Raw genomic sequence first — 72,089 nt, 5'->3', positions numbered from 1 at the left:
TTTGTGAAGTACACAGAAAAACTTCACTGCCTCTTCATCGCATATAAGCGAAGCCCAAGGCAAATAAATACCTTAAGCTCATGGTAAAGAAATCAACGAACAAGCCAACCTTAGGTGAAGGAGATTTATTTGGCATGAGAATTGAGGCCGAGAGGCATTAGGAAGCCAAACTAAAGTGAAATGAACAGAGCCGAGGTGGGAACTGAACAATCAACTGATGAAGCTTGACGCAATCATAGAGGCTGGTGGGAAGGGGATCAACCATAGGGAGCGCAACAGGTTGTTCCATGAGAAAGTGCTAAGGAGACATAGAGTTCATCAGAAGATCCGAGGATCCCTTTGACACCACCGTGGTAGATGAGAAGGCCTGCCCATCACCACCCGGACCCGAATGTCTAGCATTTTTCTGCCTCTCCCGGCCGACACGACACTGCTCATGTATACATTTTCTCGTACCGCCAGGATCCGGAATGCCTTTTTTTCTAATTCAAGTAAATTGGGAAATGCTAAACCTTGTATTAAGAATTGGAAGTGAATAAATCGATATCAAGAAAAGGATCGTGCCAGCAAAGAAAAATAATAATCACAAGCTCGTGCAAGTTTCCGTTAATGCTTCCTGTTCTTGACTGATGCAGACAAGCAATACCTCCAATTTTTTTGCTGAACCATCCCGATGATGCTCTTCTCATTGGACATTAAAACATTGCAGTGAACACCCAACTGGAGCCTAGTCAGCAAATCATTATTCATGGCAGCGATAAGTGAGTCATCACTACTACACTTGTCATAGTTGTTGTAGATAAATAGTGAGCTATATAAGGACGGCTCAATGTTGTCATTGACGTACAGAATGACTCACTACTGGAGAAAGCCACATTGGTACCAGCACGTTAGTGCCGGTCAACAAGGAGCCGGCACTAACGTGCCTGAACAGGACCCGGCGGGCACGTTAGTGCCGGCTAGACATCCCAGCCGGCACTAACGTGCCATCGCCAAACGGTCAACACAGCAGCCACAACATTCAGAAGCCAGGTTAGTGCCGGCCGGGAATTCTAGCCGGCACTAACTTGGCTCGGGGCAACTTAGTGCCAGCCAATGGGTCTAGCCGGCACTAAACGGCGCCACTTTGTGCCGGCTAGAACCATTAGCCGGCACTAAGTTGCCCTGTATATATCTGCGCGTCTTTTTCCCCCAGCCCGACCAAACCATTTTGGCCAACCTCCTCCTCTCTCCCATGGCATTTTAGAGGGGAGTTGGTGCCCATTTTCCCTAAGATTTGTGTGGATTTCACCCATCCAAGTGCACCAAAGGTTAGTAGCTTCTTCCACTTTTTTTCACGGTGTTTATTTTTTCGTTTCATACATTCTAGATAAAGAAAATAGTGATTTTAAGGTTGAGGAAAAATGAGCATAATTTTTTGATTTGTTCATTAATTTGAGCAAAGTAGAATTGATTTGTTCCTTTTTAGATAAGGTTTACTAGATAGTTTGACTATAACACATTTAGATTAATTTTTTTGAATTATTTCACAGGGACACATTTATAATAGAATTGTCTCTCAATTATAATTAGGTATTAATTACTAGATTACCCTTACTGACAAAGGGTTAGATCTTCTCTATACAATATACGACTAAATGGTGGTATTGTACACCGTAAAAAACCTCAATTATAAAAGTGAATCAACAAAATATAGTTGTTTCTAAAAATAAAGGTCCAAACACTCCAAGACGTCAAATTATAACAAAATATATTGGTTAAGGCTGTTGTTTAAATTCTTAATTGGGATTGTTTCTGAAACGACGAATGACAATTGGTTCTCATCTGCTTGTCTGACAAAAAACTTATACGAACTATTTCTGTTGAACAGTAGAAGGCATTTCTTTGTCAACTTGACTCTCCTAATTTCCTTACAAACTTCTGCTACAGTGTATACTGACGGCACCTAAGATATTGAAATACAGTGTTTAGAGCTATATGAATAAGTCTAGGTTAAGTATATCCATGACATTGAGATCATGAGTTTAACTTCGCCTGTGCCTTATGAAAATAAGGAAGACTAGGAATTTTCTAGTATTAGAAAGCAAGTCAGTGAAAATTACAATTTCACTCTGTTGCAATAAGCTGAATTAAAATGAAATAGACTATACATGTCAATCACATCTCTGCTCCTGCAGCAGTTAACTTCCTAGGGGTGGACTTCTAATTTATTTTTTCATCTACATTTGATTGTGGTGATAATGTTGACTAGAGTTAGGTTTGACTGCCCTTAAGGGTCTCAATGCCCTATTATTAGTGTGTAGATATAATTAACAATATGCTAATTTTTTTTTGTTATATTATTGTAATTATTAAGCCTACTATGAATAAATTTTTGTTATATTATTGTAAATATTAAACTTATTATGAATAAATTTTTGTTATATTATTGTAAATATTAAAAATTTAGGGTACAAAAAATTGGCGTGGCCAATTTTGGCTTCCCGCCAGATGGGACATGTTAGTGCCGGCTGGTAAACCTAGCCGGCACTAACTGGAGAAAGTTAGTGCCGGCTAGAATTATCAGCCGGCACTAACCTGCACCACCTGACGTCACGAGGGCAGGTTAGCCGGCACTAATGTGCTGCTCTGCACCCAAAACAGAGATCGGCGCCCACACTTGTTCATTCTTCAGATCGACGTGCCTCGAGCGCCGCCGCCGCCCTCGGCTCGTCCTCGCCGCCGCCGCCGGTCGTCCCCCTCGTCCTCGTCCTCATGCGCCGGCGCCGCCCGGGTCATCCCCCGCCGTCCCGACCGTCGCCCGCCGTCCCGGCCGGCCTGACATCGCGCGCTGTCGTCTCCTCGTCCTCGCGAGCCCGCGCCGCCCCGGTCATCCGCCGTCCCGGCCGCCGTCCCGACCTCGCGTGCCCTCGTCCTCGTCCTCGCGCGCCCGCGCCGCCCCAATCGTCCCCGGCCGGCCAGCTGCCCCGCGCCGCCTCGACCTCGCCATCCTTGGGCCCCCGCCGCCGCGGCTCAATGAGAACGACGCCATCATGCCGCTCCGCTCTGGCGTCACTGCGCACCACTGTGGCGTCCCCGACGTGCCTCCTCGCCGAGTAGGTGAGTTCCTGATGCAGTTCGTGCACAAAATTCATCAGCTCGGCTCCTCCCGAGTGCAATTAGTTGGTTCATTAGGAGAAAATTGGAACGAGGCGGAGCGGTTGCCTGCTTAAGCTCTGCAAGCAATTGCTATGTACTGATTGCACTCCTTGCTAGGTTTTGATTTGCGTCTCCGGATCCCCTGCGACTCGCCCCCATCTCTTCTGGCATGTCTCATGCCCTTCCCCTTCTCCTCATCTTCTTTTTCCTTCTTGCTAGATTTTGATTTGGGTAAAATCAGTTGTATGCTGCCTAAGTTAGCCTGACTGATGTACGAATCAGTGTCATATTTGACACTACAAGTTTCAGCTTATGTACATGGGCATGGCTTGGGTCACATGTGAAATCTGGCTTCATAGGGTGTGCCACTACTTATAATCCGTTTTATCAGCATACCTGGTACATGATCATTACCCTGTTAATTGGAATTATGACTTTAGAATAGCTGTTCCGGGAGACTAGGAGGTAGGCTGTCCTTGAGTACCCTATTCTTGGTATTCTGTGATTCTTTTTTTTTTCAGTTTCTTTCGCTGCATCTGCTGAATTCCATATGTGTACTCCACTCCAATGAGACAAGCTAAGCTTTCTCTTGGTGAGCCCTGAACAAAAAGTAAGAACTTACCTACACACTGGGCATGGGAGGAACCAGGAGTGTGTGCCAAGCTTCACTGCCAAATCAGACCTGGCTAGCAATCTTTGGTCTGAAGGATATCATGCTTTTTCGTGGGCCTTATTTGCTGAGCATGCACTTGGGTAGTTGGGTTCAAACAACCTGCTGAGCTAATTTATGCCAAGGAGCTTCCAGTCGCTCTGCCTGTCATCCAAGTAGAGCTTAGGCTTATTACCAGCCTTCCAGCCATCACTGCAAAGGAGATTTGTATCTCTGCGTTCCGCTTAGATGCTTGCATGGAGTGAGTTGTGTGGTGCATGACACGAATGATTGGCTATTTTTGGGCTTCTTGTGCATTTGAGCCATTGTGACATAGATTGAATGAAGCAGACAACAGTGGCTACTTTAGTGTGCTTTTACATTTATGCCCCGTTTAGTTCCAAAAATCAAAATTCTAAAAAAAATTTCCGGCACCTGCATGGAGACTTAAATCTAGACGAAATAAAAAAACGCATTGCGACTGCTGCCTGTAAATCGCGAGACGAATCTAATGAACCTAATTAGGCCGCAATCAGACGCTAAATTGCTACAGTAATGCTACAGTAACAACCTCTACTGACGGATCGATTAGGCTCGTTACATTCGTCTCGCGATTTACAGATGAGTTCTGTAATTTATTTTGTGATTAATCTATGTTTAGTACTTCAAACATAGAAAGATGTCTTTTCAAAAACTTTACGGAGCGCAACTAAACACGGCCTTAGTACAACTGAGGTCTGTGGTCAATTGTGTCAAGACGTACACCGTACCTACTACTACAGAAAATGTTTCTAGGGATGGTTGATAAGTCATTTAATCCGCAGGTCGTCCCCTATTTTTTGCAGCTTAAAATCCATGTGCAGGTACACCAGTAACTGCCCTGCAAATCCATTTACAGGAGCTGCTCATGCTTTTTGATTATCCCTGAAAATGCATTTTGTAGAAGATTCGTACGTGAATATCAGCTCTTCTGCTTAACATGATGTTCCTGTGGTCAGTGCAGTTGTGTTTCCTTGTCCCTTTATTAGTACTTAAGGAAACCGGGAACATGATGGACCTTTTGTGTTTGTTTGTCATTAATAGTACTTAAGAAAACATGACTGCTCAAATAACTGCACATATCTGAAATTGAGCCATACATGAATAATTTGGGTCCAGTCATGTGCCACAGTGCACCATAAAGTTTTGGCACTGGCATGGCCCTTCTGAAAATTAAACATTTCTTTATACATCTCCTAGTACTAGTATATCAAATTGATACAATCGCTGCTGGTTAAGTGCATCTAGTAGCTGTTTCCGTCTGTAATTTATATGTTGTAATTGATTCTCACTACCGGATGCCTCTCATTTGCCGTGTGCCAAAGGCACACGGCAAAAGCCGTTAAACACACGGCATACAACAGCCGGCAAAGAGACTAATTGCCGTGGATCGCTTCAGGGGGCACACGGCAAAAAATTTTCCAAAAAAATAAAAAAAACGGCAGCCGCTGCCGCCACCACGCCGGCCGCCACCACCACGCCGTCGGCCGCCACCACCAGCACCACGCCGGCCACCACCGCCATGCTAGCCGCCACCAGGAGAGGAGAGGGGGCGGCGCCAGGAGAGGGAGGAGAGGGGGCGGTGCCCGCAGGTGGCCCCGCCGGCCACCACCGCCGCTGCTGCCCCAGGCCACGCCGCCGCCGCTGCTCGAGGCCGCCGGCCTTCACCGCCCGAGGCCCGAGGCCGCCGCCGCCGCCGCCCATGGCCGCCGCGCCCGAGCCCGAGGACTCTGCCCACCGACGGAGAGAGAGAGCGAGAGAGAGAGAGAGAGAGAGAGAGAGAGAGAGAGAGAGAGCCAGTGAAGGAGAAAGAGAGGGGGTGGGGTTGGCTTATCTATCCATGCGATGGGGAGGGAGAGGGGAGGGATCTAGCTAGGGCCACCTCAGCCAATCAAAAGCCAGCATTGTAGACACATGGATTGCTGATGTGGCTATTATGTTTTTTCTACGCGCTTGTAACGAAATTTTGGATGGCTAAATGAACTCAAATCTAAAAGTTGTAAACTATAAGATTTTAGATCTCAATGAGCTCTACAATTTCGATATATAAATTATTTACATCCGAGGTCATTTAAAACCGGCATTCTTGGAATTTCCGGTAGTGCGTGTTTAATGAAATATGATTGAACGAACTTTAAATACTTTTGCCAAAGTGAATAAACATTTGATGTTTGATGATTCTTTGGAAAAAACCATTATTTCATGTAGTTAAAGTACAATTTAAATGTAAATCACATGATACGGGTTAACTTCCAAAAAAATTTAAAATTAAGAAACAGATTCGAAAAATTACTAAAATTTGGCATTAAGGGATCTAAGTTGGGTATTGGATATACAAAAAGTTGTGAACTGAAAACCCAATTTGACCGTCACTTTGACTCGAAATCTGAACGATTCCTTCTCGACTCTATGGATCTTCTTCGGATATGTTTCCATCTGTAAGGAGCATAGGTCAAACTTGTTTGAAACCTTCTCAATTTTTCACCATATACTCAGCACATGAAATTATGATATCACAATAAATTTTAGGATTTTTATACTTCATATGTTATTTATAGAATTTTAGAATGATTCGGCCTCATGTACCCGGTCATGGCTCGCGAAAAAGATGTTCGCTATTGCCTCCCATTTCATGGATACGGCCTCAGATTGGACTCAATAATATGAATATGATTTTTCGATGAATTTTACTCCGTTATTCAAATCATTTGCAATTCAAATTGGACTTAATTCCAACAAATGTGTTTAATGAAATTAAATGACTAAATATAGAAAATAGACTAAAAAAATACCAGGTGTTAATATAAAGTACCATATGCAATACTTGTATACCAGAAAAAGTTGGAAGTGTGGAATCAATTTTTTTTGAACAACTTTGTCGTGTGCTTGAGCTTCTGCACACGGCAAATTTTTGAATTTGCCGAGTGCCTGCTATGGCGCACGGCAAAGAGAACGGACATCCACAATGGCATCAGCTGCGTCAAGTTTGCCGTGTGCCTTAATGCAGGTACACAGCAAACATCTCTTGTTGCCGTGTGCAACAGTTTTCGCCGTGTGTCGTGCTGTTGGGCGCACGGCAAAGTTCACATTTGCCGTGTTCTTGTACTTTGCTGTGTGCCTCCCTTGCAGCACACGGCAAAGAGGGCCTTTGCCGTGTGCCCGATTTTGAGCACACGGCAAAGTGGCTGCACATGGCAGCTATGCCGTTTCCGGTAGTGTCTGCAGCTACTACCACAAATGTTGATCAGTACTATCTCCTTGTTATATGTCTAGGCTCTGGACAGTGTCTATATATAAAACGACATCTTGGCAGAGCATGTAACTGAACAGCACCCCTCGCTGATAAACTGTTTGCCTATGTTACAATGCCAAGAGTGGGAGTAGAAGACGGCATGAGTTGTGTCTCTCAGGGGCAAGTGAGATGTGTACTCGGGGTAGGAGGCACCAGGAATCTAGAGCTCTCACCTCAACAGAGCCATGCTTTCTAAGCCAAAACAAGGTCATGGTCTTATTACTCTAGTGGAAGTTACTATTGGCATGCATGCTTGAGCCACCAGATTTAGGGTCGACCCCACGTTCCTCGATCCAATTCCAGCAGCTTCACGTCCTGATTCACCCTCCGAGCGTGCACGGCCGGCCTCCCGGTAGAGCGCAAAAATGATGGACCACGCCGCCAAGTCTCATTGGTGGAGTGCTGACGACTGCGGGGGATGAGTGAGCCACGGGCTACCAATTTTATTCTTGAATGGTGACAGGTGCTGCAGGCAGCTACCATATTGGTGCCGGCGGTGAGAGAACAGGGAGAAAAGAGATGATGGCGATGGCTGCAGCATGTGACGTGTAGCGGCCAGCGACTCGAGGATAGGGTTATCTTAGATGAGTGATGGGCCGTTTGGGCCAACGTGGTCATATAATCTAGAGCAATTTACTTTTATAATCTTCCAAACATGCTTTTGGTATGATGATGTAATAATTGACAATGGTAGTATGCATTGGATAATGAAAAGGTCAGATTTTTATCCACTTTCTGACAAAAAAGTGTTATGTTCTCTCTTTTTTGCTTTCTAATGCTTGCCAGCCAAGTTGATATTTTCTTTCTTTCTTTCTTTCTTTCTTTCTTTTTGAATCTTGCTTTAATTACTTTTGTATTGTATATGCATGTTACCTCGCATCTCTAATTGTATGACATATGAGAGCTATGTGATTTGTATCATCAACCTGGAGGGTCGATCCGGATTAATCGGGGTCATTCGACCCGCATTTTTATACACCATCGACCCCTGACCCCCGACCCCGACCGACGACCGGCTGGTCGACCCGGGAACTATGAGACTATGTGCTTGATTGCTGCCAGCTCATCAGGGATGTACGTTGAAGGAGTTTTAAGGAAAATGGACTCATTAGGCTATTAATTATAATTTTATTAGTGATTGAGTGACAACTTATTAGTCATTAGAACTACTATGTTTTGAAGAGCGTATTTTTAGGATGTTTAGGATTTAGGTTCCATGGATGGAGTTCAAATCATAGCAAGATTGTCCAAAACAGGTGATCCAAATCATAGCAAGTGCAAGTCATAACAAAAATTCAGAGATGGAATAATTTAGAGCATTAAAATGACAACTGATCATGTGCTAAGTACTCGATGGTTCGACGGCCTCATATTCACAAGCAATGGATCAATCCTAAGAAGGAGAAGAAGAAGCTCAGTATAGTACCAGATGCACCGACAAAATACGAGGACTAAGCACCAGATGATCCGATGATATTGTAGCTAGGAGCAGTGGAGCAAGCACCAAACAAATATGTAGAGACGATGTCAAGCAACATAAGGTTTTGGACGACATTATTTCAACGCCAGATGGACCGATGCACCGTCAGATCAAGCGTCGGACTCGAATGTGGGGCTTCGAAAATATACCTTATGAAACATTGATAAAATTACCTGTTAACTAGATATACCTTTCTTTTTCATATGAATAGGCTAATCATTGGAAGGAAATGCATATCTAACCAATAAGGTAAAGCCTTATATATAGAGAGTATTTCTCAAGTAAATGCAGTTGGAACTTTGAGGCTAATTTGATCCGATAAAATAGGATTTTTTTTATGGGCGATAAAATAGGATTACCACACGAGCAAAACCACATCCATGTTCCTGTCTAATATACCAACCCAGCGCAAGAGGCTGTAGTTACTTGTACGTCAGCCCTTCTCACAACTAACCTTGCTTAATAAGGCATTAGCCCTTCACATGCATGCATTCATAAATCCCAAGGATCTTCTGACAATTTTGAGTCAAGTCCAGCAGACCAGTGAAAGGATCGTGGCCCAAGAAGGGGGGTTGAATTGTGACTTTTTCAAATTTCTACCTAGTTCTTAACCTAGACTAGTATTGCTCAATCTACAAATTTGAAATCTAGTCACTAGAGCATGCTAGCAAAAGATCCTTAGGTAGGTAAACACACTATCATGATCATTTTGTCTAGATGGTTGCACACTAGCAAGATCAAAACCTAAGCAAGAGATCACACAACCATGCAAGTTGTCCTAGTCAATCTACAAACAATCAAAAGCAAGAATAACAACAAATGGATTTAATTGCTTGAAATAAAAGTAAGGGACACGAGACAACCGGTTTTTTTTCGTGGTATCGAGGAGTTGACGCTCCCCCCTAATCCACGTTGGAGCACCCACATAAGGGTATAGCTCCCTTGCTTCACCAAGGAGCAAGTGATCACTAAGAATGCTCCTTCTCCATCTCCGGAACGGCGAGCTTCACACCGTGTACAATCTTCTTGTCTTGGGGCTCCCACAAACTCCAAGAGCTCACCAAGAACCCCCCCGATCACCAAGACCGGCTAGGTGCCGTCAGACACCAAGAGTAACAAGCTCCTAAGCCTTCACTTGACCTACACTCAGTTGGCCCTAGCTCAAGCACACTTGCTACACTTGCAAAGGTTGAATTCTTCAAGGTTGAAGCACAATCAATGTACTAGATCTTCACTCTTTTGCTCAAAGCACTTTCTCTTCTTCTCAAGGGTGGCCTCAGGTATTCAAGGTGTCAAAGGCACTTCAAATGAGCCAGGGGGTGTCCTTATATAGAGTGGAGAGGGTCACATAGCCGTTGGAAGTTCACTGCAGAAAAATCGTGACCACCGGAAGAACCGACGGGTGACAAATTTGAGGCTTCGGTTCAACTGGTCTCTCTGTGTCCAATTAGTAGCCGTTGGGGTTTTTGACACAGTGTCTAGGCTTGCGTCATTGCACCGGTGTATGCTCCGTAGAGGCATCGTTTCAACCGGTGCTGAAGAGGTTCATTGATCAACTCAAACAAGCTCTCTGGAACATAGTACATCCAATGCACCGGTGGTTGATTCTGAAGCGTCGGTTCAACCGGTGCTGAAGACGAGTTGAGGTCCACCAAAACATGCTCTCTAGAACATAGTACATCTAATGCACCGGTGCTTTGCTTGGGACCATCGGTTCAACCGGTGCTATAGAGATTGTTGATTTGATTTCTGCTTGCATCCAGAGAGATAGACCGGCAGGGCCGTCGGAACTTCCGCCAAACATCAGATGCACCGATGCTAAGGCATCGGTTAAACCGGTGCTGCTATTTTTCTTCGTTTTCAACTGAATCGACTTAGATTTGAATGTAACTTCGATTGTTTCTTCTTCTGTTGTGTTAACTTCTATTGACCATCTTGGGTTGTTTTTGAGCGAGTGTGCAAGATTTCTAAGACCAACTCAATTTCGGTCAAGCTACTAACTCATGAACCCCTCTTAATAGTACGGTCAAGAACTAAAAACTATAAACTCTAGCTAAATCAAATGTCCTTCATCTCCTTGTGACACTTGAGACTAGAAAGGTCCTTAATCTTTAAAATTGAGTCCTTGGCACGCATGGTTGTTCCGAATTGAGGGGTCTCCTTTCACATTTGATATGAGACTAGATTAATCACTAATTTTTCCTTCAAAACACACGTTAGTCGCATACGGTTGTCATTAATCACCGAAACTTACCATTAGCATCTATCGACCTAGATGCGCTTCAATCTCCCCCTTTTTGGTGATTGATGACAACACAAAGTAGAGATACACAAGATATGAAATTGAAAGCGATAAATAGGCATGCATTACTAGAAATAAAGCACATGTAGGGACATGTTAACACAGAGCATACACAATATTCAAATAACATGTCCATACACAAAATCCATGAAGATCCAAACACGCCATAAACCACCAAGCTCCCCCTATCTCTACTCCCCCTAACTATCTCCCCCTTTGGCAATAAAGCACCAAAAAGGAAGGCGATCTAGTCCTGAGCTGGAGAAGGCGGGGTCTTCAGGCTCGGTCCGGTGGAGAACTGAGCGGTGGAGTCGTCGGTGTCGTCGTCCGTCCAGTCTTCGTCGACCGAAGAGGACTTCTGCTCTACCGGAGTCGTCGGAGCAGCAGAAGTAGCTGGAGTAGTGGTAGCAACTGGCTCGGTGACGACCGTGGAGTCCGTCGGAGGAGCAGACGTGACGGTAGTCAGGTCTGGCTGAGTTGGGCGCACAACAGACGGACGGAGCACCTCAGGCTGGGAGGGTGACTCGAACGTGAGGGACTGAGCTGAGGGGTGCTGTAGCTGATGCAGAACCTGCTGCTGCCTGAGGAACTCTGCACGCTGCTCGGCAATCCAGACACTAGGCTGTGGAACAAGAGCCGGAGCAGTAGTGGAAGTAGGAGCTGGGCTGGCAAACAACTCGGTCTGAAGAAGGGGTGACATCGGGAAGAATGCCAAGGGTGTCTGCACAAAACCGCCAACAGGTGGAGCAGGAGTAGTGGGGTCGAACTGGAGCTGCTAGGGTGTAGGGAGTTGAGGCTCAGGCAGTCCAGTGTGACGGTACAGCTGATCGAAGCATCCCGAGAAGAAAGTGAACATCTGCTGCTGAATTTGGGACTGCTGCCAAAGCTGTAACCTCATGGCCTCCTGTTGCTGCCAGATCCCCTCAAGTACTAGTGTCTGGGTCTCCTGCTGGCGAGCCTGCTCGGCTTGCATGCTTAGCTGAGCTGTAGCAAATCTGTCCTGCTGGTCAGAGAGCCTCTGAAGAATAGCAGCGAGTGAATCAGGCTGAGTGACCTGAGTAGTGGTAACTGGAGGAGCAGGGGTGCGGGCTGCACCAGAGGATCCTGCCTCATCATCATGAGCACCTCGAGGGACGGTAACAGTGGGTATGAAGTCCTCGTCATCCTCCGAGTCCTCTGAGTCTGTGACCAGGTAGTGTGGGAGCTGGGCCTCTGCCGCTGCGAGTGAAGCGTCCTCAGCTGCAGTGGGATCATCCACAACTCTACCCTCAGCTAAAACACGCTCATCCAGAATCCGCTGTGCCCTGCGCTGGCCTCTCGGGCCTCGACGATCATCTCGAGGAGTAGTAGGTGAGTAAAAACTGAAGTGAGTCCTCGATTGCTCCAGCTCATCCATATGAGCATTCTGACTGAGCTGAGCGAGTATCCAGCAGATCCAATGAGCAAAAGGATGGCGACGGTGAACTGTCATCCCATCCAGGATCACGTCCTCTAGCTCGCAGATGAAGAAGTCGACAAGGTCAAAGTCTCGTCCTGTCAAAATATACAGTAGTAGCCACTGCTGCAGAGCTGTGATCCCCTCATTGTATCCTATCCAGAACAACAGACTCTTCCTCAAAGTTAGGTGTACGGTGTGAGCGTACGGGCGAAGAGCAGCAGCGGCGTAGCGGCATCAGGTGCGGGGGCGTCAGTTCGCGAGGTAGAAGAAAGGACGTGAGACTGACACACGGGGCCCACGGAGGAGTTAAGTGAAACGGGGCGAGCGGGCCCGCAAACCCTAGATCACCGGAAGAACCGATGCTGCAGTCGGAGTAAATTTGACTAGATTTGAACGATTTTGAAACTGGTCAACAGAGAGGCACCGGAAGAACCGCTACTGAAGCATCGGAGCATCCGAAGGGCGTCGGTGCAACTGCAGGAGGAAGGTCCAGAGACGCTGCAATGGCCAAAACTCCACGCAGTAGCACTAATTGAACCGATGCAATGGTGTCGGATCATCCGCTAACCATCGGATGCACCGGTGGCCGTCGGTGTAACGGTCAGAGGTTGTTCCAGAGATGATGCAGAAACAGAGCCACGAAGACTTAAGCACCGGTTGAATCGATGCATGGTAAACCAGGACATCGATTTAACCGGTAGTTAAGAGAATTTTCTGCTGAACTACAAACTCTACTTCTGATCCAAATTTTCAAAACCAAAGCCATAAAAGCTCAATTTGGACCATTTTCGAGAGACAACCTCACCACTCAACCACTCATACTTAGTGCTCGCAAGCTTTTACATAAACATAGGCAAATTAAGATCCAAGCGAGGTTTAAACACAAAAAAAACAAATGTATGAGCCACTTTGCCTATGAACTTAGAGATTGAAATTTTAAGTTCGATAGGACGTGACTCAATAGGCATGAAAGCGCAACATTGATCTTATCACTCTTGTAGAGATGATATATCATATTTAGCATGAATATCTTTCTCGAAGTGTGATTTGCTCCCTTGTGATGCTACTAACGTGATGCAATGCCAATGCAAAGCTAGAAATTAAACATGGATGCATTCTATATGACAAGCACATGCATTGCAAAAATTTAAATCTATCTTGTCAAGTTTAAACCCTTGGCAAGCTTCTTCATGATGAACCATTCTTCATGCCATGAGCGAAACCAAGACCACCGGCTCATGCAAGACCTATGTTCATCACTATCTTGACAAGGTTAGACAAGCCCCTAGCAATTGTACATATGAAATGCATCTATATGACAAGGCAATTACATGACATTAGAAGCATCTAGAATGTTAAGCTCACTTCACAACCTACAAAAGGTGCTCTCATCTAGAGGTTTGGTGAAGATATCCGCCAATTGATCTTCGGAACGAACACCACAAAGTAGTATATCATTCCTTGCCACATGATCTCTTAGAAAGTGATGGCGAATATCTATGTGCTTGGTGCGAGAGTGTTGAACCGGGTTATTTGCAATTTTAACAGCACTCTCGTTATCACAAAGGAGCGGGATCCTATCTAATACTACACCATAGTCCAAAAGGCTTTGCTTCATGTAGAGGATTTGAGCACAACAAGCCCCGGCGGCAATATATTCCGCCTCCGCGGTTGACAAGGCCACGGAATTTTGTTTCTTTGACGACCAAGAGACCAAGGAACGCCCTAGCAAGTTGCACCCACCCGATGTACTCTTGCGATCCCCACGACATCCGGCAAAGTCCGAATCCGAGTATCCCAAGAGGGTAAAACTAGCGCATTTGGGGTACCACAAGCCTATGCTAGGCGTATGCTTGAGATATCTAAGGATCCTCTTAACGGCACTATTGTGTGATTCCTTAGGATTAGCTTGAAACCGGGCACACATGCATACGCTAAACATGATATCGGGCCTAGATGCGGTTAGGTAAAGAAGCGACCCAATCATGGAACGATAGAGAGTTTGGTCAACCGATTTACCTCTCTCATCCAAGTCAAGATGTCCATTTGTTGGCTTTGGAGTCTTGATCGGCTTGCAATCATCCATCTTGAATTTCTTGAGAATATCCTTTGTATACTTTTCTTGATGGATGAAAGTCCCTTCCTTCAATAGCTTGATTTGAAACCCAAGGAAGAAATTGAGCTCACCGATCATGGACATCTCGAATTCCCTAGCCATCATTTCTCCAAATTCTTTGCAAAGAGTGGGGTTAGTTGAACCAAAAATGATATCATCAACATAAATTTGACATACGAATAGCTCTTCATTGATGATTCTTGTGAATAGAGTTGTATCCACCCTCCCGATTTTGAAGCCCTTGTTGAGAAGGAAGCCACGAAGGCGTTCATACCAAGCACTTGGCGCTTGCTTGAGCCCGTAGAGCGCCTTGTGCAACCTATAAACATGATTAGGATATCTAGGGTCCTCAAACCCGGGAGGTTGTTCAACAAACACCAACTCATTAATAAAGCCATTTAAGAAAGCACTCTTCACATCCATTTGAAAGAGTTTCATGTTGTGATGTGAAGCGTACGCTAAAAGGATACGGATGGCTTCAAGTCTTGCAACGGGGGCAAATGTTTCACCAAAATCCAACCCTTCAACTTGTACAAAGCCCTTTGCCACAAGTCTTGCCTTGTTGCGAACCACTACACCATGCTCATCTTGTTTGTTGCGGAAGACCCACTTAGTACCAATGATATTCTTGTCTTGAGGACATTCTTCAAGAACCCAAACTTCATTGTGGGTGAAGTTGTTGAGCTCTTCTTGCATGGCCATCACCCAATCCGGGTCCTCAAGAGCTTCATCTATATTTGTGGGTTCCAAGCAAGAAACAAACGAGTAATGTTCACAAAAGGAGGCATATTGACATCTATGAGTTTTTACTCCACCGGAGGGGTCACCCATGACCAAGTCAATGGGATTATTTCTTGAAGTTCTTATAAGCCTCTCTTGTGCTTGAGACGTTGATTCTTCTAGTGGTTCGCCATCTTGATCTTGAGATTGAGCTTGTTCTCTTGTGATGTGCGTGTCATCAAATGGAAGTTGTTCTTCAACCACTTGTTCCTCTTGGGCATCATGGAGAGGAGATGAGGCATCATCTTCTTCATCGGATGACTCATCATGGTGATGTGGTGGTGTAGACTTATCTTCATCCTTTGAGTCATCCTTGGAAGTGACTTCAACTTGAGTGGATGAGACTTGTAGCTCTTCTACCTCCTCCTTTGGCTTGACTTGCCTAATAGTAATGTTCTTCATGACTTCTCGAAGTGGTTCATCACCTACATCATCACAAGAGAAAACTTCCCCTTGGGAGCCATTAGTCTCATCAAACTCTACATCATAAGTTTCTTCAATCTTACTAGTAGCACTATTGAATACTCGATATGCTTTGGTGTTTGATGAATAACTAACAAGAAAACCAACATCCCATCTACTTTCAAGCTTGCCTAGGTGCTTCCTTTTCTTGAATATGTAGCATTTGCAACCAAACACCCGAAAGTAGGAGATGTTGGGCTTCCTCCCAATGAGAAGCTTATAGGGTGTCTTTCCCAAGAAGCGGTGGAGATAAACTCGGTTGGATGCATGGCATGCGGTGTTGATGGCTTCCGCCCAAAATCTTTGCGAGATGCCATAGTCATCCAACATTGCTCTTGCAAGAGTGATTAATGTCTTGTTCTTCCTCTCCACCACTCCATTTTGTTGGGGTGTGTATGTTGATGAAAACTCATGCTTGATCCCCATGTCGTTGCAAAGTTCTTCTACTTGAGTGTTCATAAACTCCGTGCCATTGTCACTCCGGACCTTCATAACACTTGACTCAAATTCATTTTGAGCTTGCTTGACAAAAATCTTGAAGATCCCCATAGTCTTGCTCTTGTCCTCTAAAAAGAAAGTCCAAGTATATCTAGAGTAATCATCAATAATTACAAGACAATAGAGATTACCGCCAAGACTTTTGTAGGTGGTTGGCCCAAAGAGATCCATGTGTAGTAGCTCCAAGCTTCTTGATGTTGACAAATAAGCCTTCATGGGATGTGATGATGCAAATTGCTTCCCGGCTTGACAAGCACTACACAATTTGTTTTTGTCAAAAGTAACATCTTTGACACCAACCACCATACCTCGTTTGAAGGCCTTCTTGAGTTGGCTCATGCCAATATGAGCAATGCGGCGATGCCAAAGCCAACCCATGGAGTTCTTGGAGAAGAGACATGTCGCTAAGCTTGCATCATTAGATGAGAAATCAACAAGGTAAATGTTACCATGTCGAAATCCTTTGAATATTAAGTTCTTGTCCTCCTTGCTTGTCACTACAACCTCACTATCACTAAAGGTGCATATTAGTCCTAAATCACAAAGTTGAGCAATAGATAACAAATTGAAACTAACTGACTCAACAAGCAACACATTAGAGATAGAAAGATCCTTGGTAATGGCTACCTTACCCAAACCTATCACTTTTCCTTTTGAGTTATCACCAATGGTGACATGTTCATAATCGCCCACATCTTCATCTAGTGAGGTGAACATCTTTACATAGCCAGTCATGTGTTGTGTACATCCGCTATCAAGCACCCAATGCTTGCCACCGGCTTTGTAGTTCACCTTGGAGTTACCTCTTGCCATGAAGCACATGGGTGGTGGAGGTAGAGGTGCCTCATCACCATCATCTTCATCATCATGCATGGCAATCCCCACAATCTTTTTCTTGGATTCTTCATCACTTGAGTCATCACTTGAGGATTCACCATCCGTGATCCATTCACCAAGGAAAGCCTTGACCTTCTCTTTTCTTGTGAAAGACCCTTTCTTCTTGTGGTCCTTCTTCTCATGACTTTTCTTTGATGTCTTGTATTGATTGTCATCATCTTCTTGTTTCTTGTTGAGCTTTGAAGGCTCCGGACAATCATATGAGAGGTGGCCATATTTGCCACAATTGTAACAAATTTTCTTGACATTGTCCTTGCTTTTCCGGGTACGAAACTTGTTTTTCTTGGTGTCATAGTTGTACCCTCTCTTGTTCAACCTTGACATCATCTTGGAGGTCTTCCTCATGAGAAGTGCTAGCTTAACATCACCATCTTCATCACTTGAATCTTCGTTAGCTTCATCCTCACTTGAGCTTGGTGATGGAACTTTGCACTTGTTCTTTTTCTTGGACTTATGATCACTCTTAGCTTTGAGTGCAAGATCTCTTTTGTCTTGCGGTGGATCGACTTCTCCCAAGAGGAACATCTCATGAGACCGAATCTTCCCAACAACATCACTCACTTCAAGTGTTTCAAGATTCTTCTCATAGAGCAATGAGGTGACGATGTTGTACTTGGGCTTGTGTAGACAATGAATAGGCCAATCATTGTAAGGAAATGCATATCTAACCAATAAGGTAAAGCCTTATATATAGAGAGTATTTCTCAAGTAAATGCAGTTGGAACTTTGTGGCTAATTTGATCCGATAAAATAGGATTTTTTTTTTGATGGGCGATAAAATAGGATTACCACACAAGAGCAAAACCACATCCATGTTCCTGTCTAATATACCAACCCAGCGCAAGAGGCTGTAGTTACTTGTACGTCAGCCCTTCTCACAGCTAACCTTGCTTAATAAGGCATTAGCCCTTCACATGCATGCATTCATAAATCACAAGGATCTTCTGACAATTTTGAGTCAAGTCCAGCAGACCAGTGAAAGGATCGTGGCCCAAGAAGGGACGGTTGAATTGGGACTTTTTCAAATTTCTACCTAATCCTTAACCTAGACTAGTATTGCCCAATCTACAAATTTGAAATCTAGTCACTAGAGCATGCTAGCAAAAGATCCTTAGGTAGGTAAACACACTATCATGATCATTTTGTCTAGATGGTTGCACACTAGAAAAATCAAAACCTAAGCAAGAGATCACACAACCATGCAAGTTATCCTAGTCAATCTACAAGCAATCAAAAGCAAGAATAACAATAAATGGATTTAATTGCTTGAAATAAAAGTAAGGGACACGAGACAACTGGTTTTTTTCCGTGGTATCGAGGAGTTGACGATCCCCCCTAATCCACGTTGGAGCACCCACACAAGGGTATAGCTCCCTTGCTTCACCAAGGAGCAAGTGATCACTAAGAATGCTCCTTCTCCATCTCCGGAACGGCGAGCTTCACACCGTGTACAATCTTCTTGTCTTGGGGCTCCCACAAACTCCAAGAGCTCACCAATAACCCCCCAATCACCAAGACCGGCTAGGTGCTATCAAACACCAAGAGTAACAAGCTCCTAAGCCTTCACTTGACCTACACTCAGTTGGCCCTAGCTCAAGCACACTTGCTACACTTGCAAAGGTTGAATTCTTCAATGTTGAAGCACAATCAATGTACTAGATCTTCACTCTTTTGCTCAAACCACTTTCTCTTCTTCTCAAGGGTGGCCTCAGGTATTCAAGGTGTCAAAGGCACTTCAAATGAGCTAGGGGGTGTCCTTATATAGAGTGTGGAGGGTCACATAGCCGTTGGAAGTTCACTGCAGAAAAATCGTGACCACCGGAAGAACCGACGGGTGACAAATTTGAGGCTTCGGTTCAACCGGTCTCTCTGTGTCCAATTAGTAGCCGTTGGGGTTTCTGACACTGTATCCAGGCTTGCGTCATTACACCGGTGCATGCTCCGTAGAGGCATCGGTTCAACCGGTGCTGAAGAGGTTCATTGATCAACTCAAACAAGCTCTCTGGAACATAGTACATCCAATTCACCGGTGGTTGATTCTGAAGCGTCGGTTCAACCGGTGGTGAAGATGAGTTGAGGTCCACCAAAACATGCTCTCTAGAACATAGTATATCTAATGCACCGGTGCTTTGCATGGGACCATCGGTTCAACCGGTGATATAGAGATTGTTGATTTGATTTCTGCTTGCATCCAGAGAGATAGACCGACAGGGCTGTCAGAACTTCCACCAAGCGTCGGATGCACCGATGCTAAGGCATCGGTTAAACCGGTGCTGCTGTTTTTCTTCGTTTTCAACTGAATCGACTTGGATTTGAATGTAATTTCGATTGTTTCTTCTTCCAAGCGTTGTGTTAACTTCTATTGACCATCTTGGGCTGTTTTTGAGCGAGTGTGCAAGATTTCTAAGGCCAACTCAATTTCGGTCAAGCTACTAACTCATGAACCCCTCTTAATAGTCCGGTCAAGAACTAAAAACTATAAACCCTACCTAAATCAAGTGTCCTTCATCTCCTTGTGACACTTGAGACTAGAAAGATCCTTAATCTTTAAAAGTGAGTCCTTGGCACGCATGGTTGTTCCGAATTGAGGGGTCTCCTTTCACATTTGATATGAGACTAGACTAATCACTAATTTTTCCTTCAAAACACACGTTAGTCGCATACGGTTGTTATTAATCACCGAAACTTACCATTAGCATCTATTGGCCTAGATGCGCTTCAACCAGCAGTAAATAAATAGCTTGCGCGACTGTAGTAGCACTTTACCTAATTAGCCTGTAAGGCACATTAAAGGAGAGAGAGAGGGTGCCTTTCATATATATTACAAGATGGTAGAATATAATCAGTTGAGGAGCACAGGAGAAGAAAAAGGCATGGTCTGTTGTATGGCCCAGCCACAGTATAAATGCGTTCACATGCATATACAGAATGAACCAACGCATGACTTAGCTAGGCGCCCAAAGCTGGAGCTGCAGGATGAACCAACAACCCTTTTGCCGTGGCCACTAGAGCAGCGAGGGGGGAGCCACTCTCCGGAACGACGCCTACGTTGCCGTAGAAGACCCTGTACTTCTCCACTTTGGATGGGGTCCTTTCTACCTTGCTCAGTGCCTCCATCATTCCCTTGTCTCTGAATATAGTGGCGTAGCGAGGACAAGATTTCACAATCGATATCACCATCTCAACTATAACCCTTCTCATCCTTGGGTATTCAGGATTTGGCTTCCTGTTGGAGTTGAGTGTACCCACCAGCTTCTGAACAAGACCTGATGATCCGTTGGTTTGTAGCTGACGCTGCACCTCACGGGCAAATGGTTCCGGGATCACATCACAAATTTGTGACACGAGGCCGATCAGGGGCTCCAGTTGTTTGCCCCCCGCGGATGACATTATATTCTCCATCAGCTGCATGCATGCACGGTGTGGTGAACAATGTCAGGCAACTCACCTATATTCCAAGATTAATTCAATGGCAAGGAAAAAAATTCTACGATTGCTAATAATCACTCAACCCCACTGATAAAAAGCTCTACCAGTACGGCTTATATTTCAAAATTTAAGCCAATAACTTTTATGATAACAATACCGAACATGTCAAACAGTCAATAGACTACTAGTATCTTAGTTGCAGAAGACACTCACCATTGGTAAGGAAGACGACAGGTGGTCACCTGCACCTTGATAGTGGCCAAGTTTATCTCTGGAATGCGCACAAACATTCTGCAGTAGGCTTGCAGCTACATATCTATACTCATCTTTACAGAGCATGTCCTTGAGATCCTTGATAAGTTCGTATCCTGGTTCCTCCAAGATGGCCAGGCAATTTGCAGGGTTCTCTATTGTAAGGTTTGCCAGTGCTTCCCCTGCGGGCATTCGCAGGGACTGATCATAGTACGCGTCGGTTGGTCCATCTTTCCCGATAAAAGCATGCATGAGTTTGGAAATAGTCACCTTGGAGCTCCCAATCTCTTCCCTTGCGTCCTTGTCGAAGGCCAGCTTGGTTAGGATCTCAATCACCAGTTTCATTAGTTCAGTGCTCATGCGCCCGTCCTCCAACTCCAAGACGCATTCGAGGTTGTTAAGCAAGAAGGAGTTCCTGCACAGCTCTTGCCGGATTGCTTCCCCAGTGGTCTCCCCGGTGATTGCAAGCCGCCTCACAAAATTCAGAGATGAAAATATCACCGCATGCTGCTGCACGTGGTCGTTGCTGCTTTCTCTGTCGACGGTGGGGTAGCTTATGAGCCTTATAATCTTGGAAATGAGGTACGTGGCTTTGGCAATTTCTGCACAGTTGTCAGGGTCATGAGCAAGCCTCTCGAGGATTACCATGCCCAGGATGTTGAGTGAATCCTGATGGGTCAAGGGCTGCTCCTCCAGAACAACTGACCACTTCTCTTTCGTCCGCCGCCAACACCGCCGTAACCAATGGCACCCTCCATTATTTCCAGGGACTGTCTGCACTGAACTTGCTTGATCCCTCTGCCCATTGACGACGCTTGTGGCGGACTCGAGCAAGGAATCTTGTCTTTCTTCTGGTTCATTCTTTGCTGGTTGATAATCGGCATCAAGGAGCGAGGACACCAACTTCAGCATGCCCGGGACCTCAGAAATTGTGAGACTGTCAGCCAGATTGGTGATGATCCTAGTGGCGAGCAGCCTGATATCTCTGTTTCGTCCATCTGCCCATCCGAGCATGCCAACCAACATGGACACGGTTTTGTTGGAGCTGATGATTCTTGACCTCAGCTCTTGGCTGGAATAATCTGTTTCCCTTTCATGCAGGAGGTTGCTAAGGACAAGAGCACCAGCTAGCCTCACCTCACTGGAACCGGAGCTAAGGGACTCCGTGGCGAAGCCGGCGAGGCTCAGCGTCTTCTTTGCGGCAAACAGGCCGGTGTCCATGCATGTTGAGTAGGCACACTCGTAGTACAGATCGATGGCTTTTGCTCCTTGTTGACCGCTGAGTTTTAAGTGACGGACAAGCGATCTGCGTGGGAAGAAGGAGAAGAGCCCGAGAATGCTTGCGGTGATGTAGAGTGACCCTTCGCACAGCGCCAGCACGTAGAAGACTCTGATTGCCGGCACCAGGTTTGGGCTAGTAGAACTGTCCTGCGGCGGCTGGCCGTAGTCAGTCTGCAGGCCATGGAACCTTGAAGATGAGAGCAAGACCTGAAGGGCGGCCGCCGGGATCTGCAAGTTCTCCATCAGCAGCACTGCTACCCAGAGAACGAATAATGATAGGCCGGCGGCGATAATTGTGATTCGGCGGGACCCCCCATAAAAATCATGGAAAATCCAGATCGGGTTAGGTAGCAGCAAATACCAAAGGAACAATATGTTCATCATGACATCGATCCAGCGGGCACCAAGCAGAGTGTTGTTCGCTGCCGGAGTCTGCAGGCTGCCTAGCGACAGAACCGCTACTGTGAATGCTGTGATTATGCTGCTGAGGAAGTTAGTGGGAAGTTCAGGTTGCCTCACGAACAAGGCCACCACAAAGCCAAAACCCAGGCTTACGACTGAGATCACTTTGGCCAGAGACAATAGGCGGCGGCCGTAAGTAGTATTTGTTAAGTTGGCAACTACTGGGGGTCTGAAAATGAGCAGCAACGCTGCCACCACCTGTGTCAGTATCTCTGTTGACGAGGAGGAAAACTTTGCTGGCATGCTATAGAAGTGATGATCATCATCATCATCTTCTGACGGGGATTTGAGATCTTCTGACGGGGATTTGAGATCTTCTGACGGGGATTCGAGATATCCCCGATATTTGCTTGAGTCAAGACCATAAATGATTAGGAAGGCGACCAGGACAGCCCCCAGCAACAATCGTCTGCGCCGCCGGGACCGATTCGTCAGCTGAGGATAACCATGTATCTGCATCTTGCTCATAACAATCATTAACGCTTCCTGGAGAATGACCAGGAAAATCAATCCATCCACCGGCAACCAGTTAATGAGGTCTATCCACAAACCCATGGTCAGCACCACTTCATTCCCTTCCTGCGGCCGCCCCAACATGTGAGCGAAGGACACATTAATCCACCTGAGTGCCCTCGTGGTCCCGAACAAGGACTGGTTGTCCAATTTGTAGTTGCGGCTAAAAATCCTGTCGTGTGCAGACCAAAGATTCAGAAATAGTTATTATAAATATTACTCCCTCCATTTCAAAATGTAGATCGTTTTAGTTTTTTTTAAATTCATAGTATTTGCTATACATCTAGATATAACATATGTCTAGATACATCCTCCCAGGCTAGGCGTGGCGGCACGCTCTCACTAGACCAGGAGGTCAATCTATCATGTGACCTCTATGTAATCCTCATGGAACACACACAAGACAACGAAACAAATCTTACAAAGGAAGAAAACATCTAACCATCAATTTAAAGACTCAACTTAATCATTGTTGGTAACAACAGCCATTGTATCAAACTACCAGCCTACGCAATTACAAAAATATAATTAAATTTAAGCCCTAGGTTTGTTCTAACATCACCCTAAAAAAAAGTAAATTCAAACTATACATACACGATGGGTGTCACCGACTCACCGTTTTTCTTTTTGATTTTTTTTAGATTTGTCACCTACTCACCGTTCATTCCACGCATATATACAAGTAACTGGGGTATGATATCAAGCATATAGACTTCAATGGCTCATATATATATATATATATATATATATATATATATATATATATATATATATATATATATATATATATATATATATATATGTGTGTGTGTGTGTGTGTACATATATATGTATATGTGTACATATATATGTATATGTGTACATATATATATATGCATATATATGTACATATATATATGTACATATATATGCATATATATATATATATGTATATATATATATGTATATATATATGTATGGTTTTAACTAAGCATAAGTCGAACACACATGGTCATACTTATTATGCAAAAGAGGAAAAACTTTGAATGAGGATACAACTGCATATAGAGTATTCGAGAATGGGAGTCTACCATTACTAGATAAAGGCTACAAAGTATATATATGAATAAATGATACTCCCTCCATCCCAAATTACAATTTGTTTTACCTTTTTTAGATACATAACTTTTGCTATGTATCTGCGAACACAAGGTTGATATGTGCCCTTGTGGTTCGAGCCTGATAATGAGTGATTGTCAAAGGACTGGCGTTTTGGGTTGAGTTTGAGGATAACCATGGCATGAGTCATGTCGTGCAATGTGTTTCTTGGCTTGTGGTGTGCAGGCGTGGAAGTCGGAGGCGGCGATCAGAGGCGAAGGTGAAGGTCATGCGGGTTCATGCCGATGGACCGGGAGCGCTGAAGGACGGATGCTGGGCTTGGACTGAGGGACCAGGAGGCCGTGCGACTAGCTACGGTGACTGACGTCTGGGGACATGGACAAGCGCAAGAGTACACGGGGTGACCGTGTTGACCAAGTCAAGATGGAGATCGTGCAAGTCGAGCGGAGGCTCGGGAAGACTTAGCGCCCGGGCGGTCGAGGATGTTGGTGACACGCGGAGGCTCGGGAAGACTTAGCGCCCGGGCGGTGGAGGATGCTGGTGACACGCGTCGAGGATCGGAAGATCGATGGACGGTTTCCGAGTTTGGGCATCAAAATCCGGGGAAGGATTCTGGTGGGATTGGGGTGGAGAGCCCAAGGAGGTCGGAGGATAGGTGGTGGGATCACGAAGCTTGTGTCGAGGCGAAGCAAAGTCGTAAAGTCGTCAGGTCTGACCGATGCTTCGAGAAAAAGTTGGACGAAATTGCCCATGTGTGGGTGTGTACCTTAATTATAATTGTAGGGGTATTTTAGTCATTGAGTTAGAGATATGGTGTGAAAGAAGAAAAAAATGGGGCGGGGGGCAGCCTATCTATCGTGCAAGTCTAGCGGAGGCTCCTTTGTGTGCATTGTGCAGGGAGATTGATTGAGTGCGTGTGTGGGAAATCCCGGCTCTGATTGGGCTTGTTCTTCATCAGCAAAACTCCGCCCGGAAGGTGTTCAATGGATCATTGCATCACTAAAGTTTCCCTTTTCCAAAAAAAAAATTATGTTCTAGGGCTAGTTCTAACTCTTGATTTATTTTCTTGCTCTAGGTTTAATTAATTTCCTGCTAATTAAAACCTGAAAAAGCAAAACATAATTTAGTTAAGTTGTGCATGTGTTAGCTAGATTTACTTCCAGTTCTTCTAGTTATTATTTTTTACCTGTGCACTAACCCTTTGCCTCGAGTTTCTGAAGTGTTTTCTCTCCGGCAGTTTTTCACTCCCAGTTTTGCTTGTGTTTATGTGCCAGTGAGTTTATTGCTGTGTTTTTCTTTGACAAGCTTCTGTGTGTGTTCTGTGTGTGTGATATCGTGTCAGGTGCTTTAGGGACTTTTTCTCTCTGGTTTTTTGAAATCGGATCTGAGGTTCCCATTCACGCCCTCTGGTCGCCTGTTCGGTTCTTCAGTATCTAAACATAGTATATATCTAAGTGCATATCAAAAGTTATGTACACCTATAAAAGCCAAAAATAAATAGTAATTTGTGATGGAGGGGGACTCGGCAGAAAAGAAAAAAACCAAATGGGATAGAATTAGTATAAGCAATTCTGATTAACTATGGATTATCCTACAGACTAAAGTTATTCAAAAGTTTCTAATACTTATGTATGTAAAATAGATAACAAGTGGGAAGCAAAATGTTTTTCTAATTGCAGGGGCCTATCAGACTCATCTAATTCTATAAAGGCTGCCAATGGTTGCCACACTTTCTTATAAAACTATTTTCACACTGTAAAGGTGACCTGACATGCGGGGCTAGTGTGGCAAGGAAAAATATTTTCATACCAAACAAGAAGCATATATGATATATAACTAGTACTATAGTGCGACAACATGCGACCACGAAAGTGAGAAACAGATGAATCTTGAAACAGCATCAACGCCTACCTGAAGGCTTCTATGAAGATAATCACGGTGGCAAACCGGAAATCCTGTGGCTTGAGATTAGAGCAGAAGCCGCCGAGCAAGACCGCGGTCGCCCATACGAAAGCCAGCGCGCCGAAAGCGTTCCCCGCCCACTCGCCGAGGGCAACCACCCACACGAAGCAGTTCAGCCTCCGCTCCCTCCGCTGCGACTCGCTGCCGCCACCTGCTGCGGCGTCCGCAGCAGCCGCCTCAGCACAAATCTGGACAGCAACCTCTCCACCGGTGGCGCCAGCTGGTGTCGCTCTCGCCATTGTTCGTTTCCCCCAGAGGAAATGGGTGCCCAAAAGCTCTAATACGTATAAATGCAATGCAAAGCAACCTCCTCCCCACTGGCTCGTAGCTGGAGTGAGCGTGCCCTTCACAGAAGGGAGCATTGAGCCCTGGACTAGCGTGCTACCGTTGCTTCTTCAGATGGACACGCATCAGTCTTTACGCGGGCCGAAAGATTGGTATCTTTGGCACCAAGCGGCTGTTTAGATTCAAGATTTAAACTTTAGTCCCTGTCACATCAAAGAAAATTTTAATATTTAAAAAATAAAATCTAATTACAAAACTATTTGCAGAATTCCGAGACTAAACTGCGAGAAGAATATAATGTACTAATCTGTAATTAGAGGATGGTTACTATAGCATCACTGTAGCAGATCATGGATTAATTAGTCTCATTAGATTCTTCTCGCGAATTAGCACTCATCTGTAAAAAAAATTATAAACATAGTTTATTTAATAATTTTAAATAGCAAGATTCTCTTTGATGTGATAGGGCTAAACTTTAGCCTCTGAAAACAAACAGCGTCTAACTCGACACAATCCGGTGAGCTCCATCATCGTACCAGGTGATTGATTTGTTTAAGTGTTCAGCAATCTTCCTTTCTCGAACTTCACATTTTAAACAAAAGCTCAGACCGAGGCCTGGCTTGATTTTTTAAGCAGCTATCACATCAAATGTTCGGATGCCAATTTAATATACAGCTAATTTCATAAGTTACAATTAGAGTTCTAGATGAATCTATTAAGTATAATTAATACACTATTAGCGGATGATTACTATAACAATTAGTGGTCAAATTATGAATTAATTAGGCTTAATAGATTCATCTTGTGATTAAATCATGACTTATGAAATTAATTTTATAATAAGTCTATGTTTAATGCTTCTAATTGATATTTAAACATACGATGTGACGGAAGTTATGACTTAAACTTAAAAAAGCAAACGAGGCCTGAGTTGAGAAAGGATATCCAGGATCTTTTTACAATCACTGTAATAGAGCTCAATTAATTTATACCTTTCAGGTAAAATACTACCTTGTAAATAACTTTCTAGAAACCTTGTAAATAACTTTCTAGAAGTGGCTAAATCCTGATGAAAGCAAAGAAACTTTCCAGCCAAACAAAAACTAGCATGTTTTATTTCTTTCCTTTTTCTTGTGAAACGCCGTGTTTCTTATTATTGTTGATCGACAGAGATAGTATATTATACATGTTTTTCTCTTTTATAGTGACAATGCAGACAGTACAGTATACATGTTTTTCTCTTTAATAGTGACAATGCTGCGAGCTCAGCATGCCAAAACGCAGGTAGCTAACCAGATTATTACTATTCATTTGATGCAAAGCACTGCCGTGATCATTCAACTGGAGCACGGTGGGTAAAAATCATATTCACAGTTAACTACTTATAAGATATGATTGCACTCATCATAGTTATTGTTGTCCCATAAATATGAGCCATATGGATATGGAAACCCTATCGTCTGTTACTGATTTACAGCCTGCCCCCACGCGCATGAAAGTCATCTACTCATCGTCCTCCCAAAGAGGTTATATAAGAAGTAGTCCAATCCAACGACGACCAAAGCTAAGCTTGCTCGGAGACCGAGCTGTTGATACTGATGATGGGCCTGGGAGGCACCAGGAATTTGTGCCCCGCTGGTTGTGTCCAAGAGTGGTTCGGAGATCTTGGGTTGCGGGGATTCTGGAGGTTTGGCATGACAAACCAACCTATCCATGATGACCTGTTCCACAACAGGGAAGCTTCGGCCAGTATCAGCAAATAGGCATCAGAACTATTGAAATCCTTAGTGGACTTCGAAAGAAGAACAGCAATCAAATCAAGTTCTAGCAGACTGGACTTCTCCAACCTTCGAAGAGGAAGCTCCAATTGAACCCTAGGTAATATACTATGACGGAGCATAGTGCAATAATCATACTCATTGTTAACTAATTGTGTCGGTGACCAGACCTCGCGGTCTAGCACCAACCAGTAATGATGCTGCATGTCCCAGTCCCTAGATGGTTGATGCAAGAGGAAATACAATGACACTAGATTTATCCTAGTTCCGACTAATGAGGCCGTACGTCCAGCAGGGAGGAAAGCTCGGTATTATCTTGCACCGGGGTACTTGTAGTAGGGGGTACAAGCTTGAGCGAGAGAGGGAGAGAAGCTCACAAGTCTCTAGATGTGCTAGAGTTGAATGAGGCAAGTGCCAATATGGGGAGACGTGAGTGCGAGTGTATATGTCCTGCCTGTGTGTTCCTCCCTCCTTTTATAGACTCAAGGAGGGACGGGTTACATGCACGGGTGATCTCTGGAGTCGTCCCTTTCTCCCCAAATCGGGGGAGAACAGTTGAGAGTTCCTATTGCCGAGCACTGTGGGGCATGGCGCCAGGTGTGGTCGTCGTCCTTGGGAGCCCTTTGACTGTGCTCGGGACGTGTCCCTGTCCTGTGGCACCAGTCAACGGTGTGGCAGTGGCTGTAGGGCACGATGTGCTTCGCGTTTGACGAGGCGGGGCGCCAAGGGTGCTATTGACGGCGGCCTCGCCCCGGTCAAGGGCTGTACTGCGTTCGAGAGTTGCTACCCATGCCCGCCGAGGGTCCTGTAGAGGAGAAAGTATAAAGATTTGGTAGCACAGTGGTGGTGCAGTGTCAGACATGTCCGCACAGCGCGCCGCAGATCCACACAGCGCCAGCAACAGCAGCACAGTGACAAGAGCAGGTGGACGGGATTCCGATCATGTCCGCTGTGCGACGTGGCTGCTGACGCCGTCTGACTCCCACTCCATGCCGTGGAGTAGTTAGCAATAAATGTGCCAGTCCCATCGGGTGGTTGGGATACAGCCCCAGACTGCAGAGGGGGGGGTCTTGAACGAGGCGGAGTTCCCCCGCGCCGAGGCCCCGCGGAGGGCTCGGCCGAGGGGGCCTCGAGCGAGGCGGAGTTCGCCTGCGCTCCGAGGGTGACCCCTCACCCTTGGCCGAGGCGGAGATGTGGCGCGCTGCCAAGGGCCTCAGCGGAATGACCTCGAGCGAGGCGAAGGTTGCTCTGCGGCCTGTGAGGCCTCGGAGGAGCCGCACCGTGGCGTCGGGCCGTGGGCTAAGCGTGTCTTTGGGCTTTTTACACCTGAAGAGGATTTGGGCATCCAAGCATAGATGATGGCACTGCTCCAGGGGAGGATTTGGCCCGAGTGCCTGATTGCGTTTTGCGTGTTTGGGGACGTTTTAATCCCTAGGTTAGGGTGTCCCTTATTATGGTATCCGTCCGACAAATTATAAGTCATGATTGCATTCATAATTATTATTGTCCATAAAATATGACCACGGACCCCTTCATCATTAGCCACTGATGTAACCGTTCCACCCCCCCCCCCCCCCCCCCCCCCACGTTATCATCCATAAACATGAGCCATCCATGGATACCTTACTGTTTCATGGTTTTCACAAGCATCTCTTATGCAGACATGCAGTACCCTTAAAACTTCAGAAAATCCCAATAGGTGTGCAATGATAACATGCAGTTGAGTCTTATGAAACAATCCATGCTTGGTTTGCAATCTGGGCTCCAAGTAGGGGTGGTAAAGGGCCCAAGATTTTGAACTAGAAAATCTAAAGACCGGGCTCTAATTTTATACAATTTTGAGCTAAATAATTTAAGAGCCTTGTTGGGCTGTGAAAAGGCCACTAGGGCCATGGAGCATTACCACCCCTAGCTCCAAGGCTCCAAGCATATATAGCCGTCCTGCATGGCTCTCAAGCCATTTCATTCAGCTTTGCTCTTTTGGGACCACAGCCGTATGAATGTGCCAGTTTTTATGAAAGGGGGTACCGGAGTAATTTTCATCAACTTGATGTACATACATGATAAAACTGGGCAACCCATTCGCCAATCTACTTATGCATTGGAAATAGAAATGCCTCTTCTCCGTCTGCATGTTGTGTTAGTTTGTTCCACAGAGGTTAGTCACGTTAGGAAAGAGAGGCTTCATGAAGCTCGATTTAGGAAGGGTGGCACAAATTACTGTCATCGTAATTCCTGGGCACGTATTTGTTTGTTTCTTTTGGCTAAGCTGCTTCGTTATGGGCATGGCCGAGTCTTCAGGTCATGTGCACTTGGACCATGATAGCTGCTAGTTCGCAGTTACACGCTAGCAGGTAGCCCATAGCCGACGGCGGGTGGGGCCGGCGGCGGGGTGGGGCTGGCGGCACCAGCCACTAGTGCGAGCCGCCGGCAGGGCGGGGCCGACCTTCACTCGGGGGCGGGGTGGGCGCGGGGGGCTGCGAACTCTGGGTCGAGGGTGCAGGCGTGCGGCGCCGGGCTGGTGGGGGCGCGGGGGTGCTAGGTACGGCAGCGGGCTGGAGGGGGCGCGGGGGTGGAGGCAGCAAGAGGATGGGGGCGAGGTGGTGAGGATAAGATTTCAGGTATATATTGCTAGGGTTGCTAGATGGGCCTTTACTGGGTTGAAGGTTTTGGTCCCCAATGGAGCTCCGCGGGTTAATTTTGGGATCCGCCCCAAACCCGAAGGATTTCAGGTACCCGAACCCGCAAATCTGCGGGTCTATATTAGAAACCGAACCCGAAACTCGCAAACCCAAAACCGCGGATACCCGCCCCGAACCCGACTCGGCGCCATCCCTACTAACTGCTCAGTTCATGTCATAGACTGTGTTCTGGTACTCATACTGCTCCGTCCTGCACTGATTGACTGGCTGGCGTGGCTGCTCAGTGTTGGGGACTTTTTAGATTAAGGATAAAAACATCCGGCCTCTGCACCCATCTGGTGAATACCTACAGCCAAACAAAAGTTTAACCATGGTACTCAGACCATCTTATACTGCAAGAACATTAGAACCGAAACAGAAATAGAAGACTAAAGACACTAGTCTTGAATTCTATTGCTAAATTTCCATTCAAACTTGTTGAAGAGCTCCATGACTGTGATCACCAACTTGCGGCAATTAATCTTCAGATTACTTCTCTCTTCCTCTTTAGATAGCAGCGACCAACTTCTTGTCCAATAAGCCCCCCTCCTTGTCAACACTAACTTCGCCTCTCACGTGCCAGGCGTGTGTGCCACACCTAGCTTGTTGATGAAGTGAAGTAGCATGCATGGACAGGCGATATGAATGGGCTTCAGAAAAAAAAAACACAATCAAAATTCATGCATGCATGTCTCCTTTATTTTCTGATAGTGTATTATGTGGGTTCTCAAATTTTGAGATGTGAAAAGTGGGAAATATTTCTTTTATATATGTTTCCGAATAAGGAGCTGTGCTGTCAGGCACATCTATGAAAGGAACATGCCACCGCAGCGTTTTGGTTTCTTAAACCTCAACCAAACAACGTACCATGATCTTGTTTTTCACATAAATGTAGCTAGAACGTATGAGATATATATAGATCACACCCAAGAAGCTGATTTACCAACACGTACATGTCTGCACTATGTCAACCATATAAATAGAAAGCCACTGCTTCTTCTCTTCATTTCTTCTGGTGTATAGGACAAAGCTAAGAAGAGACTGTATTCTGGCAAGTAATAACACAAACAACATTGGGCCGAGCGAGGGTGGCAAAAACTCATGGTTGACCTGAATTGTCACCCCGGAAAGGGAGGCATTTGGAATTCAAATTGTCTTGTGCACAAGCAGAGTGTGGGAGGCAGCCATGTCACAGAAACCGCCTCGCTGCATGGTACATGGAAAAATGCCATGTAGCTAGTGCCCTCAACGTGAGATAGACCCTTCCTGCGGCTCGATGAGACTAGGGTAGAATCATTGCGCACAGGTTTTCTTGCACTCGGAGAATGAAGCTCTATTCAAGAATCCAAAACTACGATTATCTAGACATAATTTGGATTATACATTGGACCAACAAGTATTGCAGTAATTATTTTCAAGCTTCATTTTCTAATAATATCTTACACTGCAAAGGTGAACGCATAGTTTATTTTTCTACATGGGACCAGTTACTGTACATTTCTTTCCCCAAAATTATTGTACATTTCCCAATGGTGAAAAAAATTATAGTGGTTATGTGTTTAACAACAACGCATGCAACAACCTAGCGACGACCAACGGAAGTGATAAACTCTATTTGGTGTCAAAATATGCCCGAGTATCTCTCTTTGTTAATGAAGTACTGATAGCTGGTGGTCACAGCATGTGCGGTCTTTGATTGATCAACCAACTTCAATATTTGATGAAAGAAACTGCATGTGTTGCATGTACAATTCCTCTACCATGTTAGTGCTTCATTATACACGGTTGTTGGCACCTCTATTGTAGATGCTCCTCTGTTTCAAGATAAGGATCAGTTGAGTTCTGTTAGCCACATCTACAAAAAGGCAGAGGCCACCATAGAATCTCTGTTGCTCAAGTCGACCACCAAATAAGCACGGTGATCTTGTTTTTCACATTGTTGGCCAATAATTTGTAGTTGGTGAGTTCAAGCTTAAAATTACTAACAGAGACACATGCATGTCTTCACTTCATCAGTTATAAAAACAAAAGGCAGCCTCTTCATTTCTTCTCATGTACATTTAGAATAAAGATGGGAAGAGAAACCGTATGTCGGCAAGTAAACAATGGGCTCAAAACAAATGAGCGGAGGGTGTGTTGCAAAAACTTACGGTTGATGTTGATCTCAATTGTCACCTCGGAAAGGGAGGCGCCGGGAATCTGTTAGCAGCAGGGTTTTGGGGAAGGACTAGAGAATTGGAATTGGGAAGGACTCAACAAGAACAAGGTTGGGATGAGGACAGATTCATTACAAGGAGGAAGGTTGCAGAGCAAGTGTTTGGTTCATACAGGTTTACTGTCTCCTCATCACTCTTTCGCCCTCCTTAATAGAACAGTACACGGGCTCAGCCCAATACGTGCCAGAGATTTTGCTACTAGGCTTCTTCGGCCGGATTGAAGCGCGAGGCCCAACTTGGTCGTCGAGAACAGCAGGTGCTTGTGGAGTCCTGACAGAATCCAAACAGCTCTATCTGCAAACAGAGTGAGGGAATTTTCCATGTCAATGGAACCACATTTACCATTGCAACATGGAGAAATGTCTTTCAGCCAGTGCCGTTCTACAAGACCAAGTCTAAAACTATGGTGATAAATTTGGCACAGTAGACCACCGAAGGCTACCATGCTACTTTGTAGTTATTAAACTGTGTTCAGGTTCAGGACAGCTCAGAGCTCGCTTATGTAATATAGGAAGTGCAAGTTGTATAATAAGGAAAAGACCTGTTGATTGCTGAGATTCCATTTTGCTAATGCATAGTATTTGATTTAACAGATTTACTCGATCTCAACCTGACCCATATTTTGCATAGCCATCAGTCATCGGATATATGAATGTTGCGCTTAAGAAAAAATGTTCCGCTCCTCAAATGAGTTTGTCAATTTTCTACTCAGGACTAAATTGTTCTCCCAGCTGAATTTGTGAATGTTGCGCTCAAGAGAAAAAAAAATCTACCAAAAAATGTTCTGCCAATTGGATATATTTGTGTACGTTTTGCTCCAAAAAAGTTCTTAAAACTATTTCAGGTTGAATAAAAATGGTTTGTTTCTGTCAGTTGATCAGGATGGTTCAGTGTCGATCCAAAGGTACACAAAAATGACTGATATATAAGGAAAATACCAGTTATCTTACAAGAAGAAGGAATGCTTTCATGATTCCTTGTATTTTAAACAAGATCACAACAATATGTCTTGTTTAACGTGTGTTCATAAAGGATAATAAAGGACCCAGAGATGATTTAATTAGTGTAATGTGCTACTTAGACAAGTAAGATTGTTCCAGAGAAGGAGATACCGGGAATCCAATTTAAAGACGGAATAATTGGAGTGGACCGAGTGGCTCGGTGTGATCTTGGGAAAAAAATATAGTTAGTTCTTTCACGACATCACATCACATTCATGTTGGATAACAACTATTCTCACATTTTTTATCAGTTGGCATTTTGTTTTATCTAATACTGGAGTACAAGATTTGATGATACTGTCGCACCTGCGGCCAGAATTAATGTTGTCCCTACGTATATAGGTTGTCAATGTGGTTGGCATATCATTCATGCCTGAGTTAGCTTTATGTGTCACAATAATCACTTCACCGGGTACAGAAGGATAGATAGGTAGCTTGCTTCCTCGGCTCATTCATTCCTGGTATCCTGTTCTTAGTATTTGTAGCAAAGCTCTTTTCTGGTGAAAACAATGCAAAACATGACATGAACAACTTACATATGAGTGAGGATGTGAGTTGTTCCCGGACTAGAAATGGGAGGCGTTGGGAATCCAAACTGAAGGTTCAGAGTCCAATCCGGTCGAGGCAACTTACTGAAGGCAACATGTTAGAAGGATCATGTTCCCTTCTTTCGCCTGTTTGGTATTGCCTGAGGAGTGCAACGGAGTCAACTCTCACTTGTTCGGGATCCAGAAATCAACTCTTTCAGAATTCTGTTGTATACGACGAAAAATTAGAGGAACAAACACACTAGTGAATCATGGAGGGCTTCGGAAAATAAGTTCTAATAGTCCTCTTTCCGATGGCTAGAGGAGCTAGTGCGTAGCACTGTTCTTGTGGTTTATTTTCTCTGGACCAACACAGAATGCTTTCGTAAGTGTTTAATGGATATACAGTATATGTGCGTGAGGAATGAGCAGTACTCACTCCTGGCTGTGATGAGTGAATTGTCAACCGTGCAGTGTGATCGTGTGCTTAGTCTTTGGTTGCAGGTACACGGGCATCGAGTGTCGACGGTGAGCTGCCGTGGAGGTGCTGTGGCCGATGGACTGTGCAGTGGACGGCGGTGAAGGGCAGTCAGGACCGGAGCTCGGGCCGGGCGGCAGCTGTGGCGTCCACTCCTGGATCGAGGGCGCAAGCACCGGTGGATGGCGGGTTTCTTGGTTTGCGCCACAAAACCAAGCTGGCGAACGGCGGTTGAAGACGCCAAGTCGTGGAGCCACGTGCGTCGGTCTCGGGACTGGCGGAGGTGACGGACGTCGACGGCGTCTAGGGCCTCGCTACGGGCGAGGAGGTGACGGGCGTCGGGCGGCGTCTAGGGCCGTTAGAAGGCCGAGGCGGGAACGGCGTCTAGGGCCACGGCGTGGAGGCGGGAATCTTCCCGCGCATGGAGTTTTGGCGGTTTTCTCAAAACCGGCCACCTACCCGGGTTTCACGGACCCTCCAAAACCGCGAACCGGATCTTCATCAACATGGTGGCATCGCGGAGAAGACTTCGTTTCGAAGAAAGAACCTCAACCGTCAGATGAGATCGTGTACAGGGGATGCTGCAGACCGACCGGTCTGGCCGGTGCATGGAACCGGTCTGACCGATCTCGGCGGGTATAAATACCCCCACCAGCCCGTGGCTGGTTGAGTCTCTTGAGCCTTTTGAGTCCTTTGGTTTTCTCCTTTCCTCTCTCCCTGCTCTAGGTTAGGGCCAAAGTCTCCAACGCAAAGGAGGGTTAGGTTATAGCTAATCTCTCCAATCAAGAGGGTGGATGATAGGGTGGTAGGCTCTAGTTTTGTATAGGTGATGACCTCTAAAATTCTTGAATGAAATTGTGTTAAGTTCATCACTTGTGTGCTGGAATTTCGTCCTCCCCTTTCTCCCTTCTCAAGGTTTGCGTTTTGAGCTTGAATTCTGCTCTTTTGGTGTGTTTTGTGTTTGGAGGAGTCAAGGCCTTGGATTCGTGTTTTGCTGGACTCGTTGTGACGATTCTTATCCATCTAGCCTAGTGCCAAACCCCCTGGAATCGCGAGTTCTCACGAATTGGAGGTTTCACGTTCTTGAGAAAACCCCAATTCTCTTTGATCATCCCTCGAATTCTCAAGTTCCTTTAATCTTTTGGGAGAGATCTCTTGGGGATATGTTCACGGGACAGTTGTGAAGGTATCCTCCAAGCTTCGTTGGATTTGGACATCGTTTGCTCAAGATTCATCTTTTGGAGGTTGAATTTCGGACTGTCTGGGAAGGACTAGTCTGACCGGTGCCCAGGACCGGTCTGACCGGTGGACTGTTGGCTGGCTGTTTTTTGCTAGTTTTCCGTGTTTGCTTCCGCGATATCTCCCGCTTAGTTTCCTAGGGCGTTTTACAAAGAGATAGCTAGTCCAGAGCTATTCTCTCATATCCTAGGTTTGAAGGTTTGTGGTGATTTTCGGGATATAGGCCGACGGATCGATTTCGAAAGAAATTTTGATCGGCTCCCATTCACCCCCCTCTGGTCGCCTTTTCGGTCCCTCAGTGCGTGAATGATAACTACTATATCTATTCAGTTTTCCTATTTTGTAAGTCACTTAATCAGATGTCATCCCATCATTATAGGTGAACATCACTGGACATTTTTTGGTCGGATCCGTTCATTTATTCTAGTAATTTATTCACTTTAAACACATGCTGCATTTTTCTTTTCTCAGGAACTCGATGGTACCTTTGTTCCTTGAAGGTCAGAATATTCTAGCTGCGTACAACTTATTTCACTGTCATTTGAAGTTTGATGAGAGGGATACACAAATCTGTTAAGTGATCGAGTATTTTTTTTAAGGTTTAATTTGTTACGGTGCTTGGGAGGAACCTCTGGTTCCACCCTCTTAAAAAATCTGAGCCATTGAAGTTTAGAATCCTTATTTTTCTCTAAGAAGGGGTAGTTTAGTAATCATATTAGCACTAAATAGAACATGCCGCTTCTTTCCAGGAGGGGTCTCGTATGTCGCCAGCGGCGGCGCCAGCTCACCCAGCGCTGAGCCCCCATGCCCTATGCCAACCCCACGACTCCCAGTCGTCTCCATTCCTTGACGTTGTGCCGTTTACCCGGCCCTTGCCCTTCCGTTGGCTCCACCATCACGGGACCAAGTGACATGCAGTGGCAGGGGGTGGCCTTGGGCGGCGGCGGCAGCGATGAAGATGATGCCCCTGCTGCACCGTTTAGCGGACCCCGCGCCTCTCCCATGTCGCGCTGCCCCGGGACCAAAGACATGGGCCGGCAAGGGCCTGGCCGTCAATGGCGATGAAGCTGGGGCAACTTCAGTCGTTTTTTTTCCAAATAGATCGATCATTTATTGACTGTTGAAAGGATAAAGGAATAAAAAAATACTAAAATACCCTTAACTTTATTCTATAAGTGGTTCCTAGCCCACAAAATAATACTAGGTTCCAATCCTCTTCATAACAGGTTTATCCCTCTTTTTAATGATTGGATCTAGACCTCCCAACATTCATGAAATCTCCGAGCACCGTAAAATTGCTCGTTTGTTTTTCTTTTCATCTAAAAGGAAGTCCTTGTTGTCAAAACATGATAATTTTGTGCACGGTGGTTGGATCTTGCATTGAATTTGAGAAGAAAAATTTAGAATTTTGATAAAAAAATACTTGGTAACTAGACATACCTTTCATTTTCATATAAATAGGCTAAAGATATTTGAAAAAACATACATTTTAAAGAAATGCATATCTAACCAATAATGCAATGCATTATATATGTAGATGTAGTACCGAAACGGGCATCAAAGAGGAGGGTGATTGGAAGCCTTTCAAAATTCTCGATGAGAACAAGGTCGATATCCCAAATATACTCCGACACGTCTCTTTTCTAATCATCAAGGTGACAAGAATCAATTGGTGACAAGCTCACCCAAAGAACGAATAGAAAAAGTTCGACAAAAATTAGAAGCAATCAACTAATAATCAACTCGAGCAAAAACTACCACCAAAACTTCACTTAATCAAGCATGCAAAACTTTAACCGTGACTAGCAAGAACAAGCTCAACTAATAAATTAGGAACAAGTCCATATTACCTCCCTGAACTTGTTAAGGAGTTCGGAAAACCCTCTGAACTACGAAACTGAGCATCCTACACCCCGAACTCTTGAAACTGTTTGATTTACCCCCTGACCAAAACCACCTGGTTTTCGCCACACCAAAGCGTTTTCTCTCTCTCTCTCTTCAACTTTCACACCAAAGCGTTTTTTTCAAAGCGTCTCTGCCCGCCTGGCCGGCCTGCAGCCTGCCCCTGCACGCGTCGGTGGCCTGGCCGCCACCCAGAGCCGGGCGTTCAGCGGGAGGCTGCTCCAACCAGCCGCTTACTTCCAGCCGAACAGGCCGTTGATAATTCCATTCCAAACATGGTATGAACAGAGCCTTCAAAGAAGTGAACCCTAAAAAAATTCTATCTACTTTGTGGCACTTCGTATCCCTGCTAAATTGCCTAGCAATATTTGTGATCACTAAATAATATAGTATTGATTTTCACCTACAGCATACTAATTGACAATGCCAGCAGATCCTATAGTTTCTTTAATTTCTGGAAGATAAGCATAAATCACTCCCAGCAAACAGTTCTGCAGCAAGGAGAAACTTATGTACCTCATTTTCAGAATTGTTTTTTTTTCTTACGCCAAGTTCGATCTTGTCTGAATTCCGATTGACTACCACCAGTAGTACAGCTGCAGCGCATAGGTGGCAATGCAACAATCAAATGTTACATGAGGCTAACATAGGTTGCAAGTGTGCAATATTTGTTCTGAATTATGCAAATAAGTTAGGGAACATATCAGGTGCAAACCAACCTCTCCGTGCAAATTATAGAAACTTCAATCTGGGCCATCAGATCAACATCCAAGGAGAGGGGCGCAGAGAGGTGGGAGGGGGATTTGCAAAAGTGTGATTACCCAATCCAAAGGCGGGTCCAGATTGTAAAATTACCAATCCCCCATATCCCTTGGATACTGATCCAATGACTCATATTGAATTTTTCATAGTTTGCATGGAAAGGTTGGTTTGTACCTGATACGTTGCCAATAAGTTAACTAGGTGATGCAGTCATACGGTGCCAAGTTGCTGCTAGATATATTTCAGAAGATTCAGGTCCGACTGCCCTGTTTTCCATTGAAATAATTTATATCTTTCAGGAAAAATACTAGCTTCTAAATAACTTTCTGGAAGTGGCTAAATCCTGTGAAAGCAAAGAATAATCTTCCCTGCCAAAAAAACTAGCATCTCTTTTTTTTTCTTCTTTTTCTTGCGAAACGCCATGTTTCTTGTTGTTGGTTGACAGAGATAGTATATTATAAATGTTTTTCTCTTTAATGGTGACAATGCTGACAGTATATTATACATGTTGTTCTCTTTAATAGTGACAATGCTGCGAGCTCAGCATGCCAAAACGCAGGTAGCTAACCAGATTATTACTATTCATTTGATGCAAAGCACTGCCGTGATCATTCAACTGGAGCACGGTTGGTAAAAATCATATTCACAGTCAACTACTTATAAGATATGATTGCACTCATAGTTACTGTTGTCGCATAAATATGAGCCATATGGACACCCTATCGCCCGTCACTTATTTACAGCCTGCCCCCACGCATGAGAAGTCATCGACTCCAATGCAACGACCAAAGCTAAGAGCTTGCTCTTGGCGGGCCATGAACAAGGGGACAGAAAGCTTGATACACATGGGCCTGGGAGGCACCAGGAATTTGTGTCCCGCTGGTGCTCGCGAAGAGCGGTTCGGAGTTCATGGGTTGCGGGGATTCTCGAGGTTTGGCGTGACACTTGTTTGCAGAAAATACACTGAGTGGTCCGCAGAATGAGCTAGTCTCTGCTGAATATATAGAAGTATTTGACTGAGCAGAAGCATTATTACTGAAAATTAGCCGTACATGGAATTGTGGCATTACACATGTTGATCGAATAGCACATGAGACTCAAAATGGACCAGATTAGCAGATCGATTGACCAATGAATGTCAACTGGTTTACACAGGTTTTCTGCTGGTTGGGGGTAAACCTATTTTGTTTTCTCCATGCACGCGTAAAATTGTGTCGCCAGCCACCGCATCAGTGTGGACACGGCTGGCCCCAGATAGGTACCACATATTCCCTCTGTCCTAAAAAAAAAAAGTCATTCTGTTATTCAGATTTAGTTTCAGAAAATGAGATATTATACTCAATTTGGCATGTGCGCATGTTGCATGTTGGTATGCAACTGTCAATTAGCGTCAAATATGGCTAATAAATTAGTATGGGGCAATCAAGGTCATTTTACCTTTTATTAATCTATTCTAATTTTTTTTGGGTGAGTTACTTTTTGAGACTGAGGGAGTATTAAAGTCATTATAAAATGGATATACTAATTAATCATTCTTCGAACTCCTAAAAAATAATCATGCTTCTACATTGGTGCTAGATTTTATGAAGTAATTGCCGGAGTACTCTCTCTATCCTGTAATATAGCTACGTTTCGGTTTTTCTCAAGTCAAATCATTGAAACTTTAACTATGGATAGCTAAAAAAACTAGCATATAAATATAATATTAGTTGATTCATAATAAAATCAACTATCATACATGTAGTACTTTTTATTTAAAAATAATTATTTTTTATTATTGGTCAAAGATGAAAATATTTGATTTTGACCAATTCTAAATGAAGAGGAACGGAATGAATGTACGTACTACTCCTCTGTCCCATTTTCAGACTTCTACATTTCTAGAATTTAGAGTATGTATTGTGCTGATTTATTCCGTTGGGTTCATTCATTACGTTAGGAGAGAGGTTTCGTGAAGTTGGACTGACGAAAGTTGGCACAAATTACAGTCACCATAACTTCCCGTATATGTTTGCTTGTTTCGATACATTTTCACCATCGTCAAATCGGGACCCTCCCCTCCCCGCGTCGCTCTCCCAGTCGGCACGGGGGCGACGCGCGCCGCCGACCGTCCTCCCCCCTCTGACCGCCGCTGGTGGCCGCCGCCGTCGCCGGTGTCCGTCCGGGCGGCGGCGGTGGCCCACGGGCTGCGCCGAAGTCGGCGTTGGCTGCGCACCCTCGCCCTCTCCTCTCTCCCTTACCTCTCTCCTCCCCTCGGTCTGCCTCCTCGCCGTTCTTCACCGCCGCCGCCCGACGGGGCCGGATCCGGGCCCCTCGTGGCCGAATCTGCCGGTTTGTGCCGCGGCCGCCTCCGTCGTCGGCTGCGCCGCTGGACCCCTTGGGCGGGCAGGGGTCCCCGCTGTGCCGCCACCGCTGCTGCCGCTGCAGGGGTCGGGCCCCCTGGCCGCGACGCCTCCACCACCACAGGGGTTTCAGGCCCCCTGGCTGCGCCACCTTCGCCGCCACGGGGTTTCGGGCCCCCTGGCCGTGCTGCCTCCGCCGCTGCGGCAGTTCGGGCCCCCGTGGCCGCGCCGCCGCTGGGTGTGGGGCCGCCGCACTGCCGCTCGGGGTGGTCGGGGCCCCTTGCATCGCTGCCGCCGCTGCCGCCTCGGCCGTACGAGGGCCCCTGGCCGCGCCACCGACACTGCCGCCGCTCGCTCGGGGCGGTCCTCCTCTTGCGCCGCCGCCTCGTGGTGGCTGGGGGGGCCGCGACTGCGCCGCCGCTCGCCTTAGGGGCCTCGTCTAGGATGGGATGCCGGCGGCCGACCTCCGTTTGGGCGGTGGCCTCCTGTCCTCTATCCGATCGGTTCCGGATTGGGATTGGGGGGAAGGCGAAAGCCTTGGTTTGCTTGCAGGCCGGTGACGACGGCGCCCGTGGGCGTCGCTTACCTTGTTGAAGGCGTCACTCTCTCCCTCTATGCCCTCCTCGATCGGACGTCGGCAGCCCTCTTTGTGTCGCTCCCTCGCTGGCCGTGTGTTGGTCGTCGGCTCTGGGTTGGAAAGGGGCGGTGGCGAAAGCCTTGGTTCCGCTTGTGGATCGATGACGACGACGCCCTCAGGCGCCCTTTACCTTTTTGAAGGCGTCATCCTCCCGCCCTTTTTCTCCCTCTCCTGCTTGCTTTCCAGGTGAAAACCTAGACCATGTTGGTCGGACAACGACGGCGCCTGTGGTGTCGTTTCCTTCCTGGAGGCGTTGTCTTGGAAGCCTTGCTGGTGGCGGTCATCTACTCTTCTCGGAGAATTTTCTGCTTCTGCACCTGCCTTCGCTTCTTTCCATCTGCATTGTCTGGGTCGCACTTGGTCGTCGGTTTCACTTCGCTGGCGGATGCTTTGCCACAGTCGTCGAGTTGGTTCAAGTTGCTCTGGGCGGATGCTTTGCCGCCGTAGTTGGTTGTTCGGTGGATGCTTTGCCACCTTTGCGCCCAGGTCGATGTTGTTACTGCTTGCAGGTTCAGTTGTAGGGTTCTAGTTAGAGGAGTGAGTCGAGTCCTTTGTCTTCTCTGTATTGCTTTGCTGCTGTTCGTGTTGTTCTTGTGTTTTCTTGTTTGTGTGCACCTTTTTCAGTATTTCTCTATTTTTAGTTCTTTGTGCTCTTGTGTTGGTCAAGCTCTGTTTGGCCGCATCAAGATTGTGTCTGTAATTGCTTTCTTTTTAATGAAAAACGTGCTCAGGCACGGTCGCGAAAAATGTTTGCTTGTTTCGATCTTTAATTTTGGCTAAGCTGTTTCGTTACAAGCTGGTTCGCAGTTACATGTATAGCCTTGATGCCAAAACAAGGAAACTGAAACAAGTTGTAAGTTGGTGGGATATTTATGCCAAATTAAGCAGAATGTTGCATTATATATGCACGTAACTGGAGTACCAGAAGCAGTAATCAGAACGCTAGGCAAATATTGGGGATAGGAGGCTTCGGGAATTGAAGTGAGAAGCTGCACCAGCTGAAATTTGTGGGTGTGCTGCACAGTTCGTGTATAGACTGTTCTGGTACTCATACGGCTCCTGCACTGATCCGCTTTGCTCCGGCCCGGCCTTCGGCCCTCATGGGCCTCCGCTATGCTTGTCAGAAGTCGGCTTTTATCATGGGCAATTGAATTTGGAACATATCCAACATATTCAGGCCCTAGAAAGCTCTTTCATGTCTCGACATAAGGAAAGGTGAGTCTCATTCATCTGCATATCCCTATTGTAAAGAGTGAAGACTGTAGCAAAACAAAAATGCTATTAAGTGACCACAGAGATAAAAGAAGATGATGTAAACTACTACTTAATTATGCATAATTTAGGTTTTCTTGCACTCGGAGAATGAAGCTTAATACAGGCATCCAAAATTAAGAGAGATTATCTGGACGTAGTTTTGATGATATGTACAAGGATCGTAAAGTACTAGAAGGTACTTTTTCCATTGAATTTTTTCTGGCCGTTGATATATGGAGAATGAAATTAAATTAGTATTTGATCCCACTCTTTTTGGTACTTGGCCTCGTATTTTTGTACCACTAGGTATTTTAGTCTAGGTATTTTGAGGTACTTACTACCTTGACCACCGTACGATTCTATCAGATGGACGGCTCTCATTTTTTTCAATCATTGTAAAAATTCTCTTTGATTATACATTGGACCAAAAATTTTATATGTTATAGTGAATTCATTTTCTAATAATATCTTACATTGCAAAGGTGAACACACACAGTTTATTTTCTACATGGGACCCAATGCTGAATAAATTGTTAGTGGTTATGTGTCTAGACAACAATGCATGCAACAAAATGTCCGCCAGGAACAATTGCCAGGAACTCCTTTTATCAACACTTATTCCACTTTATGACACCTGTCTTGTTAACATGACCTTTTTTTCCCTGGCGTAAAACTACAAGATTACTCAATACTATGTAGCTGCAGCAATGTGATTGGGAAGCCATTCGTGTGTTACTTATAAATTTCTGTGCAACTGTGCATTGACTAGACCACCTTACTTATAAATAGTTCACTGCTTCTTCAGCTATTTACCTCTGCATATGTAAAGCTCATATCTTAAGTGTCTGCAGTGACAGCGGAATACCGGATGATGACATGAACTACTACTTACCTCTGCGAATGAGACATTCTCGACATGAAATGGGAAACACTGGGAACTTGCACGGAATATCCAGGCACTCAGAGAGAGGTATGCTGAGATGGTTTAGCTTAGAGGCACGTGATCAAATTATATCCTCAACTAATTGAAGTACACACCATTCAGATCGAGGCACTGCCTTCATGTTCCTGCCATCCAGCACCTAGCAATTGCGTGATAAGAAGTTTTCAAAATGGTTGATCTTCACTAACCGTGGATGGATATCAGCCTCTTTCATATGATCTCTAGTTCTCTTTAGACGCTGCCTTGGTTCCATTGCTGAGAAGGGAGCATTATTATTTATTTTCCGTATATTTCTAGATGTATGTTTTACAGCTAACAGTACCGACAATCTAGTAGTGGTCAACAAAAGTGATTCAAAACTCTCTTTGGTGTCAAAATTCCCATCATAAGGCCATGTTTCATTTACAAGGTCAAATGTGCTGCTAGCCAGTTCAGCTTGTCAGACAATGGCTCCTCTTGAACCCTTTTGCTGAAACAAAATGTTCATCAAGGTCAGAACTAGCTAGTTTGTGGTAAATTCACTATTCCAAGATATTCCTTCCAGTATAGTCGTGCTCAGCTGAAGCAACCAATGGGGTCGACAAGAAGGATTGAAGTTGAGCCTCATTTGTGCTGAGTGCACTTTACTGGTACATCGTACTTCACCTCATTCCCTTTGCAGTCACGTCTTTGTGTTGGCCATGGCAAGAATGCAAGCTTGTAAAACAAATTATACTGATAACTAATAATATATTTGGCATATGAGGCATATGGATTTAGAGTATCAGGTCAGTAATACATTAATGTAGCATTGGAATCACGAACACTGTCCTGAAAGAAACTGATGGCTGGTGTTCAGAGCATGTGCCCTATCAGGTCTATCTTTGATTGATCGGCCCAGTTCAATTTGTCTTTCGCGTGTACAGTATCAGGGCCGCACACATTCAAATCTGTCTGCTGTGTAAGTGCTTCATTATGCATGGTTGTTGGCACCTCTGTTGTTGTAGACGCTCCTCTGTTTCCGGATGAGGACCTCTTCTGTCCGCCACATCTACAAAAGGCAGAGGGCACCGCAGCATCTCTGTTTCTCAAGTCGATCACCAAACCACCATGATCTTGTTCTCCCCATTGTTGGCAAATAATTTGTAGTTGATGACTAGTTCAAGGATAAAATTACCAACAGAGACATGCATGTTTGCACCGAGTTGGCTATAAAAAACAGCCTCTTGATTTCTTCTCCAGTATGCAACAAAGATGAGAAGAGAAACTGTAAGTGGGCAAGTAAACTTACGGCTGATCACAATTGTCACATCAGGAAAGGGAGGCGTTGGGAATCCAAACAATTGTCACACCGGAGGCCAATGGCTACTTCAGAGCGCAGAGTGACCGGAAGAACCAATGCCCTATGCACCGGAAGTTTCGATGACTACGCAGAAAACTAGCCAACATCTAGTAATAGCTCTCTTGAGTTGGTGGCATATATATACGCCTCACCCCGGCCATTTTGAGCTTGCTGGAGTCCCAAAACATCTCATACACACCCAAGAATACCTCCAAGCCATACAAGAGCTCATTAATCATATCCTTAGGTTTTAGCACTAGCTTTGTAAAGTGTGAGTGCTAGATTAGCTCTTGAGTGAGTGAACAAGAAAGGTTGAGATCTTTGTGGATGGTTCTAGAGTGAACCACACTTGTATTACGGTGCGCCGGCCCCTTGGAGCAATTGGTGGCTCGCCGGCAAATCAACGACCCTCCGGCTTGATGTGGAGCGGCGTCGACGACATTGTGCAGGGGACAGAGACCCCTCCTTCGTAGGCAATCTCCCTTAGTGAAGATCGGGATCAAGGTGACTGTGATTGTGTTCACGGAAGAGACTTGATTGCCGGGAAGCGATACTCTTAGTGAATGCTTCAACAACATGGACGTAGGGGCGCCTTTGTGGCAAACCGAACCACGGGATAAATCCTCGTGTCGAGAGTTCGCTTCCTCTCATCTCTCCCTTTAAGCTTCCACATTTCATATTGCAACTTGTGTGCCTTTACTTTCTTAGTGTAGTATCTTGCTAGAATTGGCTATAGGTTTCAAAACTCTTTTGGGATGAGGGTTTCACACTAAGGTGAACTGTAGTTGCACATCTAGATAGCTTGTTTTAATTTAAGTTTTGTGCAAACTAGTTGGAGCCATATGTTAAGGTTTTAATTGTGCCTAATTCACCCCCTCCCTCTATTAGGCTAGAGCACCCGATCACTTTCACCCTTAAGGTAGGGACCCCCCGAACCTCAATAGCCGGCAGGAACCTCACGCTTCGTGGCGTCCGCGGACCCATCTGCATGGTTGTATTTTTGGAGGGGGGTAATAATGTGTAGTTGGTGACATGCATATCTGCACTGCATCAGCTATAAAAGTGTCACACCTTGAAATTTTTGCATTTCAGGATGTGATTAAAATTAAAAATAAAACAATAATTTTCTTATAATTTTTAGAATTCTCCCAACATTTATTTTCTTTACAGAGAATTTAGTGTAAAAGAAAATAGATTGGTTGTTTTTCTAAATTAAATGAGGTTGTTTGGTTTGTTTTGCATTCATGCCGCAATACATTATTTTATTGCTTGTTATTCCATTTGAATTCTCCAAATTTGAGTCTGAATTGAATTGTTTGAATCAATTTCAAAAATACAAAGCCTTTCTTTCTATTTCTTTTTCTCCCTTGTTTTCAGCCCAGCCCATTTACCCTCTCCCTTTTCTTTTCTTCTTCTCTCCTCTCGGCCCAGCAGACCGCCGCCGGCCCACCTTCTCCTTCCGGCCCGGCCCGCTCCGTCTCCCCTCTCTCACCGTCACTGCCATGCGGGCCCCGCCCGTCAGAGCCTTCTTCTCCCCCGTGTGGGGCACGGACTCAAGGAGTCCGGCCAGGGCACACGCGGCTGCGTCCTTCTTGGCGCGCACGCCAAGGCCCCTGGCCACCCCCCTATTTAAGGTGCCACAGACCCCGCCTTGGATCCCTTCGAGCTCGCGCCGCCCTCTCCAGCAAACCCTGCGCCGCCGCCCGAGCTGCTTGACCCACAGCCGCCGTTGGATCTCAATCCAAGGGCCCAGATTAGATCTAAATCCAAGTCAACAGCCATATACCGTTCAACCCTCTGACCTTTTGCAAAAGAGCCCCTCGCTTTTCTAGGAATCAAGCCGCAGTCCGCCACAGTTCATACATATTTACAAAACAGCCCCTCCTTTTATGTTTTAACCCCTGAACTTTTCTAATATAGAACCCGCCATCCTTAGCCTGTAGTTTTACACGCTAGCCCCCGAGTTTAGATTTAATTACATTTTAGTCCCTAGTTTCTTCACCCAGAGCCCCTGTTCTTTCAAGACTCTTACAAATAAGCCCGTAAAACCCTGTTTTAGCCATAACTTCTTCATTTTAACTCCGTTTTCATCAATTCTTGTGCTCACGCGATCCTTGCAACGTGTGTAGTAGCCTTATCACTTTGTTATCCTCTGTGAGCACATTTTGCTGTGTCTTACAAATCTTTTCTGTTAGTCCTTAACCCTTTGGTTAATCGCGACTAAATCCTTAGCTCGCCGTTTTAGATCCATTTTCCACGTTTCTTGTGCCCTCATAACCGTAGCAGCGAGCTTTATCCTTTTGTACGCTCTCTTAAAGCTTTTCTTTTGTTTGGTGTATTATTCTTAGATGTACTTGTTGTTTGTTTTGTATGGTTGCTAGTTGATTGCTTCGAATAGAAGAATCGTTGTTTGAAGATTGAAGATCAAGAGTTCCAAGTGATCAAAAATTGAAGAGCAGTAAGAGTAGCTTTTCATTGGAGAAAGGCAAGTGACCCTAACCATACTTCTATCTATGCTTATTTACAAGAGTATTATGAATTAATTGGAACATGGCGAACCACCCAAGAAAACCGTACAACCACAATATTATATGGCTCTGGTCTTGGCTAAGTAATTAGATGAACTATATGTTGTGTTGGGGTGGTTTTGCTTGGTGGATTTTGGGTTATCGAGAATTGATGGAGCGGGTGAAGGAAGTTGTGTCTTCTGAGGTGCCGCAGAGGTAGGGACCAACACATACATATAGAGATTCTTTGTAAAGGCCTCGTAGCGTCCCTATGCAATCACACCTCGGAAGTGTGGTATTGTGCCTGATCAGCATATATGTGTGGTTGGGTTCAAAGTTCTTCAGAACTTTTACGCGAATTGTGGTGAAAGTGTACAACCTCTGCAGAGTGTAAAACTGATATATCAGTCGTGCTCACGGTTAAGAGCGGGTTGGACCCTCACATGATTAATAAATTTAAAGATGAAATTAAATTATTTTCTGGTTATTTCTTGTGGTCTTGCTGAGTACCAATTATAAGTGTACTCACCCTTGTTTACTGCTGCTCAGAGGAGAAAGTTGCTATGAAGTCTCTTGAAGATGTTGCAGAGTTCTAGGAGTACGCAGCCCCCAGTCGATTGCTTGTGAAGTTTGAAGCCTTCGTTTCCAGGATAAGTTGTATAACTCTGATAGTTTTTTAGTTTTATTTCTCTTTTTCGAGATACTGTTAATGATTATTCACTTATAATATCTCTATATGTATAAAATTTGATCCTGGCATACATATAGCTGTGCATTCGGTTTTGTCCTTAAAACCGGATGTGACAAAAAGAAAGCAACCTCTTCATTTCTTCTCCTGTACATTTAGAACAAAGATGAGAAGAGCACGTCGGCAAGTAAACAATGGGCACAAAAACAAAAAGAACAAGGAGCCGAGGGTGTGTGGCAAAAGCATACGGTTGAGCGAAGGACGTTGTCACCTCAGAAACGGAGGTGTTGGGAATCCAAACTGCTCTGTCGGCGAGAGAAGTTGCCACGTCAATGGAACCTCCCATGGAGCTGGATCGCCATGGGGTGTTCGGGTTCTTCTCCGCCGGCGGAGATGGCAGCGGCGTGAAGCTTTTGTTCCCAATCCTCCTGTCTGTTGCCTTGGCGCTTGGTTGCGTCGCAGGTTGCTCTGCTGACTTGAGCCTATCAAGCATCACGGTCGCCGGCGTTGTGAGGTTTGTCTTCCTGCTTCTTTACGAAAGGGCGGGACACCTCTTCCTATGCTGCTTCATCTTCGACGCATTACGACGAAGGGCCATCCCCGACAGCCTCTCTGACACTGAAGACGGCGTCAGCATGAGGCTTTACTTTGGGTCACTGGTCTCAGTGCGGGCGGTGTCGGATTTCAATTCCTCATCCTTTCTCCGCGAGCTGATCGCTGATTTTCGTTCATGGTCAACGATGCGTGCTGGAGATGGTTCTGGGCACTGGCTCATGCGGCAGATCCAAGGTTTGGAATCACTCTCGGAGGAAGGTGGATCCTGCCTGGTGCCGGCGCACCTCGTCGTTGTCGGCAGCCAGGAGCTGGTGTCGGTGGTCATCGTCATCGCCGGTAGCCAGAAGCTTCGAGGCGGACCTCGTCACGGGGGATTGTTCGTTGTAATTCCCGGTTGCCCCAAGGTGTTTTGTGTAAAACACCAGGGACACACTATGGTCAAGATGCAAGTGGGGCGGGCTTTGCCGCAAACCCGCTAAGTCAGCCCACGCCATGAACCCACCAAACCCGCGTCGCAAACCCACATAGCTGGAGCGCCCCTTGCGGGCTTGCCCGTGTTGCGCAGCGGCGCCGCATTTGGCCGCAAGCCTGCCATGCATAGCTCGATACGACGCTTGTGCCTGCACACGCGGAATGTTGCCAGCCTCTCTGTGATGTCGGACTAGTTCAATATTAGTACTTCCAATTAGCTAGCCTTCCTGACTGACTTCTACAAAGCATAGTTTGTCGAACTTATTAAAAGATGAAAACTAGTCAAGGAGAACAGATGGATCATGTTGGGAATTATGGGCTGTTTGATCTATCCTCTATTCCTCTGCTTATTCCGTGGTACCGCTCACAATACATCATGAGGCTAGAGGGTAGAGATCTATTTATAAATTCCACTTCCAGATGTTACATGTATACATATATTCCACCCGTGTTCCGGAAAAGCTGTGTGACTCCTGAACCATGTCACCAACCACGATCAGACATGCCAGTTTTACGAGTCTAAATATATAATAGTCCCAAGCACACAAGTGTGAGTCATGTGCCATGATCAGTTGTATATACGGATCAATTCTAATCTGATCATGTGGGCTAATAGCCTGCAAAGCAGATCCCGCAAACAAACCCAGCATTTCCAACGTGTTGTACCCATGTCAAACATGTACGTACATAATAAATATTCCAGTAAATTCGATCTCAATTAATTTCTCTATTGTATTCCAGCACAGATGTCATCGGCAACTCGAGTACAAATTTCACGAGTTAAATTCCACATTAATAATTCCTCATCACACGCATCAATAAATAATTCCACATTGAGATAGACAATAACCATAATATAAATAATATGAATAAATGTTGAAAGCCACGTATAAAAAAATCCAACAGATCAGCAATTCTGCAGATTGATTTGTCCTTGATACAACACCTTCAAGCAGTGATGGGTACGTAGATGAAGACGCCATTCACATAGGCCGTTGAGTAGACTCTTGCCTTGGCAGCCGGCGCGTAAAGGAACTGGCAGCTACGAATGTCAGGTTGCACGGCATGTTTGCATTTCCGACCAAGGTAGCTTGGGGCGGCCATGCGGTTTGCCGCAAAACCCGCGGAAAACTGGAGGACGCGTGCGGGCTGCCACTTGAGGCCCCATTTGCATTTGCGGTAGGTGCGGACGAGCGGCGGACAGCCGCAACCCGCCCCGCTTGCATCCTGACACTGTAGTTCTTTTTTACTACCATTTCTCTTCCGAAAAAAATGGAACCTCATATGTCACTGCAACATGTATAAATGTCTTGTAGCTAGTGCCGATCAGGCGAGATAGACGCTGCGCACGGTTCTATGAGACCAAGTTTAATTAAAACTATGGTGATAAATTTAGCACAGTAGATCGCGGAATGCTACCATCATGCAACTGCAGCAACTATTAAACTATGCTCAGGTTCAGGATAGCTCGGAGCTCGCTCATGTGATATAGAAAGTGCAAGTTGTATAAAGCAAAGAGCTGTTGATTGGTGAGATTCCACTTTGCTAGTGCATAGTAATTGATTTAGCAGATTTAGTCAATCTCAACCTGACCCATATTTTGCATATCCCACTGCCACAAAAATGCCCATTACTGTTGGGCAGGAGACGCCCGGTATTAAATGGATGTCCATTTAGTACCGGTCGCAGCACCCGCTACTAAATGCACCTCCACTTAGAAAAAATGTGTCCGGATAAATGCGTGTGCGCGGGGTTCGAACTCGTGACATATCTCAGGAACAACTGAGATAGGTCACGAGATATGCCTCGCGCAGAGTCTCCTCTACCATCTTACCCACACAACACATATGAGTAGGTAGGAGATAAATGCCAGAAGCTTTTGAAGTAACCCGGGCAGACTATTTAGTACCGGGTCATAACACCACTCAGTACTAAATGCAACCATTCAGTACCGGGTGGTGTTAGAAATCGATACTAAATGGCTGGGGGGCCCGGGAGGCATTTAGTACCGGGCCATAACACTGACCGGTACTAAATGAGCCTACTTAATCCATTATCTGCAACAATGATGCTACAGTAACCATTCGCTAATTAAGGATTAATTAGGCTCATTAGATTCATCTCGCTATTTACAACTCATCCGTGCAAAAAGTTTTATAAATAAATTTTATTTAGTACTTTGAAATAGCAAGATTCTCTTTTAAAAAATTTATATGCCAAAGGAACTAAACACGGGCTAATTGGATATATTTGTGTATGTTTTGCTCTAGAAAAATTCATAAAACTATTTCAGGTTGAATAAAAATGGTTTGTTTCTATTAGTTGATCAGGATGGTTCAGTGTAGATCCAATGGTCCACAATCTATTATCTTATTATTTGGCCAACAAACGGAGCTTCCACGTTTCCTCTCAATGGCTAGAAATTCTCACGTTAATTGGAGAAAATAGAAAAATAAAATTACCCACCACTGCCATTACAATAAAAATTAGTTTAAAATACCCTTGTGCCTAATTAAAAATCACCCACCAATGCCATTATGAAAAATTAAATATAAAATACCATTTAGCTATGTATCAGTTACAAATATATACTATTAATAAAAACTAAAGCTAACAACAATCAATAAAAATAAAATGAAAATAAGAATAATTATCTGCATAATATTATTAAAGCTCAACTAATCAAATTCTTATTATAGGTAGATCATAGTTGAATTGTTTTAGTTAACAATAAGACATAATTTACGATAATGAATAGGATGATGTACGGTAAAAAAGTTAGTATAACCTTCAAGTAAGGATACAACGACATGCAAATTTTTGAATTTTCAATACTAGCCGCACAAATACGCAGACTATACGACTAGTTCTTAATATAAATGATGCTTTTCACGATTCCTTGTATTTTAAACAAGATCACAACAATTTGTTGATAAGAATGATGAAGGACCTCAGATGATTCAATTAGTGCAATGTGCTACTTGGACAAATAAGATTGTCCCAGAGAAGGAGGTACCGGGAATCCAATTTAAAGATGGAATAATTGTACAAGAGTGGCGGATCGAGTGGCTCAGTGTGATCTTGTGAAAAAAAAATATGTAGTCATTAGTTCTTTCGTGAACATCACATCACATTCATGTTGAGAACAACTAATCTTACATTTTTTTTATAAGTTGTCATTGGTTGTGTTTAGATCCGTAAAATGGTGGTAAAAAGAGTCATATCGGACACTGTGGCACACTGTAGCATTTTCGTTTATTTGTGGTAATTGTTGTCCTACTATGACCTAACTAGACTTAAAAGATTCGTCTCGTCGTGTACATCAAAACTATACAATTAGTTTTTTATTTATCTACATTTAATGCTCCATGCATGAGGCAAAATGTCGTGGGATTTCTAGGGTACCCACAGCCGGGTGGCGGAGCGCACCCGCCTATTCCCAGAGAGGGAGTACTCGGGGAGGTACTAGGCGATTGGGCTGATCTAGTTCTGAGGCGTGCACACAAGAACACACGATCTAAGTGGTTCGGTCCGCCGGAGCGTAATACCCTACGTCCACTGGGAGAAGTTTTGATCTCTGTTGTATATGAATCTATCCTCTGCCGGGCCTTAGCTCTCACCTAGCTTGAGTCTTCCTTCTAGCGGGCGCCCCCTTTTATAGACCAAGGGGGCGGATACATAGGACGTTGGGGCCCCGACAGGTGGGTCCAACGCGACTGCGCAGCATACTACGCAGTGTATTCAGATGGGTACAGTGGTTACAGATCTTTCCTCCGATACGCTCTGCTAGCGCTACAGTGGTCTTCTCTTGTCCCGTCACCAAGGTGTCTGTTGGGGGAGCGTAGCTTGCGGCGTAGCCTGTGGAGGCTATTATGTAGGCGTCATAATGGGTGAAGCCGAGCCGTCGTATCCATCTGTTATGGCAGACTTGGCAAGCGCGGCGTGGGCGGCGCCTGCGGCTCCACTATCTTGGTAACACGCGATCAATAGTGCCTCCTGGTCAAAGAATCGCCTTGGCTTCCACCGCATCAATGCGGGTGTCCACCTACCACAATAAATGCAGTGGTGGGTGAGGCTTAGTATGGAGACCAAGCGGCCTTGAAAAGTCGTGCTTGTAGACACGTGTCGCTCCGGACCACCCCGAGGCAGGACGTCGACTTCTTCCCTTAGCAAGTGGTCCGGTTACCATACAAGGGGTCCGGGACCCTATGAGGGGTCCGGGACTTCCGCGGGGGTCCGAACCCCTTGGGGGGTCCGGAGCCCCGGCTGTTTGGGCTGCCCGCCTCTTCCGGGACACGCATCGTTCCCGGACCTTTCCCAGCCGTGAGGCAGGTCCGGAACCGTCGCCGAGAGATCAGGACTCTGGACCACAGGGGTCCGGCTGTTTGGACGTAGTCAAGGATAACTACAAGGCTCTTGCCTAGATACAGCAAGAAGGGGTACCCCAGTCCTGGGGTACCGACAGTGGCCCCCAGGCCCACCTCGGGAGAGGTACGAACCCGCGGGTGGGGCCACTATCGTGATGTGTTTCTACGTAACCTGATTATGCTGGTGTGCTCATACAAAGAGCGGGTGCTCCGAACCCCTGAGGCCGGTACACCGGTTGCCAGGTTCAGGCTCTAGAGTGCTCTCCGCAGGGCGATGAAGGTGTAGGCTTAGGGTACGGAATCAAGCTAAGCGGCTACATAGACCTCGGACCGCTCAGGGAGCAACACCACCTCCTGGACCTGGCTCTTGGCGACCGTGGCGAGCGGTCTCCGCCGGAGCGGGCCACCAGAGTGGACTTGGATTATTGCTGACGAACCAAAGAAAAATGTCACCGGACCTCACAGTAAGGTGCAAGAAACCAAGCCTTATACTAGAAGGGAGCCCGGGACCTCTAAAGACAGCAGTCTCGGATACTAGAGTACTTGTAACAAGGTAGTGAAGTACGTAAGCTTAGGGTACATTACCAGGCTAAGCTACGCGGAGCTCCTCTACCCCAGGATACGAGTACCACTTCTCCAGAGCAGGTCCTTAGGGGTCCGGACTGCCTTCCAGCTAGAAGGGGCGTCCTCACCTGACTTCAAGCCGGCAACTTAACTTGGATCGCTAACAAAAGAAAAGACTCTGTTTGGGGGAAGAGACGGTTAACCAAGAAATAGCCAATCAGAACGAACGAATGTAATTAGAGTGGTGGCGAGACAAGACTAAGAAAATAACTCTCCTTTATTAGTGTGGTTATCACGGTATACATCAGAGGTCGGGATTACGAGGTCGGACCTCCACCGCTCCGGACCGCTTTTTGCCTGTTTGTATGATAGGGCCAGAGGACGGGTTTACAAGGTCAGACCTTGACCGCTCTGGACACACACATAGGCGCCACGTTATTACAAAGGAGGACTCTCTTAATCTTTTCTTAGGAGTAACCTACGGCTGCATGCTATACAGCGTGTTCTTCTCCGGTTGGAAGTGGTACGGCCACTCCTGAATTCTTCATAGTCGTCGGAGGCGAAGGCGCCCTAGATGTGCCTGAACTGCATCATCTAGCATCACCTCGGGAGCTCGGGGAGCCACTCCTTGCCTAAGAGCTGTCATATGCTTAGGTAGCATGAGACAAATTCTTTGGCTTTGAGTGGGAGAGGCCCCCCTACCTGGCGCGCCAAATGTCGTGGTGCTGCAAACCACAGCCGGGTGGCGGATGGCACCCACCCTAGCCCTGAGGGTGTGTACTCGGGGGTTAGCTGGTCTTAGATCGATCTCACTCAAGAACACGATGAACACAGCAGGATTTAGAGTGGTTCGGGCCCCCGGAGCGTAATACCCTACGTCCACTGTGTGTTGTATTGCCTTCCCACGAGAGTGAGAAGGTTGCAAGAGCTTGAGTCTGTCTGGCTTGTCCTGTGCGCAGCGAGCGCCTCCCTTTTATATCTCAAGGGGGCGCGTACACAGCCGTTGGGTCCCCGACAGGTGGGTCCAACGATGCAGCATAACGTACTGTTCATATATTATGGCGTCGCAGGCAAAGGAGATCTCTCTTGGATTCCCTCGCCTGCTCCCGGAGCCCTTCATCCATCATGTCCTGGTGCTGTCTTGTCGAGACGGAGCCTGACGTAGCTAGAGGCATCGCCCGCCACGTTGCTTAAGCGGGCGGAGTAGCTTGCGGCGTAGGCGGCATGATGGAAAAGCGTCGTGCTGTCGTATCCATTTAATGCTGCAGGCGGGCCCTGCGCGGGCGCGGCACAGGCGGCTCCACTGTGCTCCTTGGTAATACGCGGCGCGCAGCGGGGCCTGACAAAGGCTGCCTCGTGTACCGCGGCGGCAGAGCACGCCTTGTCCATCGCATTAAAAGCGGTGGGTGGGCGAGTCTTCCTGCGGAAGATTCGCGCACGATCCCGCGGCTCCGGGACACGTGGCGGCTCCGGACCCCTACATGGTGAGGGGAGTCCGGACGGGCGCAAGAGGTCCCGGACCCCTCTGGGGGTCCGAGGCCTCGGCGGTCAGCTCGGAGCTTCCCTTCCTTAGAGTCACGTGGCGTCACCGGACCCATCCTCAGGCGGGGTACGGTCCGGGGCCGTTGGCCTGGTGAGGGAAAAGCCTGGCCTGTAGGACCTGGCTACTCCGTCCCTCCCGTGCAGTTACGGATAACTACGCAGGTCCTGCCTAGCTGCAGGAAGAGTGAGTATCCCTGCTACAGGGTACCGACACAAAAGATTTGATGTGATAGGTGAATAGTGAAATTTGGAGAGAGAGAAATTTTGGAACTAAACACAGCCATTTTGTTTTGTCTGACACAGCAGTACAAGGTTTGACGACAGTCTCACCTGCGGCCACAATGTATGTTGTCCCTGCGTATATAGCTCGTCAATTTGATTGGCGTGTCATTCATGCCTGACTTAGGCTGTGTTTAGTTTCAAAATTTCTCTTTCCAAATTTTACTATTCACCTATCATATCAAATCTCATACCTCATGCATGGAGCATTAAATGTAGGTAAATAAAAAAACTAATTATTTAGTTTTGATGTAAACGTAGAGATGAATCTTTTGAGCTTAGTTAGATCATGGTAGGACAATAATTATCACAAACAAACGAAAATGCTACAATGTCTGATGTGATCTTTTTTTACCACCATTTTACGGATCTAAACACAGCCTTACAGATTTCTGTCTCAGAATCCCGTCGCCTGGTACAGAAGGATAAGGATAGGTATCATTGCTTCCTCGGCTCATTCATTCCTGTATCCTGCTGTTATTATTTGTAGCAAAGCTCCTAGCTGGTGAAGAGATTGCAAAACGTGATATAAACAACTTACATATGAGTGAGAATGTGAGATGTTCCCGATATAAAAATGGGAGGCGTTGGGAATCCAAACTGAAGGTCAAGCCAACTGAGATGTTCCCGATTATGTTCCCTTCTTTCGCCTGCTTGGTATTGCCTGGGCAGTGCAACCGAGTCAGCTCTCACTTGTTCGGGATCCAGAAGTCCAACTTGGATTATATTATACATGAACCGATTGCAGGAACTTAGTATACTAGGAAGGGGAAGCACTAGAAATTCAATCGACTCAAGGAACGAAGCAGTAACAACACTTTAGCCATATCAATCGGAGTTTTGAGAAATTTGTCTGCGAATCATTAAGCTCCACAAATATTCTGAAATAAATATCGAAGCAAATCTGGCCTATCTGACATAGAGAATAGATTATTTGCCGCATGCATACAATTTGTCTTTTAATAATACTCATCAGCTGCTGCCAGTCGACTATTCTATAGTGAGACTGAGAATACTCATCTTTGAATTCCACCACTAATTTACAGATATCCCAACTTGTTACAAGCATGAAAACAGGGTTAACAATGTAACAATGCTGTTCAGGTTGGAACTGGAAGACGACCCAGGCAAAATTTTCAATTATAATTTGTATCATTTATGTATGCACCTACTATACATACGCAGAAAATTGAGTAATGTTTGGATGGGCATATACAAGCCTTTGCGAGAGGTTCCACGTGCTGGTTGAAAGCTCTTTATTGTAGCAACAATCCTCCAGAAAATAAATGGAGTGCTCCTATTTGATGTATGGCAATTGGCATATTTCCTCATGTGGTACCAAAAAGCAATTTCTTTGGCAACTGTTGAGCTGGACTGAACATGGTGCCGAACAAAACATGGTACCATGAGATACTAGACAAGATCAATTTGTAGCGAGAGGCGCTGGGAATCAATGGTAAATTTTCAGAATCACAGCAAGATGGAAGGAAAAGCCTCACAGTGGTCCTGATAACAAAAGTGGTTGACCGACTACAGAGAATAGTGAGGAATGAGCAGTACTCACTCCTGGCTGTGATGAGTGAATTGTCAACCGTGTGGTGTGATCGTGTGCTTGGTCTTTGGTTGCAGGTACACGGGCGTCGAGTGTTGATGGAGAGTTGCCGTGGAGGAGCTCAGGCCGGGCGACAGCTGTAGCATCCACTCCTGGATCAAGGGCGCAAGCAGCAATGGATGACGGGTTTCTTGGTTTGCGCCACAAAACCAAGCTGGCGGACGGCGGTTGAAGACGCCAAGTCGTGGAGGCACGGGCGTCGGTCTCGGGACTGGCGGAGGAACGGGCGTCTACAGCGTCTAGGGCCTCGCTGCGGGGGAGGAGGTGATGGGCGTCGGGCGGCGTCTAGGGCCGTCAGAAGGCCGAGGCGGGAACGGTGTCTAGGGCCATGTCATGGAGGCGGGAATCTTCCCGCGCGTGGAGTTTTGGCAGTTTTCTCAAAACCGGCCACCTACCCGAGTTTCGCGGACCCTCCAAAACCGCGGACTGGATCTTCATCAATGTGGCGGCATCGCGGAGAAGACTTCGTTTCGAAGAAAGAACCTCAGCCGTCAGATGAGATTGTGTACAGGGTTCTGCAGCTCCGACCGGTCTGACCGGTCTGGGCCCGGCTGGGGTATTTAAGTCCCCTCTCACCTGCCCGTGGGAGTTGAGTCTCTTGAGTCCTTTTCTGTTTTCTCCTTCCCCTTCCTCCTGCTCCAGGTTAGGGCCAAGGTCTCCAACGCAAAGGAGGATTATGTTATAGCTAATCTCTCTAATTAAGAAGGTGGATGATAGGGTGGTAGGCTCTAGCCTTGTATAGGTGAATTCCTCTAAGATTCATGAATAAAATCGGTTTAAGATTCACCCTTGTGTGCTGAGTTTTCGTCCTCCCCTTCCTCCCTTGTGTTTTTGGGCTCGAATTCTCCTCTTTTGGTGCGTTTTGTGTTTGAAAGAGACAAGCCCTTGGATTTATATTTTGCTGAACTCGTTGTGACGATTCTAATACATCTAGCCTAGTGCCAAACCCCCTGGAATTGCGAGTTCTCACGAATTGGAGTTTTTCACGTTCTTGAGTAAACCCCAATCCACTTTGATCTTCCCTCGAATTCTCAAGTTCCTTTAATCTTTTGGGAGAGATCACTTGGGGATATGTTCATGGGACAGTTGTGAAGGTATCCTCCAAGTTTCGTTGGATTTGGACTTCATTTGCTCAAGATTCAACATTTGAAGCCTTGTTCACGGGCTCTCTGGGAGCAACCAGTCTGACCGGTGTCGACTACCGGTCTTGTCGACCAACGGTCCGACCGGTCTGACCGGTGTGCTGTACCGGTCTGACCGGTCCCTGGCTGTGAGGTTTGCAGATTTTCTCGATTGCTTATGTGTTTTCTCTTGCTCGTTCCTAGGGCCTATTTGTGTTGGTTTAGCTCTTCCATAGCTATTCCACACTTCACCTACAATTCTAGGGGTTGGGTGCGCAATTGGGAGATACGCCGTACTTTTGCTTCGGTGAAAGTTTTAATCGGCTCCCATTCACCCCCCCCCCCCCTCTGGTCCCCTTTTCGGTCCCTCAATTGGTATCAGAGCTTGGTTAAGGTTTTCATTACCCTAACCGGATCGAAAACCATTTGGCGACCATGGCGAGTCTTGGTAAGATCTCTGTGTTTACCGGCGAGGAATATGCCTATTGGAAGGTTCACATACGGGCTTTCTTGCAGAGCTTAGGAGCCGAGGTTTGGGATATAACCAAGAATCAGGCTTACGAGGTGCTTGCCGTTCGGACCACTCCTCTGCAAGTGACCGAGCACGAGGCTAACGCCAAGGCTGTCAATGCCTTGTTCGCTGGCGTTTCTCGTGCAGAGTTCTCACGTGTCCAGGATTTTCAGGAAGCCCACAAGGTTTGGACGTGCCTTGAGAACTACCACGAGGGCACACCTCAGGTTAAGGCTAGGCTTTTCGAGACTCATCGGCGTGAATATGAGCACTTCACACAGGGGCCGGGTGAGAGCATTGGCGACATGTTCAGTCGGTTTCAATCGATTGTGAACAAAGTCAGTGCGAACAGATCTGCTGATGCCCTTGACTACACAGAGCATGAGAAGGCTCTCAAGTTGCTCTACGCACTTGACCACTCTGTGTGGGATCTCAAGGTGAACACGATCATCGTGTCTGCATGCTATGAGACTCTAACCGTGAACAAGCTCTTTAGCAAGCCCAAGGCCACTGAGGTGGATAACCATACACGAACCAAGCTCAACGGTGCCCCTCCTTCCAAGAGCATCGCTCTTGTGACTGGCTCAGGTGGATCGAGCTCTAACATTAACTCTGCTCTTGGCTTTTCTCTTGCCTCTTTGCCTTCTGTCACAGATGAGCAGTTAGAGACACTGGGCGACGACGACTTGTGCCTCCTCATCAACAAGTTCCAGCGTGTCTACCACAACAGGCAGAGGAGGAAGAACCCCGGGTGCTACCACTATGGTGATCCGAACCACTTCGTCGCCGACTGCCCCAAGAAGTCCGGCGGTGGCCAGAACAACAACTTCGACTACTACCGCCACTGCGACCGTGACGAGGGAGGCTCCAACAAGGAGCGTCGGCGCCACAAGCATCGCAGTCGTGATCGGGAAAAGGGAGGGCGCTTCGACAAGGAGTCGCTCAAGAAGCACTTCCAGTACAAGGCCAAGAGGCGGGAGAAGGTTTTCTTGGTGCAGCTCAGCGACCTCGACTAGAGCTCCGACACTGATCGCTCTTCTTCACCTACCTCCGACGACGATGACAAGAAGAAGAAGGAGTGGGACAAGGAAGCCACCGGCTTCATCGGCCTTTGCTTGGCGACCGGGCGGCGCAAGAGTTTCGGCACCATGGCGGGCGAGGCCAATGGTGCTCGTGCGTCTCTAGGTGGACATGCTACACCGATGCACGATGACTCTTCTCCTAGATCCGAGAGTGATTCAGAGGTAAACTCCACTATCGACCTGCTTGATACTGAGGTTAGGGAGTTGTACGCCGTTCTCGACAATCAGAAAAGGCTGCTTAAGGAAGCAGTTAGAGAGCGTAAGAAGCTTAGGGCTGAGCTGACTTGTGCTAGAGAGAAATCTGGTGAGGATGAGTGCGCTGGCTGCATATCTCACATGAATGATCTTGTTGCTCTCCGTGCCAAGCATGATGAGAACATTGCGAACTTGGATGTTGCCAAGATTTCGCTTGCTGACGTGTCTCACGAGCTAGCCAAGGCCAAGCATGAGCTTGAATTGGCCAAGGATGCTCCTATTGTTAGTGATGTACTTGAATGTGATGAGTGCTCCATCTTTAAGTCTGATCTAGCTTCTTTGCAGTCTAAGTTTGCTGCTGTTGTATGTGAGCTAGCGGAGCTTAGGTCTAGGCCTGTTCTGCTTGGTGCTTGTAAGCTTTGTCCCACGCTTAGGTCGGAGCTAGATGAGAAGAACGCTTTGATTAAGTCTTTGGGGAAGACTAAGGTCGAGGAGTCTTGCCCACCTAATGATTTTCTTGTTTGCCCGGGTCTGATTTCTGATTTGGATGATCTTGCGGTAGAGAAAGCCAACTTGGAGAATGAGAACACATATCTTAGGGCGATTCTTAGTTGGGTTTCTGCTAGTGAGCCGCAGTTGGGTATGATGATCAAGCAGTTTAAGCGTGGTGACGGGTTTGGGGTCGGTTACACCTACACGAAGTCAGACTTTGACATGTTGTATGATAAGATCGGCAAGGCTGCTGGAGTTCCGAGTGGTTTAAACACTGCTAGTATGAGCACGCAGCCTTCGCTTGTTGACCCCGTGGATGGTGTACTTAAAGAACCATCAAAAATACCTCCACAGAAGCAGGTTTGGGTTCCAAAGCCCAATGAGCTGAGGAATCCCCTCAATACGCTCCCTGCTGACGCAGCCCAGGTTGCGCAGAAGAAGGGAGCTGCTCCTCCCCGTCCAAAGGCAAGGCCTCCACCTCCCAAGAGAGAGGAGAGGTACCACTGCGAGTACTGTGACAGAGACGGTCATCTGGAGGAGTTTTGGTTCAGGAGGAAGCGGGCTGTGAGGCGTGAGCAGGAGAGACGTAACTCGGACATGTACTCTGCTCGGATGCATGGTCCTCCTTGGCATGGAGATAGGCAAGATGCTAGGGCGCGCCGTGTAGGTGGAGGACAGGGAGACGGTGGTGCTTACCGTGCTCCAGCGAGTGGTCGCTTTGCCGGTCGTGCTCCTGGTCGTCCTCAGTACGGCTATGGACCATGGGACCGATGCTTTTGAGGAGGTTACAATGCACCACGGTGGTGGTCAGCCTCGCGGTAGACGGGACGGGGGATACGTTTTGCCTGATTTTGCTAACCCTTCTGTAGAGCAAATGGCTCGACACTGGTTTGCTTCACAATTTGCTAACCCCAGTGTTGAGACATTTGCTCACCCTTTGTCTCACTACTGATGTGCAGGTTGGAGGCTTGGAGAACAAGTGGATCATGGACTCCGGTTATTCGTGGCATATGACTGGGAATGACAAATAGTTCTCCAGCCTCACCCCGATGCGTTCAAAGGAGTACATTGTGTTTGGGGACAATGGAAAAGGAAGGGTACGTGGAATTGGCGCTGTTCGTGTTTCTGATTGCTTTACTTTGAGAGAAGTTGCTTTGGTTTCGAACCTTGGGTTCAATTTGCTCTCTATTTCGCAACTTCTTGATGAGGGGTTTGAAGTTCGCTTCAAGGAGGGTTGTTCTCGTGTTTTAGATTCCAGGGGAGATTTGGTTTGCCGGATTTTACCTCGCAATTAGATTTTCTTGGTTGACTTCTCTGGAACTTCTTTTGGTCCTCCTTGTTGCTTGGTGGCTGGTCCTTCTTCTTTCTTGTGGAAGTGGCATAGGAGACTTGGACATTTGAGCTTTGACTTGTTGTCGAGACTTAGCTCACTTGGCCTAATTCAAGTATTGCCCAAATTGAAGTTTGAGAAGGATTTTGTTTGCCATCCGTGTCGCCACGGGAAGATGGTTGCTACCTCCCATCCTCATGTTAATCAAGTGATGACCACTCACCCTGGAGAGTTGCTACATATGGACACTGTTGGTCCTTCTCGAGTGATGTCTGTTGGTTGGAAGTGGTATGTTCTTGTGATCGTGGATGACTTTTCTCGCTATTCTTGGGTCTTTTTCTTGAGAACCAAGGATGAGGCTTTCGAGTTTGTTCGAGACTTGATCTTGAGGTTGGAAAATGAGCTACCCCATGCCATGAGAGCGATTCACAGTGACAATGGCACAGAATTCAAAAATGCTCGTTTTGACACCGTCTGCAGTGATCAAGGTCTTGAACACCAGTATTCTTCCATCTACACTCCACAGCAGAATGGGGTTGTAGAGCAGAAGAATCGGATGCTGGTTGAGATGGCTAGGATGATGCTCGATGAGCATAGGACTCCTAGAAAGTACTGGGCTGAGGCGGTTAATACCACTTGTTAAGTATCTAATCGTATTTTCTTGCATGCTTTCATGCACAAGACTTCTTATGAGTTGCGATTTGGACGCCAGCCCTGTGTTGACCATCTCAGAGTTTCTGATTGCCGGTGTTTTGTGTTGAAAGAAGAAAAACTTGATAAGTTTGAGTCTCGATCGTCTGACGGGATTTTTATCGGTTATGCTTCTCACTCTAGAGCTTACCGTGTGCTGATTATTGATACTAACATCATCAGAGAAACTTGTGAGGTCACTTTCAACAAGACTGCATCGTGCAATGCTTCTGTCTTTGAAGTTGCAGGAGATTATGAGCTCAGCATCTCCATCTTTGAAGATGAGGAGGAAGAAGCTGCGGAGGGTGATGCTGAGGCTACCATAGGTGCTGTGGACCCAGCCGCCTCCGCCATGAGCTTGAATGATGATGATGGCCCCGACCCGACTACATCTACTTCCCGGGGGCCGATCGAGCAGGTGACTCAGCCTTCCTCAGCTACATCTGAGGAGACACCAGCTTTGATTGAGGAGGAGGCAACTTCGACAAGGGAAGCACCGCTACACATTCAGCGTCGTCATCCACCTCAACAGATGCTAGGTGACCTCAACGAGCGAGTCATACGGTCCAAGGTAACAAGTATCGCTGGCTTTGCTCACTCAGCGTGTGTTGCCTCTTTCGAGCCCAAAGATGTTGGACACACACTTTCTGACTCCAACTGGGTCAATGCCATGCATGAGGAACTCAAAAATTTTGAAAGGAATCAGGTTTGGGTTTTGGTTGAGCCTCTGCCTGCTTGTAACCCCATTGGAACTAAGTGGGTTTTCAAGAACAAGCAAGGTGAAGATGGGTTGGTAGTGCAGAACAAGGCTCGACTTGTAGCCCAGGGGTTTTGCCCAAAGGAAGGGACAGATTATGAGGAAACTTTTGCCCCGGTAGCACGCTTAGAAGCGATTCGAATTTTTCTTGCTTTTCCTGCTTCCAAGGGTTTTAAAGTTTTCCGAATGGATGTGAAATCTGCCTTCTTGAATGGTTTTATTGAAGAGGAAGTGTATGTGAAACAACCCCCTGGTTTTGAAAATCCCAAGTATCCAAACCGAGTTTACAAACTACAGAAAGCTCTTTACGGTTTGAAACAGGCACCTAGAGCTTGGTACAATAGGCTTAAAAACTTCTTGCTTGCTCAAGGTTTTAAAATAGGATGTGTTGATAAAACCTTGTTCCTCATGCGCTCTGGCTCTGACTTTTTGTTGGTTCAGATATACGTGGATGATATCATCTTTGGTGGCTCTTCTCACGCTCTTGTCTCTAAGTTTTCTGAGCAAATGTCCAGGGAGTTCGAGATGAGCATGATGGGTGAGCTGCAGTTCTTCCTCGGGCTGCAGATCAAGCAAACTCCTCAGGGCACGTTCGTCCATCACGCCAAGTATACCAAGGACTTGCTGCGGAAGTTCGACGTGAGTGACTTGTCTCCTCAGCCGACTCCGATCAGCACATCTACGGCGTTTGAAGCGGACTTGGATAGCGAGGCAGTGGACCAGAAGGAGCACAGGAGCATAATTGGCTCTCTCCTGTACCTGACAACGACCCGACCGAACATTCAGTTCAGGGTCGGCCTCTGTGCGTGATATCAGGCTTCGCCGCGCACCTCCCACAAGCAAGTGGTGAAACGCATCTTCAGGTGCCTCAAGTTCACTCTTGAATTCGGTCTTGGGTATTCTGCGGATTCATCTCTTGTTTTGGTTGGTTTTTCGGATGCCGATTTTGGTGGGTGTCGGCTGGATCGCAAGTCGACTTCCGGCACCTGTAACTTTCTCGGTACATCGTTGGTTTCGTGGTCCTCTCGCAAGAAAGCTAGCGTAGCGCTTTCTTCCACAGAAGCCGAATACGTTGCCGCTGCTAGCTGCTGTTCTCAGATTCTTTGGATGAAACAAACCTTGCAGGATTATGGGTTGAGTTTTGGTAGGGTTCCCATATTTATAGACAACATGTCCGCCATTAGCATTGCAAAGAACCCTGTCCTACACTCCAGAACCAAACACATAGATATCCGGTTCCACTTCCTGCGAGATAACCATGAGAGAGGCCACATAGACATGATCCATGTCCCTTCAGAGAGGCAAACCGCAGATATCCTCACCAAACCACTTGAGCAAGACACCTTTGCTCGCTTGCGAGGGGATCTTGGGGTTTGTTACCCCTTTTGATCACTGACTTCTCTTTGGTTAGTTTTTTGTAGGTCTTTGTTTTTGTTTCTCTTCGCTTTTCTAGCTTCTGATAGATGCATTTGCATTGTACATGTTTGCATTTCGCATTACTTCACTACACTGGCATTCTTGTATACACTGTTATGATCCTCTAGTGCTTGCTAGTATAGTTTCTTAGACTTGATCATGTATAGCTTGCTCTTTAGTATATGTCATATCAACTGAGTTAAGCTATTTTGATTTGAAAATCTAAAAACATGATCACCCTGTCTTGGCTACTGGTATGTTAGGTTGTATTGATACGCTTTGCTATCCTATTCATGCTAGTGTGGCTTTTAATCTTTGACATGAGCTAAAATTGTTAAAATTATTTAATATATGTCTGAAATGGAATGAAAAGATCCAGGTGGGATTGCTTGTCGCACTGATCGAGCTTTCGGGACGGCTCACATAGCACTAGTGAGAACCCGGGCAAGGCTGTGCATGACTGAAGCGAGTGCCTTAAGCTTCTGACTGCCCTTGGCATAGGCTTGGTCTCGCTGCTAAGTAAAGCATGACAAGCTTTCAACCCCTGGCAGAATCACTTGCTTGATATAACCTGTTAACTTCTCGTTCAAATGCAAGTTTTGAGATGCATAATTGATTCATGATAAAATATATTGGCTGCTTTGGATCACCCTATATGAGTTTGGTAAGCACTGCTTTCTTTCTCCTACTTGCTGTTGCTAGATCATGGGTGATGCTTTTATTTTTACTGAACTGAACTTGCTAGCTCTAGACTTGATTGATATACCCTGTTGAGCTAGATTCAGTTCCTATTTATGAAGCACACATGCCTGTCACTAGATGATCATATCTTTGTATGCCTGATTGTTTCACTTACACCCTCTGCACGACATTCATTGCATAGCATGATTTCAGGGGTAGATTTAGGCATATTTTAGGCTTGATGTGTGCATGTGCCAACAAGGGGGAGAACTTTTGGGAGAAGTGATCGAACCAGGGGGAGACTTGAGACTTGTTTGATTTTTGAAAAACTTGTTTCGCACAGGGCTTTGAGAGTGCATCATTTTGGGAGAGTTGCACTTGTGGGAGGGAAAGGCTTTGCTTGGGGAGTGTCTGTTTTGTTTTTGGCTCCTGATTTTTCCTCGCTTTCCCTCCGCTTCTTGCATGACTTCGTCGAGCTTTACCTCTGTCTTTGAGAAGTCATGTTTTGACTTTTGATCGATTACGTCGAGCCGTTGCCCTTGTCTTAGGGAATCGATCATTTTTCCTTGCTTTCCCTCCGCTTCTTGAATGACTTCGTCGAGCTTTACCTCTGTCTTTGAGGAGTCATGTTTTGGCTTTTGATTGATTGCGTCGAGCCGTTGCCCTTGTCTTAGGGAATCGATCTTTGCTTGAGTAAGTGACTGTTCTTCCCTTTCTGAGCTTTTTGTCACTTGCTTGAGTTCTTCATTTTCTTCTTGCCACTTTTTACTTTTCACTTCTCTGGTTACAGGTGGTGTGTTGACAATGCACTCATCAAGGGGGAGATTGATGAATGAGCAGTACTCACTCATGGCTGTGATGAGTGAATTGTCAACCGTGCGGTGTGATCGTGTGATTGGTCATTGGTTGCAGGTACACGGGCGTCGAATGTCGACGGATAGTTGCCGTGGAGGAGCTCAGGCCGGGCGGCGGCTGTGGCGTCCACTCCTGGATCGAGGGCGCAAGCAGCGACGGATAGCGGGTTACTTGGTTTGCGCCACAAAACCAAGCTGGCGGACGGCTGTTGAAGATGCCAAGTCGTGGAGGCACGGGCGTCGGTCTCGGGACTGGCGGAGGAACGGGCGCCTACGGTGTCTAGGGCCTCGCTGAGGGCGAGGAGGTGACAGGCGTCGGGCGGCGTCTAGGGCCGTCAGAAGTCCGAGGCGGGAACGGCGTCTAGTGCCACGGCGTGGAGGCGGGAATCTTCCCGCGCGTGGAGTTTTGGCGGTTTTCTCAAAACCGGCCACCTACCCGGGTTTCGCGGACCCTCCAAAACCGCGGACCGGATCTTCATCGATGTGGCGGCATCGCGGAGAAGACTTCGTTCCGAAGAAAGAACCTTAGCCGTCAGATGAGATCGTGTATAGAGTTCTGCAGCTCCGACCGGTCTGACCGGTCCCTAGGACCGGTCTGACCGGTCTGGGCCCAGCTGGGGTATTTAAGTCCCCTCTCACCTGCCCGTGGGAGTTGAGTCTCTTGAGTCCTTTTCTGTTTTCTCCTTCCCCTTCCTCCTGCTCTTGGTTAGGGCCAAGGTCTCCAACGCAAAGGAGGATTAGGTTATAGCTAATCTCTCTAATTAAGAAGGTGGATGATAGGGTGGTAGGCTCTAGCCTTGTATAGGTGAATAACTCTAAGATTCATGAATGAAATCAGTTTAAGATTCACCCTTGTGTGCTGAGTTTTCGTCCTCTCCTTACTCCCTTGTGTTTTTGGGCTCGAATTCTCCTCTTTTGGTGTGCTTTGTGTTTGAAGGAGACAACCCCTTAGATTCGTATTTTGCTGAACTCGTTGTGACGATTCTAATACATCTAGCCTAGTGCCAAATCCCCTGGAATTGCGAGTTCTCACGAATTGGAGTTTTTCACATTCTTGAGTAAACCCCAATCCACTTTGATCTTCCCTCGAATTCTCAAATTCCTTTAATCTTTTGGGAGAGATCTCTTGGGGATATGTTCACGGGACAGTTGTGAAGGTATCCTTCAAGTTTCGTTGGATTTGGACTTCGTTTGCTCAAGATTCAATATTTGAAGCCTTGTTCACGGGCTCTCGGGAGCAACCGGTCTGACTGGTGTCGACCACCAGTCTTGTCGACCACCAGTCTGACCGGTCCGACCGGTCTGACCGAGGTGCTGCACCGGTCTGACCGGTCCCTGGCTGTGAGGTTTGCAGATTTTCTCGATCGCTTTCGTGTTTTCTCTTGCTCGTTCTTAGGGTTTATTTGTGTTGCTTTAGCTCTTCCATAGCTATTCCGCACTTCACCTAGAACTATAGGAGTTGGGTGCGCAATTGGGAGATAGGCCGTACTTTTGCTTCGGCGAAAGTTTTAATCGGCTCCCTTTTACACCCCTTCTGGTCGTCTTTTCGGTCCCTCAAATAGAATCATATCGACATCTTAGGGAACACTGGCAGGAGACTTAAGCCACAGCCGGACAAGCGAATACCCATCTTGAGTCTCTACCTCTAAATTCAGGGCAGAGTATCCTCTGTTTCTGTTTTACCCCGTTGAATTGAAACAACTTTCAATGTGCATATGGGCGCGTCCATCTAGGTCTTGAGTAAAAAAGAGCACGCCATGAGCTTGATGAATCATCTGTTGTAGATCGTAAGTGAAGAATGTAGTACAACCTAGCAGCCTTCTTGCATTGTCTTCTAATACAATGACACCCAGCTATCCAGCGTGTTAGAGAGACTGAGAGACACAAAAAAAAATGCCATTCTGCACCGAAACAGAACTGCGATCTGTGTGGACAATTTTAAACAAGCTAGGTGTTCAGGAGGAAAATACCGCGTTGCTCGTATAGACACATGCGCACACATCAAGAGGCCACTTTGGATAGTTTTGTATGAACCGTAGTTCTTAGTTTTCTTATTTACTTAGTTCCGCTGATTTAGTGTTTTCTGTCCAAAGCTTCTGAAATCAGTATGCTGAACTTGCAACAAATGTTGAGTACTACTTGCAACAGAAGGGTCAGGTGGTCGGTGGATTATCAGCACAGCTCCTTGATAAAGAGCTGGCTTGTATGTTGCTTCTGTTGCAATGTGCACAACTCCTTGACAAGTAACGGGGGAAGACGAGAAGTTTGGCAGTGAAAACAAGGAGAAAATGCATGACATCTACTCGGGATAAGAGGCACCAGGATTTCAAACTATTGACTCGAAAATCGAAATTGAGGAACAACATCTGTTGACTTCAGGATCCGGACCCAACACTACACTAGTCACTCGTGCACATCATCAAAACAGTTTGTGATGCATATATGATAGAACGTGTGCAGAAACTTAACACAGAGAAAGCAAAGTTGTTGACCCATTTCTTGCCTTCAATTTGTATCGCCTAACAGCTAGTAAAATACTTGCCCCTCTTTTTCTCCCCTTCTGAATGTACTTTGCCATTTTTTATTCAGTAAATGCAGTGAAATAGCCGAGCCACTCCAAGTGAAGATGCCCCTGGCGTCTACATTTTGTATCCATTATTGGCACCTGCATGCATCCAACAGGCAAGCGAGAAGCACCTACATGCATTTGCACTGCAGAACATTCAGGTTCACTCATAGAGAAGCACACAACTCATTTTACAGTATACTATAGGTTATACAAGTGGTTTGCAGAGCGGTTTTCATAAGAAAACATGCCAATCCCAAGAGCTTCAGGCTTCAGCTCCGCCCAAATCGAAGGTCTAGTTTCTGACATGGATGCGTGTTGAGAACCACAGGAGCACCTCCCCCACTGATCTCCCTCGAGCAGCCAGCGGCACTCAATGGCTCACATGCTTGCCCAGCAGCCAGCGTGGGCAGAGCAAGGCAGTGGAGGAGGAGCTCGGCAGCTCTCTCGTCCTGCTTGACATCTGCAGCGCCATGCATTGCGGAGCTCAAGACCAGTGTCCAGGGGATGCAATTGGCTCTTAAGGGGAGACCAGTGTCCAGTTGCTGAAACAAAATGTTCATCAAGCTAAGTACTAGCTAGTTCGCGGCGAATTCACTATTCCTAGGGACTCCTTCCAATATACTAGTCGTGCTCAGCTGAAGCAACCACTCGGGTCGACAAGGATTAAAGTTGTGAGCCCCATTTGTGTTGTACTCTGTACTGTAATAGTATGGCACATCGCACTTCACCTCATTACCTTGCAGTCGCATCTTTGTGTTGGCCATGGGAAGCATGCAAACTTGTGGAACAAATTATACTGATGATATATTTGGTGTAGGAGGCCTATGGAATTAGAGTATCAGGTTCATGAAGTATTGGCACCACGAACAGTGTCCTGAAAGAAGCTGATAGCCGGCGTTCAGAGCATGTGCCCTATCATGTCTATCTTCGATTGACCAGCCCAGTTCAATTTGTCTGTCACGTGTACACTTTCAGGGCCCCACACACTGAAATTTGTCTGTCGTGTAAGTGCTTCATTATGCACGGTTGTTGGCACCTCGGTTCGTTGTAGACGCTCCTCTGTTTCCGGACAAGGATCAGTTCTGTCAGCCACATCTACAAAAGGCAGAGGCCACCGCAGAATCTCTGTTGCTCAAGAGTCGACCGCCAAATAACCACCATGAGCTTGTTCTTCACATTGCTGGCCAACTATTTGTAGTTGGTGACTAGCTCAAGGTTAAAATTACCAATAGAGACATGCATGTCTGCATCGAGTCGGCCATAAAATAACAGCCACTTCATTTCTTCTCCAGTATAGAACAAAGATGAGAAGAGAAGCTGTACATCGACAAGTAAACTTACAGCTGATCTCAATTTTTACCTCGGAAAGGGAGGCGTTGGGAATCCAAACTGCTCTGTCCACAAATAGAGTGAGGGAAGTTGCGACGTCAATGGTACTTCTTATTCCCTGAAAGCATGGAGAATTATCTTGCAGCTTGTGCCGATCGCGCGAGATAGATGCTGTGCACGGTTCTAGCTACGACTACGAGACTTTGAAAAACTTGGAATTCGGATTTTTTTCCAAATAATGAGGATAGTTTTGAAAAATTCGAGCTGGGGTCATGGGTCAAACGCTTCATAAAAAATGAGGATACGTTGTGGCAAAAAAAAGTTAAGCAAAAATATGTTAGAAGAGCCCCAAACATTTGTCTCCCTAGTTGCCCTTCCCCTTCAACCTTTTGGAAAGGTGTAATCTAGGCAGCAAAAGCCCTCAAGTTTGGTTGTACGCGGAAGGTGGGTGGTGGAAAAAAAAACATCAGGTTTTGGGAAGATACTTGATTTGGTACTGCTCCTATGGAAGTCCAGTTTTGGGACCTGTACTGCATTAAGAACCAGATAGGTGAAACCTTGGATAAGGTTTGGGATGGGCAGGAGGTGAAGCTGACGTTCATAATTTTGATAATGAGATGCTTGAGAGGTGGTATGAGCTGAAGGAAATAGTTTCTAGCGTGGTCTATGATCAAGAGTGTGATGCTTTAGTGTGGGCTTACGAGAGCAAAGGAGTATATTCTACTCAATCTCTCTATGCAGTCATTATATTTAGAGGGGTGCACCACGTCTATATCCCCTCTGTTTGGAAGGTGACTTTTCCTCCTAGGATCCAAATTTTCCTCTGGCTCCTTTCACATAATAAGCTAATGACCAAGTACAATCTCTTGAAGAGAGGGATAGAAAACCTAAAGAATTTATGTTCTGCTTAGAAGAAGAGTCAATTTGCCATCTTTTCTTTGACTGTGCTGTAGCTAAAGTTTTGTGGAGCTCCTTTTCATATTTTTATGGCCTCTTGGTGTCTTGTTTTTCAGATGTGGCTAG

The 72,089-nt window shown here is 46.1% G+C and overlaps 1 protein-coding gene across 1 annotated transcript; it reads right to left on the bottom strand.

The window, feature by feature from the left end:
- Positions 1-19,951: 19,951 nt before the first annotated feature.
- On the bottom strand, positions 19,952-26,365 carry LOC120711371. The gene is made up of 3 exons (XM_039996861.1): positions 26,038-26,365; positions 20,734-23,200; positions 19,952-20,496 (listed from the first exon to the last, which is right to left on the bottom strand). The coding sequence occupies exons 1-3, from the start codon at positions 26,325-26,327 to the stop codon at positions 20,041-20,043; spliced, it is 3,213 nt and encodes a 1,070-aa protein (XP_039852795.1). The 5' UTR covers positions 26,328-26,365; the 3' UTR covers positions 19,952-20,040.
- Between the last annotated feature and the right edge of the window lie 45,724 nt (positions 26,366-72,089).

The sequence above is a fragment of the Panicum virgatum genome, chromosome 6K, assembly GCF_016808335.1.
Source record: "Panicum virgatum strain AP13 chromosome 6K, P.virgatum_v5, whole genome shotgun sequence".
Classification (NCBI taxonomy): Eukaryota; Viridiplantae; Streptophyta; class Magnoliopsida; order Poales; family Poaceae; genus Panicum; species Panicum virgatum.
Note: the sequence above shows the minus strand (reverse complement) of the source record. Positions and strands in the feature narration are given on the sequence as shown.

Bases quoted from the DNA above. Each gene is read 5' to 3' on its own strand.
- LOC120711371 (XM_039996861.1), bottom strand. From the start codon at position 26,327: ATGGCGAGAGCGACACCAGCTGGCGCCACCGGTGGAGAGGTTGCTGTC. The intron at 23,201-26,037 runs GTAGGCGTTGAT...TGCACACGACAG, and splicing joins ATCTTCATAGAAGCCTTCAG to GATTTTTAGCCGCAACTACA. The intron at 20,497-20,733 runs GTGAGTGTCTTC...GCATGCATGCAG, and splicing joins TGTCGTCTTCCTTACCAATG to CTGATGGAGAATATAATGTC.